This window comes from Camellia sinensis, chromosome 15, assembly GCF_055761805.1.
Source record: "Camellia sinensis isolate YWXY chromosome 15, ASM5576180v1, whole genome shotgun sequence".
Lineage (NCBI taxonomy): Eukaryota > Viridiplantae > Streptophyta > Magnoliopsida > Ericales > Theaceae > Camellia > Camellia sinensis.
Genome location: NC_138975.1, coordinates 99,629,328 through 99,701,416, shown reverse-complemented (window position 1 = coordinate 99,701,416; position 72,089 = coordinate 99,629,328). Strand labels below are relative to the sequence as shown.

The 72,089-nt window shown below is 40.3% G+C and overlaps 1 long non-coding RNA gene across 1 annotated transcript; it reads right to left on the bottom strand.

Moving 5' to 3' along the window:
- Positions 1-32,928: 32,928 nt before the first annotated feature.
- LOC114317436 (uncharacterized) lies at positions 32,929-34,508 on the bottom strand. Its single transcript, XR_003648610.2, has 3 exons — positions 34,284-34,508; positions 34,126-34,194; positions 32,929-33,334 (listed from the first exon to the last, which is right to left on the bottom strand). It is a non-coding gene; the product is annotated as an uncharacterized LOC114317436 (long non-coding RNA).
- Positions 34,509-72,089: the final 37,581 nt, after the last annotated feature.

The window sequence follows — 72,089 nt, the reverse complement described above, 5'->3', positions numbered from 1 at the left end:
TAGCGATCCTGGTTTTACCCCGACCTTTGTTGCATTTTGGACTCGGATTCCGTGATTGTATGTTGTTGTCTATGTCTTGTTTCCTCCCTTTAATTCTTTGAAATTGAGTTTTGGGACTTGTTGGGTGAGTTTGGAACAGGTTGGTTGTTAGTTGGTATAAATGGTTGTTGCCCAGATTTTGGTCTCTTCGCTTGAGCGAGGCATTTTATGCTTGAGCGAGCCTTGAGTAGCTTGCTTCTTCGCTCGAGCGAGATTTCTTATGCTCGAGCGAGGATTGAGGGTCTTCAGGTTTCTTTCCCAGACGCAGCTTTTCTGGAAGGGTGAAGCACTTCGCTCGAGTGAGGCTTCTTGCGCTCGAGCGAGCCTTGTGAAATTGTTTCTTCGCTCAAGTGAGACTTCTTGCGCTCGAGCGTGCATCCGCATTTGTGGCAGACCTGAAGCTTTGCATTATTCGCTCGAGCGACGTTTCTTGCGGTCGAGCGAGGTCACTATTGTGTCTGGTCGCTCGAGCGAGGACTGCATATATCAGTTCACAATAGAGCCTTTCGACATCACTTTTTGATTTCTTTTCATCCCCAAACCTTAATTCGACATCTCCTCTCCCTCTCTCTCTCTACAAATACTCCATGATCTAGGGTCTTTCTACCCTACTTCCTTTGTTAAAAAGATAGAGTTTTGCGCGGGCTTCCATTTGATCCGAAAAATGTGGAGTTTGGCCATCTTCAAAGTTCCTCATTTCTTCTCCTTTGAGCTTCTACACTTGAGGTAGGGATATTATACTCTTTGACATAGGTTTTAACCTAGATATTGGTCATTTGTACATATGGAGGGATTTGGGAGTGATTTGGGTAAAAGTTAAGGTTTGGACTCTAAACTAAAGAGGGGGTTTCATGCTGATTTACAAAATAACTTTGGGGGTTTGTGTATGAGGTTCTTTATTGTTGAAATTGTGAGATTTAGAACTATGGGTTGAAGTTTTTGAATAGGAGGAAAATTGCCCTAAGTTGAGTTGAATCAACTATTTATGTAACTATTGAAATTGGGGGAAAATGTGATTGAATGGTGTAATTTGGTTTGATAAATAACACACCTACGAAAAAATTGATAAATTATCTGTTGATAGATTTATTTATCTGTTTAGAAATATCTGTTTTCGGCTATCCGTGGAGGATAGCTATGATTGTTGTAGAAACTGCACGAAGATTAGGAAGATTGAAACTAATCAATTGAACTATGTCATTGAATATAACGGCTTGACTAAACCATTGAATAGGTGATTTGATTAGTCATTGTATATGACAACGTGTTTAAATACGTTGTATATGTATCATTGTTTGGGAGGAGATAGAGGATGTACTCCATTCTGTGGGAGGAGATAGGGGATGAACTCCATTGAGAATTAAGTTGGCCGGAGTGTCCAGGGTGAAAGTCCCGAAATCTTATATATTTATAGAAACTGTAGACGCGCCCGTGGGCCTCACTACAGTTCAGACTCAATTTGGGTCGGTCCTTAATCTGAACCAAAGAGTCCAAATCCGGCAAATTGTTTTGAGAAACAGATTTTTGAAAAGAAGTACCAAACATGAACTACTTTGCCAGATACAGAGTCGCCACCTAAATATTTTTCATGGGGGAATTTAGGAAACCCTGACTCGGTGCCAAAGGCCATGTGTCCGTCATCACCAAAGTTGCCTCGGCTCGAGAGCTTGGGTACGATTGGGGAAGGTCAGCTATGAGCACCCCCTCTCGCCCGATCCGAAGATCGGTCTCTACTAACCGTGATATCCGTTTTTGAAAGCGTTATGTGTTCTTATTCCATTTATTAGCCTAGAATTACTATGTTATGCGCGCAACAAACAAGTATAGACCAAATCGCCTAAATTGGAACAAAGCATTGCATGTTCGTTCTGAAGATGGTTTGCTACTCGCAAATAGGCTAAAATGCAGGTTTTGCCACTCTCGAGTGGGCTTTTGGAAAAGATGGTTTTGCCACTATCTAGTGGGCTTGAAACTCACAGTTTTAATGCATTATTCCAATTTAGGTAATTCGACCTCCACCCACAGGCATTCAAGCAGTTATATCATATAAGCAGCTAGCCTCATGGTAATCATGCTGTTATGGCAACACTCACAAGCATGCGGTATGCTAAAGCATAGATGCTTACCGAGTACTCCAAGCCAGAACAAGAACATGTTAGCAATTATGCATGATCCAAGTCCATGTTTAAATGCCTAATGCAACGCATACGGAATGTCACTAGAGTAGGCTCGGCTAGTCTATAAATGACATGTGAAAATGCACAAGTAGCATGCATTCAAGTTAGATTTGAAATACTTATGCAGCTAGTATGATGCGCCGAGCCTGGTGCATGCAATACTGATGAATGATGCACGCATGCATAAGCAGGTAAGTAAAAGGGAGAAAGAAGTGGGGGTTGGAAGACATGCACACACGCACCCACACTTATTACAGATTTGACCTCGCTCGGAGGGACCAAAAGAATAATACAAATTAATTAACCTATAAGCTAATTAATTATTACAAACCAATTAATTAATTAACAAATTAACTAATCTAATGAAAGCAGTAAACGGCCTCGGGAAGAGGGCCCAATGCAATGCGCACTCGGCTCCGCTCGGAAAGTCACTGCCATGCACAAGTTTGCCTCTGCTTTGACTGTTCTGCTTCTCTGAAAATTGCACAACTCCCAAGGTTGCTTCTCTGAATGTTGTGGGACACTACCGGCTGAGTGAGAACTCCACCGGCCATGGAGAATGGTCACCGGCCACAAAATTTTGCTCTCGGCCAAAATTGTTTTGCCGGTCGGCACCAAACACTGCCGGCCAGCCAAATATTCCTGCTGAATCTGTTTTGACAGCAGCAGAGGACAGAACTTGGCATGGCAATGTATTTCGAGTGCCACGCACAGAAGTCACAGTCCGAGGTTGAAACGGAGGCCGGTTGAGCTTCGGAAATGCCTTTTCTTATACTATCTTGAACAATAAAGGTTCCAAACCACAGATCTAACCCAAACAAGGTTCTAGGATGCTCACCGGCCAGAAGGGGAAGCCACCGGCCATCCACCGGCCACCAAAAAAACATCACCGGCCAAAAATTTGACCGGCCGGCCAAAAATGTAGCCGACCTGCCAAAAATGCCTGAATCGGGGCAGTTTTGACTTTTTACCTCGGGTCTTTTAAAATAGGGTTTCAAACCCTATTTTTCTCATTTTTCTCTAGCCGAAAAGGTTTCCTCCCTCTCTCTAGGACATTTTTCTTCCTTCGTTCCTCGTTTTTCTCGTGTTTTTGCGCCCATTTCGTCGTTGGATGCACGAAGTTCTTCACGTTTCAAACATTTTGAACCGAACATTTCTTTGTTTCGGTGCTTCCTTTGCCATTTCCACTTTTTGGGGTTTGTTCCCCTCGTTTTCCTCTCAATTCCTATACCTTTTTCACTTCCCAGCTTTTTCAGCCATTTTCTACCCTCCCGGGGTTGACTTTTCGGTTGACTTTTAATATTCTTGCCCGATTTTCACTCCTTCGGCCAGTTTCGCACCACTTTTGACATGGCGGGTGATATTCCATGGGGCGGGACTCCCCCAGAACATGAGATGGATCCAGAGGCCGAGCACCTCCCCTTGAGTGTCCGTCCGTTCGACCGGGCGACCTACTGGCTGGCGATTCATATCTTGCCTCGTGATGGACTGCGCCAGTTCAGGAGCTTCGACAGAGGCGTGTGTAGACACCCCATTTTTGACCGACCTTAAGACTCAGACGTCACCAGTTGAGCGCTTGGTGATGTTGCATAATGTGCTCGTTCAGAAGTTTCAGAGTCGCGGCCGTGAGCCCTGCCTCCGGATTTCCGAACCCTCTTCTGTGCCTTGCCTCGGTTTGCGAACCAGACTCGGTTTTCTCTGTTTCTTTTCCTAAGGGGAGGGAGAGGTCCCATAGACCATCTCTCAGTGGCCGTGGGCTACATTTTGTGGCCGCAGGCCATTTTGCCCATTTCGGAGTTCGGTTTCCGGTTTCCGGTTTTTCGGGACCGTTGGTCGTGTGCCTCGGTTTGGGACCGCCTAACCATCTCCGTTTGTTCTGATTTTTGGCATACTTCCTTTCTACTCCCTTTTGAGGGACACTGGGGTCTGAGAAACCCACTTCGTGGCCGAATGCCACTTTCGGTGCTTAACAGCCCGTTTTCGGGACCCCGAACTGCGTGTTTTGGCCCCTGAGCATTCGTTTTGCATCGATTTTCATTCATTTTTGGCAGGTGCCTCTATTTCATCACCAGGAAGGTCACTGGAGGGTGGGAGGCCATCAATTATCTTGGCAACCAGTTATATTCCATTTTTGCCCTCTGACACCCGTTTTTCTCATTTCCGAGCCAATGTTGAACACCTTGGGGCCACTTTCTTCAACCCCAAACCACATATTTGTGTTGTACACACATGGGAGGACCCTAAAAGTCTATGGCCGGCCAGAAATTCCATTTGACCCTTTTGAACCCCTCCTTCCGAGCCAATGTTGAACACCCTTGAGCCACTTTCTTGAACTTTGAACCACATATTTGTGATGTACACACTTGGGAGGATCCTAAAAGTAGGTGGCCGGCCACTAATGTCACCTGACCCTTTTGACCCCCCCTAGAAGTGGCTTGTTCTCTCTCCTGTTTTAGAGTTTCCAAATTCGAACCACAGGGTTGTGAAGAGGAGACCTGGGAGGCCACCTTTTTGTGGTGGCCGGCCACTAAAGCAAGTTGACCCTTTTGACCCCTAGCCGGCCGGCTAGGGGGGGTGGCCGGCTGGCTACCTGCAAGCCCAAAAGGTGGCCGGCCATGTTCCTTGCAACACACACTTTACAGCTGTATAGTTGTATCCCCCAGAAAATATCTCAATCCGGGGGATATTTTTTGGGGGAAAACTTACCTCCTTTTCCCTCACCTTTTCCCCACCTTTACACCCTCTTTTTGTTCCTTATAACCAGCTGCAAGCCTTTGTATTAGGGGTTAGAAAAAAATCCTTTGAGCCTCTTGCATTATATCCCCTCTCCTTCTCTCATTTTCTACCCTAAAACACCCAAGTTTCATCCCCTTTTCTTCACTACCACCTAACACTACCACCACCACTCCATTTCCAGCAACAAGGAGGGCTTCTCAAAGGCTAAAGGTGCTGCAACTTGGTCCAAGAAGCAGCCAAAGAGTGGTCTACAAGGGTGAGTTGCCATTTCCCCCTTTTTGAGCTTATTTTTGCAACATTTCTTAACCATATATGCTTTTTGCTTTGAGCTCCGGCCATAACTGAAAGTGGCCTTTTTTTGAGCTCTTTTTCACTTTTTCTTAAGGGCTCAACCCTGTTTGAGCCCCCCATCTTGCACTTGCTTCAATATCTTCCTTAAATGCTATTTTCTTGCATGCTTTGGCAGCCTATTATGCTTCCATTTTTGGTCATTTTACAGCACTGAAAATAGTCTTATTTTGGTCCATTATTCATGTTTTATTAAGGGCCTTTCATGGTTTGGGACCTCCATATGCTACTTCATGTTATATCCCTCCTTGGCCCCCTTTTCTTGCATGTTTTGGCAGCCTATCATGCTTCGGTTTTTGGTCATTTTACATAACTAAAAATAGTCTTATTTTGGCCCATTCTTCATGTTTCATTAAGGGTCTTTGGCTGTTTGATGAATATTTTGTATACTTTGCGTTATAGCCACTTTTGAGCCTCATTTTGCATTGCATTTCTAGCATGTTTGTATACTATTTTGGGGTTTTTACAGTTCTGTAAATAGTCATATTTTTGGTCCCTCTTCAATGTTGTAGAAGGGAATTTTTCATTTTGGGCTTTGCATATACCACTTGCCTCTTTGGCCACCTTTTGGCCCTTTTTCTTGCATAAGAGCTTAGCCATATCTATGTTTGTTTTTAGGGTTTTTACAGTTCTGTAAAGTGGCTTATTTTTGGCCCCTCTTCAATGTTGTTGAAGGGCCCTAACCTATTTGGAGTTAGCAGCTATGAGTTGCTTCATAATCTCATGTTTAGGGCCATTTTTGCATGCCATTGTTGCCCTATCCTTGCTTGCTGTTTGGTCATGATTTGTACTGTAAAAATGCTTAGTTTGAGTCTGCCTTGCTTCTATCTTTTAATCTCATGTACCAATTATGCATGCTTTGTATAGCTGTAGTTCATTCTATGCGCCTAATTTGCATTTCGGGAGAGATTCCATGCATCGGGTGTGTTTTCGCATCATTTCGGGGCTGTTTTCCCCCACATTTCATTGCTGAAAATCCATTAACATGTTTGCATATCATTTTCCATGCCATTGCATTGCATATACCATTGCCTCAGTTTGCGTGCCCGTGTGCACGCATTTCGAGGCACTTCATTTTCATCCACCGGCCTCTTATGTGAGTGTGGCTGAGGCTCTCTCATGTTAGTGTAAGTCCATATCATATTTCCATGTCATTTGCATTGCGTATGTCATTTTCTCGGTTTGCGTACCCGTGTGCACGCATTTCGAGGCATCTCATTTTTACAACATAGTGCATACTAGGTTGTATCTTAGATCGCATTATGTCATTTTCTCGGTTTGCGTGCCCGTGTGCACGCATTTCGAGGCATCTCATTTTTACAGCATAGTGCATACTAGGTTGTATATTAGGTCGCACTCTGTCATTTTCTCGGTTTGCGTGCCCGTGTGCACGCATTTCGAGGCATTTCATTTTCATAGGATTGTGTATGTTAGGATTGTATCTTAGTTGCATTTCGTGCATATCATGCATATTGCATCGTGTTCGGAATAGGAGTTAGCTCGGGCACGGGAAACGAGGTGCGTTTCGTACTCCGAGTGACGGAACGCGTCTCAATTCCCCAGTCACCGACACTCCGGATTATCCATGATGGAGTTAGGTTTTATTGTGTTTTCATGTGCATTCATCCTATATTGAATTGTGCAATTCGACTCCTCGGCCATCATGCCTCGGTACGCGTGATTGGTGGCACGAGGATCGAGGCATGCATATATTTGTGAAAATACATTGCTATGCCCCTTTCCTGCTCTCTGTTGCAGCAAAATGAAGAATCAGCAACTTTTCGGGACTTGGCACGCGTTTCAAGAATAACTGCTAAACAGAGGCTAATTGGGGCATCCCGGTGGATTTCCGCGCAAGGCAACCCGGACATGCATCATCCATCAGACGCAAGGCAGTCCCTGGCTTGCATGCCAGTTTTATTTATTTTCTTAGTTGATTTGTTAATTAATTAGGAATTTGTATATTATTTGGACTGTAATATTTGGACTGTAATATTCTTTTATTCGGGACTGTATATTTATTTGGACCCTCCGCGCGAGGGCACAACTGTAATAAGTGTGCGTGAGTGTGATGTATGTCTTCTAACCCCACGTCTTTCTTCCCTTTTATTTATCCGCTTATGATGGTTAGAATAGGGCATATTTCAATTAGCATACAGTATGACAGCATGTTTGCATCATTCATCTGTATTGCATGCACCGGGCTCGGCGCATCATACTAACTGCATTGTACTTTCAATTCAAAATTGAATACATGATAGTTGTAGCATTTCATATGCCATCTTAGAATAGCCGAGCCTGCTATAGTTGCATTTTTGTATGTGTTGCATTAGGCATTTCTGTATACTTAGGATCCATGCATGGATTTCTAATTAGCTTTTGTTTTGGCTTGGAGTACTCGGTAAGCTTTACGCTTTAGCATCCTTGCATGCGTGTGAGTGAATGCCATGATAGCATGCTTACCATGAGGCTAATTGCTTATGTGATATAACTGCCTGAATGCCTGTGGGTGAAGGTTGGGTTACTTAAATTGGAATAAATCATCAAATGTTTTAAGCCTCCTTGCGAGTAGCAAACCATATTTCAAATAAATAAACATGAAATGTTTTGTTCCAATTCGAGCGACCCAGTCTATACTTATATGCTGTGTGCATCACATAGTAACCTAGGCTAATAACCGGATTAAGAACACACAAAGTTTTCAAAAATAGATATCATGGTTAGTAGAGGCCGGTCTTTGACCGGGCGAGCGGGGGTGCTCACGAAGTGACCTTCCCCAATCGTACCCAAGTTCCCGAGCCGAGGCAACTTTGGTGATGACGGACACGTGGCCTTTGGCACCGAGTCAGGGTTTCCTAAATTTCCCATTTTAAAAACATTTAGGTGGCGACTCTGTATCTGGCAAAGCAGTCCATGTTTGGCACTTCTTTCAAAAAATCAGTTTTCTCAAAACGATTTGCCGGATTTGGATTCTTTGGTTAAGACTTAGAACCGTGACAAATTTGAGAGTCCTGAGCTGTAGTGACCCCAATATGAACGGAACGGGAGCTCGTTCCTCCCGGGGCGTTCGGGGACGTCTACAGCGTGCCTCCAGAGCTTCTCTTGCGCGAGCCTACATCTCATTTGTCCTTCAGCGCTTCCGAGGTAACATTCTTCCCTCTGCTTTACTTTCCGCAATGTAGAACACTTAGCTGCCATAACTGATTATGCTCTTTAACTGCTTAGCCCAAATGCACTGAGGCACTGTACACTGTAATCGACTGTGAACACACTTGCAACTGTTATCTGTTTGAATCTGAACGCGTGCACACACACTGCACTCGCCCTGAACCACTCAAATACACTGACACATCAGTCACTGTAGTTCACTACGAGCACACCGGCACCCGATATCTGTTTGAATCTGGAAAATGTGCACACATGCTGTATCTACAACAAACCATGCAAACACACTGACACATCACATGTTGTAGTTCACTACCAAATCTGAATGCTTTTCAAAACTGTACTTTAAGCGTTTCTTCACCATTGTCTGCTTGAAAACAGGGAGATTCCCATACCGTCCGGGGGTATGGGAATATTGCCGCTCTGGATTGGTATGCAGAGTTACCCGACGCGGTTCGCCACATCGTGGACCAGGCCGGCTTCGGCGCATTTTGCAGAGGGCTCTCCAGACTGACGACGAGCAGGCCTCTCCTTGCCGCTCTAGCAGAGAGGTGGTGGGACACCACCGACTCGTTCCACCTTTCTGCCATGGGAGACATGACGATGACTCCCTACAATTTCTCGATGCTCACAGGCATCGGGGTAGGGGGTGATCCGATCCCCTTTGATACTAATATGGATTAGTGGACAGCTGCTCAGATCCACCTGCTCGATGAGGTGCCACCTGTTGCGCGTCCCGACTTCGTTCGATATTCCTGGTTCGAGGTCCAGTTTAGGGTCCAGCCAGCTTTAACCGAGGAGGCTCCGATGACTCAGGAGGCTGTGGAGAGATACGCACGCGGCTTTCTCATGTTTCTGTTTGGGACTACCATTTTCGCCGACCGGGCGAACACTGTGCCTCTCTGCTTGCTTAGTGCACTGGTGGATGTTAGGCAGATCCTGCACTACAACTGGGGCGGCGCCGCTCTGGCCACTCTCTATGGGTACATGAGCTCAGCTTCCCGTGGCAGTGGGCAGTTGCTCGGAGGCTATTGGCGCGCTTGGGAGGTACATTATCCTTTTTCTGCTTTACATTTTTGTACTCTGTACACTGCACACACTGTGGTCTCTGTTTCATGCTGATCGTATACTGCACACACGGCACACACATACACTCTACTTTACACTGACTGTATACTGCACACACGGCACACATATACTCTGCTTTATACTGTGTTCTGCTTTATCTGATAACCCTTCTGGTATTTGCTCTGCAGTTGTGGATCTATGCCTACTTCCCGAGACTCGCCCCAGTGCCAGACGTAGAGACCCCTCTCGTCGTCCCATTTTCGCGTCGCTTTGACATGAGGTGTGCGCGGAGGCCGCGGGAGACATTCATCTTTTTCCGCCGCTACTTTGACACTATTATCCCCGCAGAGGTATGTTTTACTTGCGGTTTATTTAAGCTTCACTTTACATTGTATTGTCAATATCAGTAGATAACAAACTACATGTCATTTACAGATCACTTGGCAGCCTTGGGCTCCATTGCCTGCGACGATTCGAGATCGGTTTGCCGGGGCAGAGGAGACTGCACGTTTCCGGATCCTGCTGGAGGGTCCGGTCTGTCGAGCTTGGTATTTGGGTGAGCGTTTCCTACGGGCTTGCTAGAGCAGATAGTTCCGGGTCCGCCTCCTACCCACATGAGGGACACCGAGAGGTTCACCGCCCAGGAGATGGCCGATTACACGATCGGCTGGGACGCGGAGGGCTTTAGGGGCGAGGGCGACTACAGAGAGTACGTCCAGACCTACATTATGCGGCCTCTGAGCGGTGGCCGTCGAGCTGAGAAAGAGAGACCTGCGGTGCCGGTAGCTAGGGCAGGAGCATCGAGGAGGGCTCGGGTCCGCAGCAAGAGTGGAGTTCAAAGAGGGCGAGGGGCTGGTTGGCCTGCTCTGCCCACGGCGATGACATACAGAGGGCGTGGCGGGGCGACCTACCAGATCCCTATTGCTCCCCCTCCGCCTGATCACGAGTTGGTCGGTTTCTACGACCTGCCTCCGGTATGTACTACTACATATTGCGTTCTGCATAGTTAGTTCATTTCATTTGATTTGATATTCCGCAAAATATTGATGCTTCTTAATACTTTTGCAGGCCTCTTCTGAGTACACTCGCCAGTCCTTCGAGCTGACCGCTTCAATGATGGGGATTCTCCAGCAGAGCCTCGACCTTCTATCCATTTATAGCATTCCGGTATGTCCTTCTGACCACGGTCTCGAGCCATACATAGACTGTTTCACATACTCTGACACACAAAACGACACCTGACATACTGCCCTCACAGCATCTGATGCATTGTATTCTGTACTGCTAAACTGCTCATGGCATTCACACACTGTACTCATACACTGCATTCTGCACTGATACTCTGTTCACAGTGTTCACACACTGTACTCAAACACTACATTCTGCACTGATACTCTGTTCACAGTATTCACACACTGTACTCATTCACTGCATTCTGCACTAATACTCTGTTCACAGTGTTCACACACTGTACTCATACACTGTATTTTGCACTGAAACTTTGTTCACAGTATTCACACACTGTACTCATACACTGCATTCTACACTGATACTCTGTTCACAGTACACTGATGCATTCACTTTTTGTACTTTTTAGCATCCCTTCCAGATCCCTGCCATGGGAGGTGCCCTAGCTGGACCTTTTGTTCCTACCGGAGGAGATGGGAGAGTATACCCCCGCACCAAGGCAGGACGCACCCATGTCGGGAGTAGCTCACGGGCGCCAGTTCCAGACGATGACGAGTCTGAGGCGGAGGCAGAGTCGTCGTCGGAGGAGACTGGAGACGGCTCGGACTCAGACTCAGATGACAGTGCTGATGATGTTCCTGGACCTTCGTCCAAGAAGAGGATGAGGACGAACCCCTAGACCCACGGCCTTTTGTCATTGATCCAGGCCTTTTGCTGTTTTTTTTTTCTTCTTTTTCTTTTGTACCTTTTGCTGGTAGCTAGAGTACCTTGTACTGCAGCAGGCAGATTTTTATTTCCAAAACCATGTACTTGAAAAAGATGATGAAATGAAACAAACTTTTTGTCTGAAAAAGTGTTGCATTGTATATTTCATATATTGCATCGCATTGCATCATGTTACATCTCAAACGAAATGAAATTGATATGTTGTCTGAAAATTGAACACTTGCATTGTAATAATCAGATAACAAACTAGCCAACAGCAAAAACAAACCATACCAACCACTGCACATTCTGAACACTCGGCTCATACTCTATTGGGGATTAATCTGCATACAGCTCATAACACAGCGCTTGGTTCATTTTGCACACAGCGGATCCTGAATAAACAGCCCAATTCTGACAAGACGGACCATGAAGGTTGAATCTACTGAAGTTGAAGCACACTCAATGCGATCTGAAACCCAGAAGCTTCAAAGAGGCCCAGTGTTTTCCTGTTCACACTTATCGGGGGTGGACCCTGCAGTTTGTATGAAAGAACCAAATCATGTTTTTGCACAAATGTGCAGAATGGCACAACATTCTGAGCACAAAACGATTTTTTTTGAAAATGAGAAAAGGGTTCTTAGTCGGGTATTGAGCCTACAACTGAACACAGCATACTATGACTCAACAAAAGGTACACGACCTAAACACGTCGAGTAACACTTGAAAAAGACTCAAAACAAAAGTTGAGGTAAACAAAACAAAAGACACGACACACAGACGTGTTATAAAGACAAGAGACCTCTTAGTTCGCGAGGAGCCAGTTTCTCTGGGTATTGTTTTCCACCATTTCTTATTTGTGATCCTCACATCCCTCTGGCACTCAAGCTTAGTTTTTCTCTCAAAACCCTTTTTGCTCACTCTTTCTCTCAACTTACACCTCTCTATTCTTTATTCTCTCATTTTTTTTATCCCTCCCCGGGGTGTTTAATGGATGAATAGAAAGTTATGGGTTCATGCTCAACCGTATCAGCTCGTGGCTATTCCTTCTGGTGACGCTCGGTCGATGCCCTAGGTAAGGGAACGGAGTACCTTGATCCATTCCAATTCGTGCTTTGCACTTGGTTTGATACCTCGTTGCGCGGAGGTTGAGAGAGCTTTCAGCCCTTTAATGACAGCTCCAATTGTGCCCTTTCTGGCGGGTAGAGTGTCCTTATGGCAAGGAATGTTAACCACGGGGTAAAGACAGAACACTTGACTCAACTGTGCCCCTAGTTTATCATTTTGACCATTTTTTGTTTTGGTTTTCTACTAAAACAATTTTTACCAGATGAGAGTTAGGTTAACATACTTATTCGATTTTTTATTTGAAAATCATGCAAGTCAGGCTATGAGCACTGAAAATTCTCCTTTTTTGGGTCCAAGAAAATGGTCCAGTTTTGGAAAATGAAATAATTTTCGAGAAAATGGTCAACCTCAGTAAAAATTTTCAAAAACTATTTTTGCAAATGGCCAATGCTCAACGAGCACGGAACCTACGCTTGAGATGCACAACCTCGGATCCGAAGGAAAGTTGCCCCTTGTTCGAAGGATGCTGTATGGCAACGAAAAGTTGCCCCTGGTTTGAATGGCGACTTATGGCAACGGAAAGTTGCCCCTTGTCTGGATAACGCCGTAGCATACTGTAGTCAGTCCTTATTAGTGATGATCGCAACTGAACTCTAGGATACAGAGAAGACAAAGATGGTCAAAACCAATATAAGGACACAGTCACTTTGAAAGTGTTGGTGGCTGGACTTTAGAATGAAGTTGCCTACGTATCCCAAAGATGGGAATCAAGCCTTACGTAGTTCGGGATTAAGGTACACTCGGGTATTTAACCTCTCCTTTTTATGCTCTAACTTTTGCCAAGGCCGTCCTTTGCGGGTTTTCAACCTTACGAGCTATGTTCTTCAATTCTTTTCATTTCTTTTCTTCTTTTTCTTTTTTTTCATTTTTTTCTTTTTTTTATTTCTTTTGCATTTTTTTTTTTTTTGTATTTTCTCTTGCTCTAATTTTTTGCCTGGGTCGCCCTTCCGGGTTTTCGGCCCAGCGAGCCTTTCAAAGGGTAAAAGTGTAACAAGTCCATGCCAAATGGTTTTAGGGTTTCGAAGCCATCCGTGTCCAGGAGAATGGCTGTTGTATCGATTTGCTGAAGGACCCCTCTTCGGCTCTTTGAGCACATCGGACATTTTTGCCCCTAGTTGGAGGGGTACCTTTGTTCTAGCTTCACAAGCTTCTTCTGATGAGATCTGATCTTCTTGATCTGACTTTGGTGCCTCTTGTTCGAGGGCTGCTTCCAATCTGGCCACACAGGCCTCTCTTGATGGTCGATCGTTGAACACTCCGAATTGTGGTTCAAGGCTTTAAAACAAGGGCTCGGGTCTTGAGGCTGAGAGCGATCCTAAGCTGCATAATCTCAAGAGTGATTCCACACAGGTCTTCACAAGACTGCACAAAATATTTTGTTTTTGAAAGTTTTTAAAGAAGCAACAAATCACTCGCGCCGAAGATAGTGTGGAACCAGTCTGGATCAAGCTAGGGTCCTTCTCAATACTCACGCTAACAAGCATGATTTTGATCATTAAAGGCTTGGCATGCCTCTTTTTCTCTCAAATGATCAAATTTTTGCAAAAATCCGAGGAATTCCTTCCTCTTCGTTTTCATCACAATGTTCAAAAACAGCTTTGAAAAACTTAGGTCAGTGCAATGATTTTCAGGGCACAAGAGAACAGGTGGAATGTACTGTTGTTCCATTCAAGCCCCCTGGCACAACTAATTCAGAATAGTAGTAAGCATGGAAACATGATAGCCGCAGCTGTTTCATTCAGATTCCTTGGTTGCAACTGGCTCCACGACAGAGACAGACTCAAAAGAAAGCAAAAGGGTAATTACAAAACAAAACGGTGTTCGAGGCAACAGCTCTGGAATCACCCGACATTCTATACAAAGGGGACTGACTCGCTACAACAAGACAGACCCATAAGCAAAAGGACTGACTCAAGACAATGAGACAGACTCAAAACAAAACAAAAGACTAACTCGACACGCAAGCCAGGATTTACAAAACTAGCGTTCGCAGATGCTCCAAAAATGCGTGCCAGACGCCACATCCAAAATACACCGAGCACCGCCCGCAGGTGGTCCAACCCCTGATCACAAACTTGCAGTATCCTCGAAGTCCAACAGCTCAGTGGTAACAGACTTTGTTGAGGTAGGCGGGAGGATGACCTCATTGTCGATCAAATCTTGCACTTCATGACGAAGGCGGAAACAACCATCGGTACCGTGACCGGACTGTTGGTGGTACGCGCAGTACAAGGTAGCATCATGCGAGAAAGGGAGATTCTTCGGGAGAGGCCGAGGTTCGAGGGGTTTAAGATGCCCCTTTTTAGCCAATATTTGAAATGCCCTAGACAGAGGCATGTAGAGGGCATGAAAGGCTCTGCGCCCTCGAGGCAGGTACTTTGAAGTCTGAGGGTTCTTGCTAGACGCACTAGCGAAAGGGTCGGCAGGCACTGCCTTGGCTTTCTGATCTTTTCCTGGTACAGGGTTAGGGATGACAGGGATTGTCTTGGCATGACGGGGCCCATCCTGATTTTCTGCCCGGCTTGTACTGCCTTCGGTTGGAGTGGGGAAAACATCATCCACAGCCTTAGCTACGACTGCGAATACCTGTTGTTTACTCATCCCCTCGGCTTTCAAAGCCTCGACTGCCCACAGCAGTTGTTCAATGGGATCGGCATCTGCCTTCATTTTGTTCTTGCCTCTGGCCTCAGCCTGATCGGGGGTTTGGGTTACCACATCAGAGCGAAGCCCGGTTGTTGCTGACACGTCGTTGCTGTAGCTGGAGGCAACCTCTGGTTGGCTGAGCTCTATCACAATCCGCCCCAGTAGCGGGGACTCCTGTGGTATGAAATTCCTGGCATACGGTGTCGCCGGCGGCGAAGCCGACATTCCATAGGCCAGATCGGCCACAGATCTCTGGAGGTCACCTATCATTCCCATCAATTCAAATGTGGTGGGCTCACGAGCCTGATACAACTGGGGGGTCCAGACCGGGTGCGCGACAGGCGACCTGGGTGGATACGGTACATCGACATTGGTCTCGCTTTGCAGAGTGATTCCTTGGTCTGATGCGGCCGTCATAACCACAATCTCCTCTGAATTCTGCATCATGATAAGTTCGCTGTACTGAACGGTGACTGACGAATCAGATATCTGTCTTGTCTCAGCAAGGAGGAACACTAGCTATTCTGTATAAACTCTCTGAACTGAAAGAGAAAACATGCAGCATTTCGGACCCGTCAGAACGGACGCTAGTATAGCTGAATAACTGTACTCTACTACTGATCACTTTTGCCCGAAATCACTGCCCCCAAAATACTGAATTGGATACCCACAGATATAACTGATTCTCATAAACTGACACAGATGCCCTCAGGTCTGATACTCAAACTTGTGAACTGATATATGTGTTCCCCTGCATAGATACACTCTAAAAACACATAGCAAGTAAAGAGAGCCAAAACACCTCTGCGGAGGGGTAGGGTTTCCCTGTCCTATTTTTAGCAGGAGCTAGGGTTTCACTATGCACGCAGCAGTTTTCGAACAACCTAACATCGGGTAAGCAACCTGCCCTAGTTTGGAATGGTCACTATGGATTCCGATATGCACTAGGTCGAATGGTCGAAAAGGGTGCCCCGGTAAAACCGGGGTTTGTGTTCCCATACTGTCAGAGCCCACAACCGGTCAGCCTTATGGCATGCTTTGACAAAGTCAAGCCTCCGGCAAACCGTTCAGGAATGGCAGATGGCAAACACGGTGTCCTAGGCGCACCAATGCACATGCAATGCAAAGAGACACATAAATGAAATCAAAACAGGATATCATGAGTTCGAGTCAAGCTCTCTAAAATCCCCAGCAGAGTCACCAGAAACTGTTGACGCGCTCGTGGGCCTCACTACAGTTCGGACTCAATTTGGGTCGGTCCTTAATCTGAACCAAAGAGTCCAAATCCGGCAAATCGTTTTGAGAAATAGATTTTTGAAAAGAAGTACCAAACATGAACTACTTTTCCAGATACAGAGTCGCCACCTAAATATTTTTTATGGGAGAATTTAGGAAACCCTGACTCGGTGCCAAAGGCCACGTGTCCGTCATCACCAAAGTTGCCTCAGCTCGGGAGTTTGGATACGATTGGGGAAGGTCAGCTATGAGCACCCCCTCTCGCCCGATCCGAAGATAGGCCTCTACTAACCGTGATATTCGTTTTTGAAAGTGTTATGTGTTCTTATTCTATTTATTAGCCTAGAATTGCTATGTTATGCGCGCAGCAAACAAGTATAGACCAAATCGCCTAAATTGGAACAAAACATTGCATGTTAGTTTTGAAGATGGTTTGCTACTCGTAAGTAGGCTAAAATGCAGGTTTTGCCACCCTCGAGTGGGCTTTTGGAAAAGATGGTTTTGCCACTATCTAGTGGGCTTAAAACTCACAGTTTTAATGCATTATTCCAATTTAGGTAATTCGACCTCCACCCACAAGCATTCAAGCAGTTATATCACATAAGCAGCTAGCCTCATGGTAATCATGCTGTTATGGCAACACTCACACGCATGCGGTATGCTAAAGCATAAATGCTTACCGAGTACTCCAAGCCAGAACAAGAACATGTTAGCAATTATGCATGATCCAAGTCCATGTTTAAATGCCTAATGCAACGCATATGGAATGTCACTAGAGAAGGCTCGGCTAGTCTATAAATGACATGTGAAAATGCACAAGTAGCATGTATTCAAGTTAGATTTGAAATACTTATGCAGTTAGTATGATGCGCCGAGCCTGGTGCATGCAATACTGATGAATGATGCACGCATGCATAGCATAAGGTATGCTAAAGTAAACATGTCCTAATACTAACCACCAAAAGCAGGTAAGTAAAAGAGAGAAAGAAGTGGGGGTTGGAAGACATGCACACACGCACCCACACTTATTACAGATTTGCCCTCGCTCGGAGGGACCAAAAGAATAATACAAATTAATTAACCTACAAGCTAATTAATTATTACAAACCAATTAATTAATTAACAAATTAACTAATCTAATGAAAGCAGTAAACGGCCTCGGGAAGAGGGCCCAATGCAATGCGCACTCGGCTCCGCTCGGAAAGTCACTGCCATGCACAAGTTTGCCTCTGCTTTGACTGTTCTGCTTCTCTGAAAATTGCACAACTCCCAAGGTTGCTTCTCTGAATGTTGTGGGACACTACCGGCTAAGTGAGAACTCCACCGGCCATGGAGAATGGTCACCGGCCACAAAATTATGCTCTCGGCCAAAATTGTTTTGCCGATCGGCACCAAACACTGTCGGCCGGCCAAATATTCCTGCTGAATCTGTTTTGACAGCAGCAGAGGACAGAACTTGGCATGGCAATGTATTTCAAGCAATGTATGCACCAATCACACCCCTTATTATATTCATGACTCAAAGGGGTATGATTCTCGATTCTCGGACCACCATTCGCGCATTTCCATGCATGATGGCCCAAAGCATCAAGTGTGCATTTTAATTTCAAATGAAATGTGATGCACATAAACAAACAAATTGAACTCAACCTCTATCATACTCACTTCAAGAGGTCAAGCATGCATACTCATGCAATGCAATCCTAAGCATGTGAACTAGCATACAACGTGGCAATGCAATGCAAATATGCAAGTATGCAAGCAAATACACAGGGTGAGCCCACAATCAAGCAAAGGGGATGGACTTAAACTAATTTAGGATGGCTTGCAAGCATGCCAAAATCAGCGACCGAAGTGCTCAAACATGAGGACCAACACACATACACACATGCACATGTTAATGGGCCGACATTTAAACATCAAAAGGCAACTCTCAAGCACGCTTGGAAGAGACTAAACATGGACTAAGGGCATGCAATGTAACCTCTGAAAACCATGTTAAGATTATGCCAAATCCAACTATCAATGCAAGCAAGGCATGCAATCATGCCCAATAACTTAAGCTATGGTTAAATGATACATGAAGCAAATGACCAAAGTGGACCAAAATAGTCCCAAATCATATTAAGACAAGTCCTAAAAATCACCTAGATGGCATCTAAATGATCTACACATGGGAGCATGCACAAATGCTTAAACATGGAGCATACAACACCACCTCTTAAAGGCATCAAAGAGGCATCAAAGGCAAGCATACAAGCATGTTATAAGGACTGAAATAACATGGAAGGTGGTTCCAAACCACTGAAACGCTGCAAGTAACGCATGCTACACACTCACACAACCAAGGCTAACAAGCCAAAATGCGAGGTGGCTATACTAAGCATGTGATGATCAACCAAAACAACCAAAACAGAGCTTAAGCATGCTAAAACAAACACAAAATCTTCACAAAGCTTGGCCAAAATCATGCTAGAACAAGGACCAAAACCTAAAGCATGTTAAGACCTAAACATGGCATTACAAGGCATGTATGCTAAGAAAGCATGGTGTACAAAACCAACTAAAAACAGAGCTATACCATGACATAATAAGCATAAATATCATTCAAGGCATGGCCAACATGAACCTAAACATGATGCTCACTAAAGAGGCAAAAATGGCCCTTTTCAAGGACAACAAGGAGATGGGGTGGCCCTCTCCTTCCTAGGAACTCAAGGCACCATCCTCACCTCTGAAATTTCTCAAGATTTCAGTGGTGAGGAGGCCCAAACACAATGGTCCCGGAGCTCAACCGAAATGGCACAAAACAAAGGCCAAACAAGCCTTAAGAGGGGTCAAACAACCCCAAAGCTTAAAACACACTTAAGAAACTATTTAGAGCACTCAAAAACAAGACTTTTCTATGTTATATGCTAAGCTCAAAAATAGATGCAAGATAGACTAAAAAGCTTTGCAAAAAAGGGGGAAAAAAGGGACAAAAGTCTTACCCTTGTAGCACAACAGCAAATCAGCAACTTTTGGACCAAGAAAAGGCTTCAAATCACCCCAAAAATCACCTTCAAGGACCTCAGCTCAATAAAGGGAGTAGAGAACTAGGTGTTTGTATACAAAAGTGCAAAGAAAATGCACTTTTGAGCACAAACAAGCCCTAAACCTTAGAGAGAGAGGCAGAAAAATGTAGAGAGAGAGAGAGAGAGATTTTTTGCTCCTTTTTGTTGTATATCTCTTCCGCTTCCTCTTGTCCCTCTCCTCTTTTGAGAGAGCTTGATTGATATAGATATATCAATCTGCAGCCCCCTCAGAAGTCCCACGTCCAGGCATGGGCTGGGGTATGGCCTGGAATGACAGCTGCCAGCTGTCTACAGAAATATCTGTTGAAAACCACATTTGGCCGGCCGGCCATCAAAGTGGTCGACCGGCAATCAAATTGGCCGGCCGGCCATCACATTTGGCCAATGGCAACAAGACACAGCCGGTGGCCTCAAGCCACGGCCGGTGGAGTGTAGGGATGTCCCAAAATCCATTCCCTGCCCTCCAAAGCAAAAACACAAGTGTTTGGTGCAAAACGAGACACAAAACGATCGAGTCGAGAGATTCTGAGGCAAGGCGCGTAGCCGAGGCCTCCGGGAACTCAAGACGAACAAAAACATGGATGATCACCGAGTGTTCAAGTGGTGACGTCCAAGTCTTGAGGACGGTCAAAAATGGGGTGTCTACAGGGTGCCAGTTCCCTCGGACGTAGTTCCGTAAACTAGCAAGAAATAGAAGTGTTGGATTGATGAATGTATTGAATTGTGAACCATTGAGTTGTAGTCTCATTTTGGTTGTTTTGATAATAATGAATTTGGTTGATAGATTTACCCGAAATGTATGAAATGGAAATGAATTGTAGTATTGGTTATCTCTATTGAATGACCTTGAAAAGAATATGTGTTGGTTAAGAATATTGCACATTTATCTAATGCTCATACCTTAGTTAAATCTCATATATTATTTTAGCATATCTCTACTGAGCTTTGGCTCACTCCACTTGGGACACCATTTTCAGGTACAGGTGACATGCCACCTCCAAGGGCATAGCTTGGGAGGCTTTGGGGCTGAAGGCTCCATTTTTTTTATTTTGCTTTGTGTTAAGTGTAAATTCAAGCCAAGGGCTTTACATGTATAGAGCTAGGCCTCTTCTTTTGTTGTAACCAAGTGATAACTTGGAAAGATGTAAGCCCGTAGGGCACTTATTTTGTTGTTAGTAGTTAGAGTTACATGCTATAGTTTCGATATGAACATTTATGAAAGTGTAATGCATGTAATATCTCTTGTTACACAAACTCTGGTGAATGAAATTGTAACTCTTCTATCATGTTTGTAGATCTAATGAATGATTGATTTATGTAATGTTTTGAGGACGTTATAACTTGGTATCAGAGCGTATCGGGTTTGAATACTTTGGGTACGTGGGAAGTGATTAGTACCGCAATGGGTTTGTCTCGCTTGTTAGAGACTTAAGTATGATGTTGTTTGTTTACATGATAACATGTTTATGTGTTTACATGATAATATTTTGTCTCACAAACTTGATGCATGTTAAGCATGCATATTACGTCCTCGTTCTGACGTGATTTAAAACATACTATCTCTATCTCAATTAGACAATAAAAACTGATTTTGTAAACTTAAGAAAAAAGAAAATTCCATGAGGCACTTTTCAAAACATTTTTCCAAGGAGTTTTACTAAATTTAAAAAAAAAATTATTTAAATATATATATTTTGATTAGGACAATCTCACAATATTAATGACTTTTTACTGACATTTATGACCAAATCTTAAATGGCATACCTTTTTTGTGGGAAAAGTAAGGTAGAGAAACACAATTTGTATATATACAATGCAAGAACAGTCATTCCAATCCAACCCAACCCAATCCTACCCAACTGAGGCTCCTAAGATGATGAGTTGCAGCATCAACAGAGGAAAAGATGAAGATGAAGAGGAAGAGGAAGAAAAATTACACTGATGAATTCAGCGAATAAGCGATTTTACCAAAGTATTGGTATGAATATCTACATATATACACTTGATTTCTTTGATTGTGATTGTTTTTTGATACTTTTTTTGTTGTTGAAATTGAACTAGATCATTCCTAGGGTCGATCACTTAGATATGATCGAGATCGATGGTCTAGCTTGTGATTTGTTTCATAAGCCCATCGATGAAGCTGCACGTCCTATTGTTCTACTAGGCTGGTAATTTCATCTGCCTCTTAATTTTGATTTAATTGTGCTTTTTCTCAGATATTTTCTTTTTCGTTTTTATGTGTCATAACAATTCCATGTTGACTAGCAGGACTCCAATCTAAAAAGAGGTAGATGGATGAAGAATTTGGATGGCTATGACTTCAAGCTAAGCATCCAAGTAAAAGCTACATTCTCTTGGAAAAAAACAAACCACATTCCGAATCTTTCTCCTCAGTCTTCTAGACTCTTTAAGCATTCACATTGGATGTGTTAAAAATATTTGTTAAAGTGTGTTATATGATAAAAAGTCATAAATTCAAAATTTGTCTCTTAGACCATTCACATTGTACATGTTAAAAAATTATTTGTTAAAGTGTGTTATATGACAAAAGGCTGTAAAAGTAAGATCTATATTAAATTTTTGAGTCTACTGGTGCTCCAATAGAGTTGTTTTCTCTGATTTATGTATTCAAAGTTTGTGTTCTCTTGTATCTAATTCAATATCTTGAGCATCACAATACTGGATGTGTTAAAAATGTTTGTTTAAAAAAAAAAAAAAAAAAAAACTGATAAAAGTTAGATTCAATTTTGTGTCTTGTTTATTAAATTATTGGTTGTATGGGTGTTCCAATGTTGATGTTAAACTGTGATTAATTAGTGGGTGTACATAATTGTGCCGATGCTTCGCAATCATAATTTGGTTGTTTTAGTCAATTTATTTATTTCTTTTTTTGTTTTTGGTTGGTTTATCGTCAATGGTTAGGTGTTTGCATATGATTTTGCTTTGAGTTAATGTAATGATCTAGTTATACGTTCCTTAAGTTGTGTTTTTGTGAGCAGCAAAAACATTTATTGATGAAAATTTAACGTACATAGAAAAACTCTAAAAACCAACATCAATAAAAAGAGAGGTAAGTGCATCCAGCATCAAAGCCAAATTTTACAAGACAAACAAAACCAAAGAGAAAATAACAGAACAACACAAAAAGAGGCCACCACCCCTGTTATGAACCATTTAAGAAAACTCCAATAGCACATGCACATCTTGAATGCAAAACTATCCCAGTAGCAGCAGCCGCAGAAACAAAATCCCCCACCATAAGCCCCTGTTAAGCACAAGCTGCAAATGAAAAATAAAGTCATTGATGTTGAATTCTCAAAAATTATTCTTGAACTTGACTGACAAAGCGACTCAAATCTTGATTAAATCTAACTCGAATCTTGATTAAATCCAATGTAGCTTCCCAAATAAGATTGTGCACCATTATCGCAAATGAAATAACCTCCCAAATCACCCTTTCCATAGTGATCCTGGTTCTTCCTTCTTTGATTGTTGTATCTGGACTTAGGTTCCATGGAGTTGGTTGTTGTATATATCTTGTTGTCATCCTTTAATTCCATATATTTGAGTTTTAGGATGCATTGGGCGTGTTTCGAACAGGTTGATTGAGCTTTAGTCTCATTCCTTGTTGCCTAGATTTTTGGTGGTCTACTCAAGCGGGTGCCTTTGCGCTCGAGCGGAGTTTACACACTTTCAGCATTTTGTGCCTCTGCAAAACTTCTGCAGGTACGTTTTTCACGCTTGAGCGGATTTCCTTACGCTCGAGCGGGTCACGCTCGAGCGGGCATCTTGGCGCTCGAGCGGGTGTTCAATGTCTGTAAAAATACTGGAAGAGGGTAATCTACTCTCGAGCGGATTTTCCTTTACGCTCGAGCGGGTGCTATTTGATTTTTGTGTTTTGGCGCTCGAGCATGTCTTTTTGTGCTCGAGCGGGTGTAGTTTTGTGTGTTTGAAGCTCAAGTGTCCTATTCTCCGCTCGAGCGGGATAGTCGCATATCAGATGGCAGCTGGGGGATTTTGAATCACTTTTCACATTTCCTTTCTCTCTCTTACTTTTCTAAACCCTCTTTTGAGAGCTCCTCTCTCTAGAATATACCTTCTCTCTAGAGATTGATCTAGCTTGAGTGATCTACTCCCTTAGTGTCTTTGCAAAGAGTGTAGAGCTTGGCTTGGGCTTCCTATCAATCCGAAAATCTTGAATTTTGGAGCATTTCGGGATTTCTTCATCATCTCCTTTGAGTTTCATCTCTTGAGGTAGGGATTCCTACTCATCTTAATGAGCTTTAACATAGATATTGAGCTTTTTGTATAAATGGTTTGATTTGGGAAGTTAGGGTTTGAGATGGGTTATATTAGAAAGAGGGGTTTTGTTATTTTGATTCAAACATATGTGTTTTGGGTCTAAAAAGGTGCTTATTGTTGTTGTTGAGAATATTTGGACCATTGGGTCAATATTGAGAAAAAAAGAGAAAATGCCATGTTTGGGTATATTTGGGTCATTAGTGTCATTATTGACATTTGTTATGGAAATATTAAATTGAGTTGGAAATAATGTAATTGGCTCATTATGAGATAGAATGGTGGAGTTGGAATCATTAATCACTCACCTTGGAAACTGTTGACAAATTATCTGTCGATATAATTATTATCTGTTTAGAAATAATTGTTTTGGGCTATCGGTGGAGGATAGTCTTGATTGTTGTAGACATTGCATGATGATTAGGTGAATTAAAACTAATCAATTGGATATGTCATTGAATATGACGATTGGAATAATACATCACATTTATGTATTGATTGATTATGTATATCATATGTGTTTCTATACATTGTGTTGTGTGGGAGAAGATAGGGGTTGCACTCCACGGTTTAGGAGGAGATAGGGGATGGACTCCTAAACCGGATACTAATTGAGAGGAGATAGGGGATGGACTCCATTGATACAGCGAATCTGTGTATCTATTGAAGTGTTGATACAGCAAATATGTGTATCTATTGTGAAGTATAGAAGTATTTGAATGTGTTATTGATACAGCAAATATGTGTATCTATTGTGGATTATGGAAGTATTGTTGATATGAGCTATAGTCTCATTAAATTATTGGCCAGGTTTTGAGCCTTATTCATAAACTGAGAACTGGATAAGTAATGGGGAATGAAATGAAACATGGACATATTGGTCATGTAATTGAAAGGAATTATGAATTGATTTATGTGAGTCAAACATTTACCAAATGTTCATGTTTTAGTTATTGCTCATATTATGTTTAGCATATCTCTACTGGGCGTTGACTCACCCTATATGGGACATCATTTTCAGGTGCAGGTTCTATGCTGCCTCTAAGGACATAGCTTGGGAGGCTTGACGCTGTTAGACCCTTTTGTCATTTTTGTTGTATTACATGTATATCAAGCCAAGGGCTTACTTTGTGTAGAGTTAGTACTCTCATTTTGTGACCAAGTGTTGACTTGGAAAGTTGTAAGCCTATAGGGCATTTACTTTTGTTGTCAACATGTAATACCTTTTGTAAGAATACTCTAATGTTTATAATATGAATTCTCTTTTCTTTATCGTGAATGTATGATGCTATGGGTTTATTTTGAGGGCGTTACAACTTGGTATCAAAGCGTACCAGGTTCGAATACTTTGGGTACGCGGGAAGTGGTTAGTACCATAATGGGTTCGTCTCGCTTGAAAGAGACTTAGATGTAGTGCTACGTGCTTATGCGATAACATGTTTATGTGACTATTTAGATATGAGATTTAGTTTCTAGGATGTTGATTGGATCCTTGGGTTTCTGTGAGTCTTGTTGGAAAAGCACTTGATCAATGCTGTTTCTAACTGGAACTCTAGTAACGCCTCGAGACTATCATTATCCAGAAATGAAATTCATAGGTGCTTATGTGATTATGTGCTTACGTGGAATGAATTACAGTTGTCCATTGCATTAGAACGTGAGTGTTATAGCTTCGGTACATTTGTGAATGTGTTAATGTTCTTCGTTACCTTTATTAGGATGTCAGGACGAGGACGAGGACGAGGACGTGGAGGTAGACGTGGTAGGCGTGGTAGGCAGGAAATGCCTTTACCGGATGATATTCCGGCGCAGCGGGAGGGTGTTGGTCAGGCCAATGTGACTGAGCCAGTGGGTCAGCAGGCCATGGGTGCCTTAGCCCGCGAGATAGCAGGAGCTATGAGGGAGTCCATAGGCATTCTCTTAGCTGAGAATCCAGTTCAGGCCCAAGTTGTTGATGCAGGGCCTTCCTTTCTGAAGAGGGAGTTCTTCCGGTCTAATTCGGATGAGTTTGTTGGGGATCCGAAAGAGCCACTGAAAGCTGATGAATGGCTCGAATAGATGACGAAGACATTTGAGATGCTTGGCATCGAAGACGGGGCTTTGAAGGTGACCTTGGCATCTTTCCAGCTAAAGGGAGATGAGGGTCAGTGGTGGAAGTACATGAGGGGTTGTATTGGTGGCACGTGGGAGGCCTTTTTAGATGCTTTCCAAGAGAAGTTTCTGTCTCCAGCTGCCAGGCAGAAACTAAGAGACTAGTTTTGTCAACTCAAGAAGCTGAGTTTATCAGTGGCCGAGTTTGAGGCCACATTTACTAGTTTGTCCAGGTTTGCACCTGAGCTTGTGGCGTCTGAAGAACGCCGTTGCCTGGAATTTGAGAAGAAGTTGAGGCATGGGCTCAAGATAAGAGTTGGGGGGTCTATGACCCAGGATTATGGGCGCCTTGTGGATGCTGCGGCCTATATGGAGATTATGATGCAGGAGGAGGAGGAGAGGCAGAGAGGCTCCAAGAGGAGTCAGGATGGTCAGGGGGACGGTAGGAGGTAGAGGGGTCTTAACCCTCAGCAGTCCCAAGGAGCTTTTGTGAGGTCGACCTTTCCAGTGCCGAGTGCAGGCTCTAGGAGAGGCAATCAGTGAGACATCACCTGTTACAAATGTGGTCAGCTGGGCCACAAGTCTCCAGCTTGTCTGCAGAAGGGTGGAGGGCAGAGAACAGCTTCATCTTCGGCTCGACCTCAGAGCCAGAGTTAGGGCAGAGGTCAGCCACTGTCTTGTTACCAGTGTGGTCAGGCAGGGCACCTGAAGGGGTTTTGCCCGCAGTTGAGTGGCACATCTGGTGCATCTGGGCAGAGGTAGAGGTTTCAGCCAGCTGAGTCAGTTCAAGCCTCGAGAGCCAATCAGGGGGCTTCATCGTCCCAGTCTGTGCAGCAGCCCTTTGCTCTGAGAGGTGAGCAGGTAGATCAGGGGCCTTCAGGGCGCGTATATGCTGTTACCGCGAAGGATCTTGTACCGGCTCCATCTGTTGTGAGAGGTACCTTTTTGTTTTGCAACTCGGTTGCCAGTGTGTTGATTGATTCTAGTACATCCCATTCTTTTATATCTGCTGCATTTGCATCTGTTTTGGGTTTGGAGTTGGCACAGTTAGCATCTCCTATTTGTGTTGTATCACCTGTTGGGGGTGAGTTGATTCTGAAACAAGGGTGTCGGGGCTGTGATATAGAGGTCGCCGACCGCCGACTCCTATTTCCTTTTGTAGTTATGGCTATGTCGGGTTTTGATGTGATTTTGGGTATAGACTGGCTATCATCATACCGGGTTGTTATTGATTGTTACCGCCAGAGAGTCACAGTATGTACCTTAAGCGGGGATTGTTTCCATTTCTTGGGGGATCGGGTCGGTAGTGTGTTACCACCGGTGTATGATCTGCGAGGGCGGAGTGAACTTAGTGGTCTTCTCGCTAGCCTTATGAGTGGTGAGTGTGATGAGACCGGGCTTGAGTTGCCGAGAGTGGTATGCGAGTACTTAGACGTCTTTCCCGAGGATCTTGTTAGTTTGCCACCTCATCGAGAGATAGAGTTCTCTATTGATTTAGTGCCTGGCATAGCGCCGATTTCTATGGTACCTTACCGTTTTGCCCCAGCCGAGTTGAGTGAATTGAAGATTCAACTCCAGGAGTTGCTAGATAAGAGCTTCATTCGCCCTAGTGTTTCGCCGTGGGGAGCACCGGCCCGCTTTGCTAAAAAGAAAGATGGTGCCTTGAGACTTTGTATCGATTACCAGAAGTTGAATCGGGCTACGGTTAAGAATAAGTACCCTATGCCTCGTACAGATGATCTATTTGACCAATTGAAGGGGTCCCGTTGTTTCTCTAAGATAGATTTGAGATCGGGTTACCACCAGTTGAGGGTCAGGGAGGAGGATATTCCGAAGACGACATTCCGTACGCGGTATGGCCATTATGAGTTTCTGGTGATGCCTTTTGGGCTTACCAATGCACCAGTAATGTTTATGGATTTGATGAACCGGATATTCCAGGAATTCTTAGATCGTTTTGTAGTCGTTTTCGTGGACGACATTTTGATTTATTCACCTTCGGAGGAGGAGCACGAGAAACACTTGAGAGTTGTGCTCGAGTTGCTTAGAGCCCATAGGCTATATGCCAAGTTTGGGAAGTGTGAATTCTGGCTAAGAGAGGTTAAGATCCTAGGCCATGTGGTTTCCGGGGAAGGGGTGTCTGTTGATACATCCAAGATAGAGGTAGTGCAGGATTGGGCACAACCTAAGAGCGTTTTTGAGATCCGCAGTTTTCTGGGATTAGCTGGGTATTACCGCCGTTTTGTGAAAGATTTCTCTAGACTAGCTTCGTCGTTGACTAGATTGACGCGGAAAGGGGTCAAGTTTATATGGAGTGAGACTTGTGAAAAGTCGTTCCGAGAGTTGAAAGTTAGATTGACCACCGCTCCTGTTTTGATTATCCCGGAGAGAGGGTTGGGTTATGCGGTTTATTGTGATGCCTCACAAGAGGGTTTGGGTTGTGTGTTGATGCAAGAGGGGAAAGTGGTAGCCTATGGCTCACGTCAGTTGAAAATACACGAGAGGAATTACCCTACACACGACCAAGAACTTGTAGTAGTAATTTTTACCTTGAAGATTTGGAGGCACTACCTTTATGGTGAGAGATTCGAGGTGTTCTCGGATCATAAGAGTTTGAAATACCTGTTTACACAGAGAGACTTGAATTTGAGGCAGAGGAGGTGGATGGAGTTCATTGAGGACTATGATTTCAAGTTGCACTATCATCCGGGAAAGGCCAATGTTGTGGCCGATGCCCTTAGTAGGAAATCCATTAGTGATGTAGTTTGTATAGCCATCCGGGAGTAGGAGATGTTGGGCGCACTTGGCGAGTTTGATTTGCTTCTGGGCGAATCCGTTGAGGCTGCGGCCTTGTTTTCTGTTATTGCGCAACCTACACTTGTGACTCGAGTGTTAGAGGCACAGGGAGGTGACCTTGAGGTAGAATCCCTCCGGGAGAAGATCTCCAGTGGGAAAGTTAAGAAGGGTTTGACGGTGTATCCCGACCTGAGTGTGAGATACCGAGACCGTCTGTTTGTGCCGGAGTTTTGCCGAGAGGAGGTACTCCGAGAGTTTCACCATTCACGCCTTGCGGTGCATCCGGGAGGCACCAAGATGTATCATGATTTGAGTCGTCAGTTTTGGTGGCGGGGTATGAAGAAGGATGTGGCAGTCTTCGTATCAAGGTGCCTTACTTGTCAGCAAGTGAAGGTCGAGCATCAGAGGCCAGCGGGTTTGTTACAACCCTTGCCTATTGTCGAGTGGAAGTGGGAGCACGTCACTATGGACTTCGTTCTGGCCTTCCGAGGACTCAACGGGGTAGTGATGCTATTTGGGTGGTTGTAGAGCGCTTGACTAAGTCGGCGCACTTTATCCCTATGTGTGTAAGAGATTCGGCAGATCATCTTGCCGACTTGTATATTCGGGACATAGTGAGGTTGCACGGGGTCCTAGTGTCGATCGTCTCAGATAGAGATCCACGTTTTACTGCTAGGTTGTGACAGAGTTTGCAGAGTGCCTTGGGCACTAGATTGACCTTTAGCATGGCGTATCATCCTCAGACTGACGGGCAGTCCGAGCGTACTATTCAGATCCTTGAGGATATGCTTCGAGGTTGTGTCCTTGACTTTAGTGGGTCGTGGGAGAGGCACTTGCCCTTGGTGGAGTTTGCCTACAACAACAGTTTTCAGTCGAGTATCGGTATGGCACCGTTTGAGGCCTTGTATGGCCAACCGTGTAGGTCTCCAGTTTGTTGGGCCGAGGTGGGTGATTCACCTTTGTTGGGCCCGGCGTTGGTGAGGGAAACGACGGAGAAAGTTGAGTTCGTAGGAGGCTTGTTACAGCCCAGAGTCATCAAAAGAGTTATGCCGACCGTAGGAGGAGGCCTTTGGCATTTGAGGTGGGTGATCATGTTTTTCTGAAAATATCACCTAGGCGGGGTTTGATGAGGTTTGGAAAGAGTGGGAAGTTGTCCCCTCAGTTTATTGGCCCTTTTGAGATCCTTGAGAGGATTGGCGAGGTTGCCTATCGTTTAGCTTTACCGCCACAGTTGTCCGGGGGTGCATGATGTGTTTCATGTTAGTATGCTTCGGAAGTATGAGCCGGATCCATCGCATGTTTTGGATTGGACCGACTTAGAGGTTGATGAGAATGCCTCGTATGAGGAGAGACCGGTTCGGGTCTTGGACAGACGGGAGCAAGTCTTGCGAGGCAAGACCATTCCCTTGGTAAAGGTTTTGTGGAAACATCAGAGAGTGGAAGAAGCCACTTGGGAATGTGAGTTGGAGGTCCGTGAAAAATATCCAGATATGTTTATTGATGTGTAAATATTGTAATGAGAATTTTGTAATATTGATAAACTTTAAGAGCATGGAATATGTCTTAAGTTGTAAAACATTATAAATATTTTGGTTTATGGAAATATATTTTGAAACTTGCCTTAAAATGGAAGTTAATTTTAACATTGTATATGTTAATGATGTTTTAGAAATGCAAATGTATTGTTGGCATTGAATATGTTTTGAGATACATGTTGATAATGCATGTTGGAGACTATATGGAAGTTTGCCTCTTGGATAGAGATGGAATGACCGGTAATAGGTCAAGTTGTTGAATTTGGCATTGTAATAATGTTGGTAATTGAGAAGTCTTGTTTTTGAAAAACTTGTACTTAATTTCGGAGACGAAATTCCTTAAGGGGGGAGGTTATAGCGATCCTGGTTCTTCCTTCTTTGATTGTTATATCCGGACTTAGGTTCCGTGGAGTTGGTTGTTGTATATATTTTGTTGGCATCCTTTAATTCCATATATTTGAGTTTTAGGATGCATTGGGCGTGTTTCAAACAGGTTGGTTGAGCTTTAGTCACATTCCTTGTTGCCCAGATTTTTGGTGGTCCGCTCGAGCGGGTCCCTTTGCGCTCGAACGGAGTTTACACACTTTCAGCATTTTGTGCCTCTACAAAACTTCTGCAAGTGCATTTTTCACGCTCAAACGGATTTCCTTACACTCGAGCGGGCATCTTGGCACTCGAGCGGGTGTTCAATGTCTGTAAAAATACTGGAAGATGGTAATCTACGCTCGAGTAGATTTTCCTTTACGCTCGAGCGGGTGCTATTTGATTTTGTGTCTTGGCGCTCGAGCGTGTCTTTTTGCGCTTGAGCGGGTCCAGTTTTGTGTGTTTGACGCTCGAGCGGGATAGTCATATATTAGATGGCAGCTGGGTGATTTTGAATCACTTTTCACATTTCCTTTCTCTCTCTTACTTTTCTAAACCCTCTTTTGAGAGCTCCTCTCTCTAGAATATACCTTCTCTCTAGTGATTGATCTAGCTTGAGTGATCTACTCCCTTAGTGTCTTTGCAAAGAGTGTAGAGCTTGGCTTGGGCTTCCTATCAATTTGAAAATCTTGGGTTTTGGAGCATTTCGGGATTTCTTCATCATCTCCTTTGAGTTTCATCTCTTGAGGTAGGGATTCCTACTCATCTTTATGAGTTTTAACATAGATGTTGAGCTTTTTGTATAAATGGTTTGATTTGGGAAGTTAGGGTTTGAGATGGGTTATATTAGAAAGAGGGGTTTTGTTATTTTGATTCAAACATATGTGTTTTGGGTCTAAAAAGGTACTTATTGTTGTTGTTGAGAATATTTGGACCATTGGGTCAATATTGAGAAAAAAGGAAAAAATGCCATGTTTGGGTATATTTGGGTCATTAGTGTAATTATTAACATTTATTATGGAAATATTAAATTGAGTTGGAAATAATGTAATTGGCTCATTATGAGATAGAATGGTGGTGTTGGAATCATTAATCACTCACCTTGGAAACTGTTGACAAATTATCTGTCGATATAATTATTATCTGTTTAGAAATAATTGCTTTGGGCTATCGGTGGAGGATAGTCTTGATTGTTGTAGACATTACATGATAATTAGGTGAATTAAAACTAATCAATTGGATATGTCATTGAATATGACGGTTGAAATAATACATCAAATTTATGTATTGATTGATTATTTATATCATATGTGTTTATATACATTGTATTGTGTGGGAGAAGATATGGGATGTACTCCACGGGAGTTAGTGGGCTCCAAAAAAATCATGTTTAGTTGGGAAAAAAATTAGGTGAGACTAGCATTTTTTATGGCGGTTTAGATCACTAATCCTATGGCAGTTTTGATGTTTTTGTGTGTACATCTTGTACCTTTCATCGTCATCAATAAAGTTTCTAATTTTTTGCCGATCACAAAAAAAAAAAAAGACTAATCCTATCCCCTGCTAGACAAAAATAACAAAGATTAATACCTCCACACTAGTAATTTCATCACTCACAATATTACTGTAATCTTAATCCCAATTTGCATAATCCACCAATAAGCATGGCTTTAGGTCCTTTTGTTGGATCTGTACAATACCAAAAAAGATCTGGAGTAAATATTTACAAAAAAAAAAATGGCAATATTTTTGTTACTTCCACTAGGCGTGAAAATTGAATAAACAAAATTACAAAATAATGAAAATTTTACATTTCATTTTATTTTCTCTTCTCTTCTTCCTCCTTTCTTCTACATCCACTCCCTTCCCTACCTCTGCAACTTGTTGACCATTATCACCACCGCCCCTCCGCAATCACACCATCCCCTTCTCACTGCCCCCATCCACAACCACCAAATTATGATTCTCAAGTATTAACACAATTACATACACTCATTAATTAATCATAGTTTAACATCTAACATTGGAACACCCATACATCCACTAATGTAACAAACACTTGAAACCAATTTTTATCATTTAAAAAAAAAAAATACTTAAACATGTTTAAAACATCCACAGTGGTACTACAAAGAGTGAATTAGATACAAGAAACCACAAATTTTGAATACAAAAGATCCAGACTTCACTTAGTTTTCATCATATAAAATACACTACGATTCAATATTTAACACAAGTACTGTAGTTCTCTAAGAGTGAATTGAACATAAGAGAACACAAACTTTGAATATGGAAACCGGAGAATACAACTCTATTAGAGCACCCATAGACAAATTTTGATACATATCTCACTTTTATAACTTTTTATCATATAACACACTTTAACAAATATTTTTTTAACACATTCCATGTGAATGGTCTAAGAATGAATTAAATACAAAATACAACACAAATTTTGAATATTACAACTTTTTGTCGTATAATGCACTTTAACAAATATTTTTAATACACAACCAATGAGAATGCTTCCAAAGTGCCAAATTTGAGAGAACAAGACCAATGATGCATTTATTTTGCATGATCAATTGGTTTGCTTAATCCCAATTTCATTTTTGCAGTTTGGCCTGGAAACTTTGAATGTAGCCCTTCATTCTTCATCTAAGAATGCATCATGCCAAAGCTGGTAGGTAGTAAGGATGTCATAACGCCCACAGCCGCCCGCCCTTTTCAAATTTGGGTCCTGCTAGTCAAACCCAATGTCACATATTCACTTCATATAAACACACTAATGCGTGCAGAAAATCGTGAATGAAGGTGAAGATAGAGAGTCGTGTATAGTGAATGAAAATTATTGATTTAGTAATTACTAACCAAGATGAATATTTGAAATAAATATAATATTGCAAAAATGCTAGAGGTCCCAAAAATTCTACCAAAAGTTTTACCAAATGTCTCACATGGGTGTGGGACCCACATGGGACACTGAGACATTTGGTAAAACTTTTGGTAGAATATTTAGGGTCTCTAGCATTACTCATAATAATATTGTGGATTATGTTTGGGAACAAAAATTGTATTATAAAGGGCTCTCAAAACAATCACAATTGCTATATTTTGTCAAAATTTTGAGAGATAAAAATCTTGATATATAATCTTAACTGATTTGGAAAAATGGTCTCACTTGCTTTAAAAAGAAATCATAAATGAAATTATGTGAACAAATTGTTGTTGATTCTACAGCAATCAACACTGTGAAAAAATCAAACTGATTAAAAAAATTTAAAACTCGACAATCATGGTTATGTTCATCTTTATTCATAAAGACAGATCTTAGATAGATAGGCTATTAAACCCACAAGAGATTACAAATTTTGATCTGAATCTTAATTTGATTATTTGGACAGTTAATTATATAAAAGTATTCTGGAAAAATTTTCAAAATGTGAAATCTACCAAAAATATATTTAAAATTAAAAAAAAAAATAAGGAAGATGTATAGTTAAATCGAAATTGAGAGGCAGATAGAATTACCGGCTTGGCTAGAGCACTTGGATGTGGAGCGTCATAGACGGGCTTACAAGGCAAAGCACAAGAAATCATCTGATTCAATTTCAGCAACAAAAAGTCATCAAAAATCAATCACAAACAAAGAAATCAAGTCAAAATCACATCTATGTAGGGATCATTACCAATACTCTGGTAAAATCGCTTATCCGCTGATTTAATCAATGGAATTTTCAAGACTCCATCTTCATCGTCATCTTGGTTGATGCTGCAGCTTCTCATCTCAGGCGCCATTGATGAGTTGTGATGGGTTGGGTATACAGGATCCCTAGGGTTAATATATATACACGGTCCCTAGGGTATCTTAAAAGAAAATAAAATAAAATAAAAGGAATCTCATTAAGTTTGATGAAATAACATTTGGATTCTAAAATTTCATTTTATTCAAGGGTCTGATTAATATTATACGAATAGTTTGAAAATAAAATAAAATTTCAAATGAAGTATGATTGTCACATTAGAAATTTTTATTTTATTATAGATCATAATTAATGGTAAGGTAAAATTAAAACAAAATCAAATAATTCAGGTATATAATTGATATCATTAAAAGAATAAAGGTTAATTTGCTTTTTTTAGTGACAATTTAGAGCAAAATAATATTTTCTATTTAAGTTTTTGGTAAGTATTCATAATTGCCATGTTTTTGGTAAGTATTCATAATTGTCAAGAAATACTCATTAATATCTTACGATTGTGATAATAAAAAAATATATTTTGAAAAAATGTTTTAATTTTTGTAAAATCTTTCAAAAAATGTTTTGAAATAAGTGAAAAGTGTTTAATGATTTTTCTTTTTTCATAAATTATTTATAAAATCGGTTTCTATTGTCTAATTGCGATGGAGATTATATGTTTCAAATCATATCAGAGCAAGGAGGTAATCTTCATGGTTAACATGCACCAAATTTGAGATGCTGATAAAATTTGGTCACCCGACAAAAAATAATGATTTAAAAAAAAATCAGTTTAAATTTTGTATATCGATAAGTAATGATTAGGATTGGACAACTTTCTCATTAAGGTTGGTGATGGAAAAAGAGTCATATTTTGGTTTGATAAATGGTATGGAAACATCTGTCTAAAAGATGAATTTCCATGTCTTTTCAAATTATCAACTAATAAGGAAGACACACTCTCTTTGTTTTATGAAAGAAGATCAACTTTAGGGGATTGGAATTTACCTTTCAGAAGAGCGCCATATGAGTGGGAAGAGATGGAGATTGTTAGACTGTCAAATGCATTATCCTCAGCCCTCTTGCTCGGGATTGGGGTGACTGACAACCCTATTTGGCTTGGTTCAAATTTAGGTATTTACAAAGCTGCTGATGTGTATAATTTTTGCACTGGTTCTCTTGGCCTTCGTCTCATTATCCACAAATTCATTTGGAATAAAGATATCCCTCCCAAAATTCAATTCTTCAGCTGGTTGGCCTGGAAAGATAGAATCAAATCAGTTGATTTTCTTCAAAAAATTGGGATCCTTGGTATTAATGCTTCCACTCAATGTGCTTTCTGCAAAACATAAACTGAATCAGCCAATCATTTGCTATTATGTTGCCTATTTTCTTGGAATGTTTAGGCAAAAATGATGCAGTGATAGGGGTTTTAATGGGTGATACCAAGTTTAGTTGATAGTTTACTTCATTGGTGGATGGGTGGCAAGTTTAAAAGAGTGGAAAGAAGGATCTAGAAAGCTCTACCATTAATTGTTCTTTGGTCACTTTGGAAATAGAGGAATGAGTGTATTTTCAATGGGGTGCAACCTAATTGCTTTGAGTTGAGTAAGTTAATAAAGCTTAGGCTTGCATTATAGATCAAAGCCTCAGTAAAAGACTTTCATTACTCAGTGAATGACTTATTATTTAATCTTAGTCATGTGAGGGTCTGCCTTTGAGAGTGGCATTGTTACTTGCTTGCTGGTGCTTGGTTGCTATTCTTTTTCCTTTCTTGTATTTTGTTTTACTTTGGCATGGTTGGTTCCTCACCATCCTGGGATGGAGCTAGCATATGATTGAGCTCTCTTCTTGGTGCCAACCTAGTTGGGATCGTCTAGCTTAGCTATGATGCTTTTTGCTCTTCTCTGCTTTATTGATGTTTGTGGTGTACTTTGTACTTTCCCTTTTATCAATAAAGATTCTTATTTTGCTGATAATAAAAAAAAAATGTAATGATGAGGGATTTTTTAGTTGTATAGCTCTACAACTCAACAACATTTATGAGAACGTCAATTATGAGTAGCTGCATACGTTTACTAAAGTCACGACGTTTATTGACACAGATTCATACAAGTGTCTAACATAAATGCTAGGAAAGAATCATTAATATAAGGATTTTTTATGCATTGCTCCTTCTAAAAAAAAATTGTCCAATTTAAGTTTTTGGCAAGTACTCATAAATGCTAGGAAAGAATCATTAATATAAGGATTTTGATAATAAAAAAGTGTTTTAAAAATAAACAGTTATATTTTTCTCAAGTTCAAATCTAAATTTCACGGTTATGTTCGGGCTCGTGAGGCCATTTCAAGTTCCGTTTTGATTATTTAAATCATTCATTTTATAGGCCCTTTATGTGTATTATCTATGAAAAAAATTAGATCGATTCGATAATCATAACATTTTTAGTTATCGTATTTGTTTCAAATAAATAAATAAATGATATACATAGAGAACCTTACAAAATGAATAGTTCATATTATCAAAAAGGACTTGTGGCCTTATAAGCTCGAGCATGATGGTCAAGTTCAGATTTAAACTTTACAGAAGTTCAATCCAATTTTAAAATAGTGCAAATTATACAAATCGTCCCTATAGTTTACACGACGTGTCAATTTAGCCTGTGTTTTTTAATTTACTCAATTTTTCTTTTTTATATAACGAATTGTGTTATAGTAGTCCAATAAATAACGGCTAGTAGGTTTGTTGGACGGAAAGTTGTCACGTGCTCAAACGATGTGTTAATTTGGTCATTATAGTTAGCACAATGTGCCAAATTAGTCTTTATTGTTTTAATTTGCTCAATTTTGACAGGAACTAAATTGATACATCATGTAAACTATAGGGACCATTTGCATAATTTACCCTAAAAAATATTGTCTAACTGGGATAGAGCTAGTATGTCTCAATCCAAGTTAGGGCGAGGATTGAATAGGCAAGCTTATCATGCAAAACATTTTGGATGATGAGGAGATTTGGTCACTCAGCTAGAAATGTGATTTATTTTAAAATTCAACTTAGATTATTTATTTGCTTTACATTTTTTATACTGGTAATGACAACTAAGTTAAGGGTTTGAATTCGACAACATATATGAAAATGCCATTTATAAGTGATTGTTGATGTTTGCAAAATGTCATAAAGATAATACGACATTTATTGACATAGTTACATTTATTTGTCTGACACTATAACTTTTAAAAATCGAAATACAAAAACACAACTATATTATTTTTAGTGATTGACTTGTTTTAGTTTCATTTATTTTACTTTTTGAAACTGTATTAAGTTGTTGGGAATTTGCCCGTTATGATTTAAGATTGGAAAGGGATGGGATAACCGTTATTCCTTATAAATGAGGTTTGGGAAGGGTTGGTCGATACGAAACCCCCGTTGCTTAGGAACTAATTGATGTGGCACCAGTAATTGGCGGCTCATAAAACATTATGTTTATAAGGCAGTTGTGAGAAAATTAATTACTTACATTAAACACAAAAGAGGTGAGATAAATATCTTCAATATGAATAAAATTTAAAGAAAATTATGTAAATTTAACATTTGAGGTTAATAATTACAAAATGAGAGAGCATGAATAAAATTGCTAAAATGCCCCTTCCATTTTTATTCCTTTAACTTCTTTCTCCCCATCTCTTCTCTCTTTTTCCTATTCCGTCTTCCACCATCTCCCATTGCTAGCTAGCCCTGACTTACCTCTCTTCGACCACCCACTATGCTTTCTCTACATTTTTCAAAAATTAATCCATATATACTTTTCCCAATTGCTCTTCTACCTTCCTCTACCCTTCCTAACCCTGTTAGTCCACTCACAACTCATTTCCACTCCATTTCACCCTCAACTCTATCTCCTACCTTAACCCTAACTCTAACCCCTATGCCAACCCCAGTTCCATTCCTCTCTACTACCAAACCTTGTTGCTTGCTTTTAAGCAGCACTCTCAGTCTCCACTATGGCCTATTCCTTCAAAAACAAAACCAAAAAATAGAGAGAGAAAGCGTGTATGTGTGTGTGTGTGTGTGTGTGTGTGAGAGAGAGAGAGAGAGAGAGAGAGAGAGACTCTGAGCAATTTATATAGTTTTCTTTGTATTTGAAGAATGAGAAAAATAATGTGTGTGTTTGGTTTGAGTTTTTTGGATTAAATTTTTTAAAAATACAGTTTTTTGTTTTTCGTATTTTTTTGTTCTTAGTGAATATTTTTGAAATTTTAAGCATTTTTTTTTACTTTTTTAGATGCACCTTACTTAGATATATCTAAAAAGTAAAAAATTTGTGAAAAAATATTTTAAAAAATTAATAAATACATAAAAATACAAAAAAAATTATACTGAATTGTCGTATTTTTTTATTTTTATTTTTTGTATTTAGTGAATTTTTAAAAGATTTTTTTCACAAAAATTATACTTTTTATGTGTATTTATGTTAAATGTGTCTAAAAATTTAAAAAATTGCTTAAAATATTAAAAAAATTCAGTAAAACAAAAAAAACACAAAAAACAAGAAAGTAGAATTTTTTGAAAAGTGTTTTTGATTTAGCAAAATGAATAATAATCTAAGCTATTTTTTTTTTAAAATAAAAATCCTATTTCAAGTGGGGTGACCAAATCTTGTTCTCATCCTAAATGTGATGCAGGTTAAGCCTGCCTATTCTATCCCCGTCCTAAACTAGTTTAGGACGTACCATCTACATCCCAATTACACAATAGAAACCTAAGAAGCATAGATACAAACATGTGTCATGGCACGCATATGTCGATACGTCAATTTTTCAAAAAATATAAAACACAACTCATGGGGTCATGCATGAAATATAAAATTTTATATATTTATTATATATCATGTATATATAAAGTTATCATTCAAAGGTCATAAAAAATGCAATACGATACTTGTTCTTATAAATTTATATGGTATTACTTTTATTATTATTATTATATATTAAGCTGTTCTGTTCATATTTGCAATTAGTTTCAGCCGTGTCTAATTTATATATACGTGTGTTTAAGCAATAGTTTCGTGTGTCCTCTAAGTGTTCGGGTCTTCAAAAAAATTCAAAAATAAGACACTTTTTAATGAGTGCCAAACGCGTGTTAAGAAGTGTCCAAAAGGTATTGATATTCAATATAGACATGATACGAATACATCACATTCTTAGAAGTGTACGTACTTCTAAGATAGAAACCTTTTTCTTTTTCTTTTTTTGTAAATTTATGAAAATCATGTAACATTTTTCATCCGTTTCAAAATATATTTCAACGGTTTACAAAATTTCAAACTTTATTTGAATATTTTTTTACTATCAGGGGTATTTGTCAAAACTTAAATTAGACACTTATCTGGAAAAAGCAAGGCAAAAAAATCCTAGTGAATATGTTATATATATATATATATATATAATGCGAGAATACCTATTCCAACCCAACCTAATTTAGACGAGGAAATCCTTTTAATTCTTGGGTGAAGCACCATTAAATCCCAAAATGTGATCTTGTGAACGGTTTAGTTCTCTATTTTTTCTTATAAATCCAAAAGTCCCATTAAAGTGAAAATTACATAAAAGGGTAGTCACTTACATGTTTGGGTTTAATTTTTTAAAGATGAAAGTGATTTTCTCAAAATGTAAAATTACAAATTTGGGTAATTTGAACTATAGAAGTTTTGGATTTTCCCTAATTGTGGAACAAATCCCACATTACGAACAAAAACCAAACACTCTAATGTATCACTCTAATAACGTGACACTTTAATGTAACACACTAAAAAACTCCTTAGTATACTTTTCCCAAACGTAACAACGTAACATTCAAAAAAAAAATTTTGGTATACTTTTCCCAAACGTAACGCTCCAATGTAAAAATAAAAAAATTTCTTAGTGTACTTTTCCTAAATGTAGCACTTCAATAAGTTTAATCCCAAATGTAACACTCCAATGTAACATACTCCAATGTAACACACAAAAATACTAAAAAAACTTCTCAGTGTGCTTTTTTCAAATGTAACACTCACAATTTGAAATTATACATTTGTTCAAAACTTACTCAGGAATATTTGTACTCCTTTTGGAATGGTTTGAAAAATCTCACATTCTATTTTATTTTATTTTATTATTTTGTTTATGTTACATTGGAGTGTTATGTTTAGGAAAAGTATACTAAGATTTTTTTTTTTTTTTTTTTTTTTTTTACATTGGAGCGTTACGTTTGGGAAAAATACACCAAATTTTTTTTGTGTGTGTTACATTAAGAAATTTTTTTAGAGTGTTACATTGAAGTGTTACATTTAAAAAATGTACACTAAGAAGTTTTTTTGTGTGTTACATTAGAATGTTATACTAAGGAGTTTTTGTGTGTTACATTAGAGTATTATACTAAAGAGTTTTTTTTAAGTATTATATTAGAGTGTTACATTTGGAAGAGGTATATCAATAAGTTTTTTTGTATGTTACATTAAAGTGTTACACTAAGGAATTTTTGTATGTGTTACATTAGAGTGTTACATTAAAGAGTTTTTTTTTTTTTTTTTTTATGTTATATTACAGAGTTACGTTTGAAAAAAATACACTAAGAAATTATTTTGTGTGTTACATTAGAGTGTGACAATAAGAAATTTCTGTGTGTTACTTTAGAGTGTTACACTAAGGAGTTTTTTTGGAGTATTATATTGGAGTGTTACATTGGGGAAAAGTACAGTAATGAGTTATTTATTGAGTTACATTAGTGTTACGTTTACATGTTAATTAATGTCAATGTTATAATAGGGACGACCACCACACCAATAACACCACGAATGGAGTAACATCATCTACCGACAAATCACTCCACTAAATCCCCATAAAAAAATAGAAACGTAAAAACTTCCCTTACCCACACACATCAAACATTAGGAAAAAATCTAAACAAAATCACACACAAGGGCAAACAAGTAAATTTTCAAACCCCCAAATCAAGGAAATATAATATACCCAAAATAAAAAGGACTAATTGGTTTGAAAGAAAACTTATAGGACTAAATGGAATAACTTTTCTCCAAATGGGATTTATGAGTAATTTTTCCTTCATTATTTTCAAAACATTTTTGAAGGATATCATTATTTTGTTAATTTTCTAATTTAAAATTTATTATTATTATTATTAGAGCATATTCAATAGTTGCTGCTATAATTTGACAATAAATAGAATTATTTTGTCATCCCAACTCTTTTGAGATCATCCAACCCTTTCCCGCTCCCCTCGCTCTGTCTTCCCTCTCCTCTCACTATGGTCCATATCTCTCAGTTGTTGGACGAGATTCCATTTCAAATCACAATCTCCTCCTAATTTCATTTTATTGTATGTCTCTAGATCGGTGATCCAAAGAGGTGGAAAAGAAGTTTCATCAGGCCCTACACTCTCTCTCTCTCTCGGTAAATCGATGACTCAAGAGAAAGAAAACAAGTTACAACCAGTCGTCCCTGTCCTCAAACTAGTCGTCCCTTTTCCTCCATCATTGAAACGGCTCACTCCGATCTGTCTCTCTCTCGTTCACTCCGATCCTCCACCATCTTGCAGCGCTGGTATGTTTGTTAAAATTTTCTTTATTATTATTTTGATTTTTGGTTTAAATTTTGTTGATCCATCTATCTGTAAGCCTATCTTGGTTTGGTTTATTGTGATAATATCCATGTGATTTTTACACTGCATTTGGATCGAGTGATTTGGTGAGAAATGATTAAAAAAAATCTGTTTTAATTTGGGTTTGATTCTAAAATGATTAATTTGGGTTTAATTTGAGAAATGATTAGAATAAATCTGTTTTAATTTGGTTTATTGTGATAAATCTATTTTTACACTCTGAAATTTGGGTTTGATTCTCAAATTTGGGAGCTTTTCTACTGTTTTAATTCTGTTTTTTCAACTAATTTTGGTGCTAAAAATCTGTTTATTTGCTGATGTGGCATGTTTGGCAGCTGCTATTCAACTTGCCAAATTTGAGAACAAAAATGGCATCTGCTGTCTTTGTCAAGTAGAATACCATTGGAGACCCGCTTTTTGTCACTCATACCAAATTATAGCTTTGGCAGGTTGAATAGCAGCTCCATTGGAGATGCTTATTATTATTATTATTATTATTATTATTATTATTATTATTATTATTATTATTATTATATTTTAACAATCCCAATAATATTAACTAAATCTGTAATATTTAGTAGTACCTGCCATAGACTTAAATTGAGCACCTTTATGTGGCAGGAGCAAGGCTAGAAAAACCCTAGACAGAGGAGGAGGTGTCTGTATAAAGCTTGAAAACCAAACTCAACTCTATCCAACAATGGCTGCTGAGAAGATGAGATGGTGCGGCTTCAAAGTACAAGGAGACAAAGATGAAGACCTCAAAAACGCGATTGATGAAATCAACAGGTAAGTGATTTACCAAAATCCTGACTAGATCGAACCATTTTGGGATCCAGAATTCAGAAATTGAAAGCCCAATTCTTGCACTGTGAGATCAGTGGTTTAAATTTGGTGCTCTCTTTACATTGTACGTGTTGAAAAACATATGCTGAAAGTGTGTTATATGAGAAAAAATTGTAAATGTGAGATCTGTATCAAAGGTTTTGTTATAGGGTTGTATCCTCTGATTTTCTGTATTCAAAGTTTGTGTTCTCTTGTATTGATTCAAAGTGTATTTTATTTATATGATAAAAACAGAATGAAGTCTGAGATTTTTTGTATTCAAAATTTGTTTGTATCTAATTCACTCTTAAAGCATCACAGTGGATGTGTTAAAAATGTTAGTTCAAGTATGTTAGGGGGAAAAAAATAGTGATAAAAGTTGGATCCAATTTTGTGCAAGTATTTGTCAACTTAGTGGGTGTTTGTAGGGTTTTAGTCCAAGATTTTTATTTTTAATTCTACCACAGATCAAATTTTGTGTAAGCAAGCAGAAGTGAAGCCCTGTTCTTGAAAGCTCTGTTGATTGCTATGCTGAAAATCAATTTTATTATTGTTGGTGACTGAATTGGTGTGTTTTCCTCATTATGAGAGCTATTGCTTTTTGTAATGGGGTAGTAGTTGGTTAAATTGTGGTGTTGTCCTTGTTGGACCCTCACCAACTTTGGGGTAGTGCTTGCATATGATTGGAAGAGTATTTGGGTCATTAAAAAATATTAAAAATAAGACACATTTTGATGAGCGTTGGACATGTGTCAGGAACTGTCCAAAGAGTGTTAATGTTTGACACAAACATGACACGCATATGTCACCTTCTTAGAAGTAGCCATATTTCATCCATTTCAAAATATTTTTCAACGATTTACAAAATTTTTAACTTTTTTTAGATAAAATTTTTTTAAAAGCATTTTTTTTTATCACAATTCTAAAATATTAATGAGTCTTTCCTAGCACTTATGAGTAGTTGCCAAAAACTTAAATGGGACACCTTTTCATGGAAAAAGCAAGGTAGAAAAACCCTAGCAAATGTGTATATATACAATGCAAGAATACCCATTCCAACCCAATGCAATCGAGGCTGCTGAGGTGAGAAGTTACGGCCTCAATAGAGGAGGAGACGAAGATGAAGATGAAGATCGAATCTAAAAAACTCCATTGATGAAATTAGCGAATAAGCGATTTTACCAAAAATTTTGGTATGGATCTCTACACATCTATCATTCATAATTTCTTTGTTTGGTTGAGATTTATTTTGATGATTGTTGTTGGTGAAATTGAACTAGATTATACCAAGGGTTGATCAAGCAAGGATGCAGAAAAGATGAAGGTATTGATGAACCCCCATTTTGTGAAGATCTTCGGATTGGTCCCCGAATTTATGCCGAATTTGGTAATTCCATGTTTCTCTCAAATGTGACAATCTGCTGCTATTGTTTGATAAATGTGAATACACAAATATACATATGTATGTGTGACATTTATGTATTGCAAATCACATGTTTTTTTTATTAGGATTCAATTTTACATTTACAAATAAATAAGTTCTGTAGATTGTTTAAACTATTTCTGACAATTCTATTCAGAAATCATTTCTCATATATGTGCACACTACGTTAGCGTTGGGTGCATACATCAGTCATGTTTGTTGAGTATTAAAATTTAAATGAGTTTTTATTTTTCCTGTGATTGACTTCTTGCCAATCTTTTGTGTTGTTTGGAAGAGTGTGCACATGATTTTGTTGTCCATTCTTGTGCCAACCTAATTAAGATGAGTCGGATTTGCTATTACACATGCTTGTTAACTGTTTTTTGTCCTAATTGATTGTTTTTCTTATATCATTAATAAAGGGCTTTATTTTTGCTGTTTAAGAAAGAGATAACTTTCTATATATATATATATATATATATATGATTTTCTTTTTTAATTTATTAGTAAATAACCGTTTGACCCCCTGTGGTTTATCCAAAAAAACCAAAAACTCCCCTGTAGTATTATTTGCAACACTTAACGCCCTAAACTTCGTACCATGTTATAATTTCTGACAGATGTAACAGAAGTGCACAAAACGACGTCGTTTTGTGGATTGCCTTATTAAAAGAAAAGAAGAAAAGAAAAATGGAAAGGACACTATAACAAAAAAGGTTTTTACGACACCAAATGTATGTTGTGGACACAATTCTACGACACGCAACATGAAGTCGTATTATGACCAGTCAAGCAATTGCTGTTTGTTCAGTCCTTCGGCATTCAACGCCTCAATCGCCCACTATAGATGTTCATAGGGACTGATGCCTGCCCCGGCCTTTCTCTTGCCATTTGCCTCCACTTTGTCAAAGGATTGGGTCACTATATCAGAGCGAAGCCCAGTTGTTGTTGACACGTCAACACCCAGATCTGACATGCCTTCAGGTTGGCTTTAAAACATTTTTGAAGGATATCATTATTTTGTTATTTTTCTAATTTAAAATTTATTTTTATTATTGTTAGAGCATATTCAATAGTTGCTGCTATAATTTGACAATAAATAGTGTTATTTTGTCATCCAACTCTTTTGAGATCATCTAATCCTTTCCCTCTCCCATCATTTTGTCTTCCGTCTCCTCTCACTATGGTCCATATCTCTCAGTCGTTGGATGAGGTTCTATTCCAAATCACACTCTCCATCTAATTTCATTTCATTGTATGTCTCTAGATCGGTGATCCAAAGAGGCGGAAGAGAAGTTTCATCAGGCCCTTACGCTCTCTCTCTCTCTGTAAATCAATGACTCAAGATGAAGGAAACAAGTTACAACTAGTCGTCCCTCTCGTCAAACCGGTCGTCCCTTTTCTTCCATCATTGAAACGGCTCACTCCGATCTGTCTCTCTCTCGTTCACTCCGATCCTCCACCATCTTGCAACGCTGGTATGTTTGCTAAAATTTTCTTTATTATTATTTTGATTTTTGGTTAAATTTTTGTTGATCCATCTATTTGTAAGCCAATCTTGGTTTGGTTTATTGTGATAATATCCATGTGATTTTTACATTGCATTTGGATCGAGTGATTTGGTGAGAAATGATTAAAAAAAATCTGTTTTAATTTGGGTTTGATTCTGAAATGATTAATTTGTGTTTAATTTGAGAAATGATTAGAGTAAATCTATTTTATTTTTGTTTATTGTGATAAATCTATTTTTACACTTTGAAATTTGGGTTAGATTCTCAAATTTGGTAGGTTTTCTACTGTTTTAATTCTGTTTTTTCAACTGATTTTGGTGCCAAAAATCTATTTATTTGCTGATGTGGCATGTTTGGTAGCTACTATTCAACTTGCCAAATTTTAGAACAGAAATGGCATCTGTTATCTTTGTCAAGTAGAATACCATTGGATACCCTCTTTTTGTCACTCTTACCAAATTATAGCTTTGGTAGGTTGAATAGCAGCTCCATTGGAGATGCTTATTATTATTATTATTATTATTATTATTATTATTATTATTATTATTATTATTATTATTATTATTATTATTATTATTATTATTATTATTATAATTATATTTTAACAATCCCAACAATATTAGCTAAATCTGTAATATTTAGTAGTACTTGCCATGGACTTAAATTGGGCACCTTTATGTGGCAAGAACAAGGCCAGAAAAACCATAGACAGAGGAGGAGGTGTCTATATAAAGCTTGAAAACCAAACTCAACTCTATCCAACAATGGATGCTGAGAAGATGAGATGGTGCGGCTTCAAAGTACAAGGAGGTGAAGATGAAGATGAAGATGAAGATCTCAAAAACGCGATTGATGAAATCAGTAGGTAAGCTATTTACCCGAATCCTGACTAGATCGAACCATTTTGGGATCCAGAATTCAAAAATTGAAAGCCCAATTCTTGCACAGTGAGATTGAAAGCCCAATTCTTTCACTGTGAGATCAGTGGTTTAAATTTGGTGCTCTCTTTACATTGTATGTGTTGAAAAATATATGTTAAAAGTGTGTTATATGACAAAAATTTGTAAATGTGAGATCTATATCAAAGGTTTTGTTGTAGGGTTGTATCCTCTGATTTTCTGTATTCAAAGTTTGTGTTCTCTTGTATTGATTCAAAGTGTATTTTATTTATATGATAAAAACGGAATGAAGTCTGAGATTTTTTGTATTAAAAATTTTTTTGTATCTAATTCACTCTTAAAGTATCACAGTGGATGTGCTAAAAATGTTAGTTCAAGTATGTTAGGAAAAAAAAAAAAAATAGTGATAAGAGTTGGATCCAATTTTGTGCAAGTGTTTGTTAAATTAGTTTGTGTTTGTAGGGTTTTAGTGCAAGATTTTTATTTTTAATTCTACCACAGATCAGATTTTGTGTAAGCAAGCAGAAGTGAAGCCCTGTTCTTGAAAGCTCTGTTGATTGCTATGCTGAAAATCAATTTTATTATTGTTAGTGACTGAATTGGAGTGTTTTCCTCATTTGGAGAGCTATTGCTTTTTGTAATGGGGTAGTAGTTGGTTGAATTATGGTGTTGTCCTTGTTGGACCCTTCCCAACTTTGGGGTAGTGCTTCCATATGATAGGAAAAGTATTTGGGTCATTAAAAAATATTAGAAATAAGACATTTTGATGAGGGTTGGACATGTGTCAGGATCTGTCCAAAGAGTGTTAATGTTTGACACGAACATGACACGCATATGTCACCTTCTTAGAAGTAGCCATATTTCATCCATTTCAAAATATTTTTCAACAATTTACAAAATTTTTAACTTTTTTTAGATAAATATTTTTTAAAAGCATTTTTTTTATCACAATTCTAAAATATTAATTAGTCTTTCCTGGCACTTATGAGTAGTTGCCAAAAACTTAAACGGGACACCTTTTTCATGGAAAAAGCAATGTAGAAAAACCCTAGCAAATGTGTATATATACAATGCAAGCATACCCATTCCAACTAAATGCAACCGTGGCTGCTGAGATGAGAAGTTACGGCCTCAATAGAGGAGGAGACGAAGATGAAGATGAAGATGAAGATCGAATCTACAGGAACTCCATTGATGAAATTAGCGAATAAGCGATTTTACCAAAATTTTGGTATGGATCTCTACACATCTATCATTCATAATTTGTTTGTTTGGTTGAGATTTATTTTGATTATTGTTTTTGGTGAAATTGAACTAGATCATACCAAGGGTTGATCAAGCAAGAATGCAGAGAAGATGAAGGTATTGATGAACCCCCATTTTGTCAAGATCTTTGGATCGGTCCCCGAATTTAAGCCCACTCTGGTAATTCCATGTTTCTCTCAAATGTTATAATCTGCTGCTATTGTTTGATATATGTAAATACACAGATATACATATGTGTGTGTGACATTTATGTATCGCAAATCACATGTTTTTTTATTAGGATTCAATTTTACATTTAAAAATAAATAAGTTCTCTAGATTGTTTAAACTATTTCTGACAATTCTGTTCAGAAATCATTATTCATATATGTGCACACTACGTTAGCGTTGGGTGATACATTAGTCATGTTTGTCGAGTATTAAAATTTAAATGAGTTTTTATTTTTCCTGTGATTGACTTCTTGCCAATCTTTTGTTTTGTTTGGAAGAGTGTGCACGTGATTTTGTTGTCCATTCTTGTGGCAACCTAATTAAGATGAGTCGAATTTGCTATTACACATGCTTGTTAACTGTTCTTTGTCCTAATTGATTGTTTTTCTTATATCATTAATAAAGGGCTTTATTTTTGCTGTTTAAGATAGAGATAACTTTCTATATATATATATGATTTTCTTTTTTAATTTATGAGTAAATAGCAGTTTGACCCCCTGTGGTTTATCCAAAAAATGTAACACTTAACCCCCTAAACTTCGTACCATGTTATAATTTCTGACAGATGTAACAGAAGTGCACAAAACAACGTCGTTTTGTGGATTGCCTTATTAAAAGAAAAGAAGAAAAGAAAAATGGAAAGGAGACTATAACAAAAACGGTTTTTACGACACCAAATGTACGTCGTGGATACAATTCTACGACACGCAACATGAAGTCGTATTATGACCAATCAAGCACTTGTTGTTTGTTCAGTTCTTTGGCTTTCAACGCCTCAATAGCCCACTATAGATGTTCATAGGGATTGATGCCTGCCTCAACCTTTCTCTTGCCACTTGCCTCCACTTTGCCAAAGGATTGGGTCACTATATCAGAGCGAAGCCTAGTTGTTGTTGACACGCCAACACCGAGATCTGAGATGCCTTCAGGTTGGCTTCAAAACATTTTTGAAGGATGTCATTATTTAGTTAATTTTCTAATTTAAAACTTATTATTATTATTATTAGAGCATATTCAATAGTTGTTGCTATAAGTTGACAATAAATAGTGTTATTTTGTCATTCAACTTTTTGAGATCATCCAACCCTTTCCCTCTCCTCTCACTATGGTCCATATCTCTCAGTTGTTGGATGAGATTCTACTTTAAATCACACTCTCCACCTAGTTTAATTTCATTGTATGCCTCTAGATCGGTGATCCAAAGAGGCGGAAGAGAAGTTTCATCAGGCCCCTGCACTCTCTCTCTCTCTCTCTAAATCGATGACTCAAGAGGAAGGAAACAAGTTACAACCAGTTGTCCATCTCCTCAAGCCAGTCATCCCTTTTCCTCCATCATTGAAACGGCTCACTCCGATCTGTCTCTCTCTCATTCACTCCGATCCTCCACCATCTTGCAGCGCTGGTATGTTTGCTAAAATTTTTATTATTATTATTTTGATTTTTTTCTTTAATTTTTGTTGATCCATCTATCTGTAAGCCAATCTTGGTTTGGTTTCTTGTGATAATATCGATGTAATTTTTACACTGCATTTGGATCGAGTGATTTGGTGAGAAATGGTTTAAAAAAAATATGTTTTAATTTGGGTTTGATTATGAAATGATTAATTTGGGTTTAATTTGAGAAATGATTAGAATAAATCTGTTATAATTTGGTTTATTGTGATAAATCTGTTTTTACACTCTGAAATTTGGGTTTGATTCTCAAATTTGGGAGGTTTTCTACCGTTTTAATTCTGTTTTATCAACTGATTTTGGTGCAAAATATCTGTTTATTTGCTGATGTGGCACGTTTGGCAGCTGCTATTCAACTTGCCAAATTTGAGAACAGAAATGGCATCTGCTATCTTTGCCAAGTTGAATACCGTTGGAGACCCTCTTTTTGTCACTCTTACCAAATTATAGCTTTGGCAGGTTGAATAGCAGCTCCATTGGAGATGCTTATTATTATTATTATTATTATTATTATTATTATTATTATTATTATTATTATTATTATTATTATTATTATTATTATTGTATTTTAACAATCCCAATAATATGAACTAAATCTGTAATATTTAGTAGTACTTGCCATAGACTTAAATTGGGCACCTTTATGTGGCAAGAGCAAGGCCAGAAAAACCCTAGACAGAGGAGGAGGTGTCTATATAAGGCTTGAAAACCAAACTCAACTCTATCCAACAATGGATGCTGAGAAGATGAGATGGTGCGGCTTCAAAGTACAAGGAGGTGAAGATGAAGATGAAGATGAAGATCTCAAAACCGCGATTGATGAAATCAGCGGGTAAGCTATTTACCCGAATCCTGACTAGATAGAACCATTTTGGGATCCAGAATTCAGAAATTGAAAGCCCAATTCTTGCACAGTGAGATTGAAAGCCCAATTCTTGCACTGTGAGATCAGTGGTTTAAATTTGGTGCTCTCTTTACATTGTATGTGTTGAAAAATATATGTTAAAAGTGTGTTATTTGACAAAAAATTGTAAATGTAAGATCTGTATCAAAGGTTTTGTTATAGAGTTGTATCCTCTGATTTTCTGTATTCAAAGTTTGTGTTCTCTTGTATTGATTCAAAGTGTATTTTATTATATGTTAAAAACTGAATGAAGTCTGAGATTTTTTGTATTTAAAATTTGTTTGTATCTAATTCACTCTTAAAGCATCACAGTGGATGTGTTAAAAATGTTAGTTCAAGTATGCTAGGAAAAAAAAAAATAGTGATAAGAGTTTGGATCCAATTTTGTGCAAGTGTTTGTTAAATTAGTTTGTGTTTGTAGCGTTATAGTGCAAGATTTTTAGTTTTAATTCTACCACAGATCAGATTTTGTGTACGCAAGCAGAAGTGAAGCCCTGTTCTTGAAAGCTCTGTTGATTGCTATGCTGAAAATCAATTTTATTATTGTTGGTGACTGAATTGGTGTGTTTTTCTCATTAGGAGAGCTATTGCTTTGTGTAATGGGGTAGTAGTTGGTTGAATTGTGGTGTTGTCCTTGTTGGACCCTCACCAACTTTGGGGTAGTGCTTGCATATGATTGGAAGAGTATTTGGGTCATTAAAAAATATTAAAAATAAGACACATTTTGATGAGGGTTGGACGTGTGTCAGGATCTGTGCAAAGAGTGTTAATGTTTGACACAAACATGACACGCATATGTCACCTTCTTAGAAGTAGCCATATTTCATCCATTTCAAAATATTTTTCAACGATTTACAAAATTTTTAACTTTTTTTAGATAAAAATTTTTTGAAAGCTTTTTTTTTTATCACAATTCTAAAATATTAATGAGTCTTTCCTGGCACTTATGAGTAGTTGCCAAAAACTTAAATGGGACACTTTTTTCATGGAAAAAGCAAGGTAGAAAAACCCTAGCAAATGTGTATATATACAATGCAAGAATACCCATTCCAACCTAACGCAACCAAGGCTACTGAGATGAGAAGTTACGGCCTCAATAGAGGAGGAGACGAAGATGAAGATGAAGACCGAATCTAAAAAAACTCCATTGATGAAATTAGCGAATAAGCGATTTTACCAAAATTTTGGTATGGATCTTCACACATCTATCATTCATAATTTCTTTGTTTGGTTAAGATTTATTTTGATGATTGTTGTTGGTGAAATTGAACTAGATCATACCAAGGGTTGATCAAGCAAGAATGCAGAGAAGATGAAGGTATTGATGAACCCCCATTTTGTGAAGATCTTTGGATTGGTCCCCGAATTTAACCCCACTCTGGTAATTCCAAGTTTCTCTCAAATGTTGTAATCTGCTGCTATTGTTTGATATATGTAAATACACAGATATACATATGTATGTGTGACATTTATGTATCGCAAATCACATGTTTTTTTATTAGGATTCAATTTTACATTTAAAAATAAATAAGTTCTCTAGATTGTTTAAACTATTTCTGACAATTCTGTTCAGAAATCATTTTTCATATATGTGCACACTACGTTAGCGTTGGGTGCATACATTAGTCATGTTTGTCGAGTATTCAAAATTTAAATGAGTTTTTGTTTTTCCTGTGATTGACTTCTTGCCAATCTTTTGTGTTGTTTGGAAGAGTGTGCACATGATTTTGTTGTCCATTCTTGTGGCAACCTAATTAAGATGAGTCGGATTTGCTATTACACATGCTTGTTAACTGTTCTTTGTCCTAATTGATTGTTTTTCTTATATCATTAATAAAGGGCTTTATTTTTGCTGTTTAAGAAAGAGATAACTTTCTATATATATATATATGAATTTCTTTTTTAATTTATTAGTAAATAACAGTTTGACCACCTGTGGTTTATCCAAAAAAACACAAAACTCCCCTGTAGTATTATTTGTAACACTTAACCCCCTAAACTTCGTACCATGTTATAATTTCTGACAAATGTAACAGAAGTGCACAAAACGACGTGGACCCTCCCCAACTTTGGGGTAGTGCTTCCATATGATTGGAAAAGTATTTGGGTCATTAAAAAATTTTAAAAATAAGACACATTTTGATGAGGGTTGGACATGTGTCAGGATCTATCCAAAAAGTGTTAATGTTTGACACAAACATGACACGCATATGTCACCTTCTTAGAAGTAGCCATATTTCATCCATTTCAAAATATTTTTCAACGATTTACAAAATTTTTAACTTTTTTTAGATAAATATTTTTTAAAAGCATTTTTTTTTATCACAATTCTAAAATATTAATGAGTCTTTCCTGGCACTTATGAGTAGTTGCCAAAAACTTAAATGGGACACCGTTTTCATGGAAAAAGCAATGCAGAAAAACCCTAGCAAATGTGTATATATACAATGCAGGCATGCCCATTCCAATCAAACGCAACTGTGGCTGCTGAGATGAGAAGTTACGGCCTCAATAGAGGAGGAGACGAAGATGAAGATGAAGATCGAATCTAAAAGAACTCCATTGATGAAATTAGCGAATAAGCGATTTTACCAAAATTTTGGTATGTGTAACGCCCTCAAAATAATAACAATAAACCCATCAGATAAGACATGCATTTACATATAAACTAACCACATTCTTTTATTCATTAGAGTTTCATTACATAAGTATTACATGTTAACATCAAAACAAAATGCCTTACAGGCTTACAGCTTTCCAAGCTAACACTTGGTTACAAACAAAGAGTACTAACTCGTTTACACATTAAGCCCTTGGCTTGAAGTTACATGTAATACATGAAAAGTAAAACGACAAAACTTGTCCGTCTCAAGCCTCCCAAGCTATGTCCTTGGAGGTGGCATGCTACCTGCACCTGAAAATGATATTCCCATATAGGGTGAGCCACAGCCCAGTAGAAATACACTAAACCAACCATGAACAATGCCTAAAATGTTAGCAATTGATAGATGACCAACACTGATACAATCACATAAATCACATATTTATGTCATACGACTTATGAGTCCAAGTTTCCTTTCATTTTCCCTTTTTCAACGGACAGGCATATAAGCACTAACCACATTCTCAACAGATATGTATATCAACAATATCCACATACTCAGATAAGCAAATAAGCTATATCCACATTCCACAATAGATATGTATAACCACAATATCCACAGATAAGCATATGAGCTATATCCACACATCACAAAGATAAGCATATAAGCTCTATCTTCACTTCTTTAGACAAGCATATGAGCTGTATCTACGGAGTTCATCCCCTATCTTCTCCCAACACTAACCGGTTTAGAGGTACATCCCCTATATTCCCCTAAACCGCGGAGTACATCCCCTATCTCCTCCTCTACACAAAACGTATATAAACACATTGGTTCTATATACAATCACCCAATACATACAGTTAATGTATTCTATCAACCGTCAAGTTCCATGACACATTTCATTGATTAGTTTCAGTTTGCCTAATCATCATGCATTGTCTACAACAATCACGACTATCCTCCACCGATAGCCCAAAGCAGTTATTTCTAAACAGAAAATAAATGCACAATGGATATTCAATCAACATTTCATTTCTTCATTCTTTTCAATTAATTATCCCAATTAATTAAACAATGTAATTAGGTCAATTTCCATAATTAACATTTCAACCCTTAGGTCCCATTTTCATCAATGATTCAACAATCATTCCATTTTTCTATGCCAAACATGCATCTAGGTTTATTATGAATAAAACCCCAACTTTTGTAAAATTACACAAAAGCCCCAAACTTTCACAAAATTACCAAACCAAGCCCAACATCTCAAAATACCAAAATTTAAAGACAAAACCCATAGAGAGGAGAAGGATATCCCTACCTCAAGTTCGGAGTCCCAAAGAAGAAGACGACAAAACCCAACGTGCTCCAAAACCCGTGATTTTCAGATTAAAATGTAGCCCTCGACGATCAACAACTTTTTTGTAAAGGCCAAAGGTGAGCAAATCACTCCTACTAGATCAAAACCTAGAGAGAAGGTAGTATCTAGAGAGAGAGACTCAACAATGGTGTTTTTGGAAAAGTAAGAGAGAGAAGAGAAAGTGAAAAAGTGATTTGAAGAGTCACAAATTCGGGACTTTAACCCAGGTCTCCGCTCGAGCGTAAAACACCCCGCTCGAGCGGCCACTCACAGACTTCCGCTCGAGCGGCCAACCTCCCGCTCGAGCGCAGAATGCACTCGCCCAGCACTTTTACAGAACCAGGCCTCCGCTCGAGCTCCCAACCCTACGCTCGAGCGTACAACACTGCACAACAAATACTAGATGGGTGTATTCCCCGCTCGAGCGCCAACACCTCCGCTCGAGCAGACAGGCCAAAAAATCTGGGCAACTAGTTTTGGTTTCTAAACTCAACCAACCTGAAACAAATCCGCCCAACACATCCTATAACTCAAATACGAAGAAAAAGTAATGTAAACACGATAATAACCAACTACCAACATCCACGGACACATGTCCGGATCACTGTACAACAAGGGTAAACCCGGGATCGCTATAACCTCCCCCCCTTAAAGAATTTCGCCCCCGAAATTAAGCACAAGTTTTCAAAAACAGGTTTTCCTCCATTTTAAACAATGTTACACTTGAACATTCAACAATTCGACCCATTACCGGTCATCCCATCCCTTTAACAAGAGACATATCACAATATGTAAACAACATATGTATTTCCAATTTCAACAATATAATCAACATATATTATGTCACATTCAACTTCCATATGAGGCAAGTTCCAAAACATACTTCCAATAACCAAAACATTTTCAATGTTTCACAACTTAAGACATATATAAAAGCTCTTAAGTTCAACAAAATGTAAAATGAAAATACAAGATCACACATCAACAAACAAGTCCGGATATTTCTCACGGACTCCCAACTCACGTTCCCAAGTGGCTTCCTCCACTCCGTGATGTTTCCACAAGACTTTCACCAAAGGAATGGTCTTGCCATGCAGGACCTGATCCCGCCTATCCAAGACCCGAACCGGTCTCTCCTCATACGAGGCATCCTCATCTACCTCTAAATCAGTCCAATCCAACACATGTGATGGATCTGGCTCATACTTCCGAAGCATACTCACATGAAACACGTCATGCACTCCGGACAACTGCGGCGGTAAGGCTAATCGATAAGCAACCTCACCAATCCTCTCAAGGATCTCAAAAGGACCAATAAACCGAGGGGATAACTTCCCACTCTTCCCAAACCTCATCAGACCTCGCCTAGGTGATATCTTCAAAAAGACATGATCACCTACCTCAAACGCCAAAGGCCTCCTCCTACGGTCAGCATAAGATTTCTGCCGACTCTGGGCTGTAACAAGCCTCCTACGGATAAGCTCAACTTTCCCCGTCGTCTCCCTAACCAACTCCGGACCCAACAAAGGTGCATCACCCACCTCGGCCCAACAAACTGGAGACCTACACGGTCGGCCATACAAGGCCTCAAACGGTGCCATACCGATGCTAGACTGAAAACTGTTGTTGTAGGCAAACTCTACCAATGGCAAGTGCCTCTCCCACGTCCCACTGAAGTCCAGGACACAACCCCGAAGCATATCCTCAAGGATCTGAATAGTACGTTCGGACTGCCCGTCAGTCTGAGGATGATAGGCCGTACTAAAGGTCAACTTAGTGCCCAAGGCACTCTGCAAACTCTGCCACAACCTAGCAGTAAAACGAGGATCTCTATCTGAGACGATCGTCACTGGGACCCCGTGCAATCTCACTACGTCCCGAATATACAAATCGGCAAGATGATCTACCGAATCTCTCACGCGCATAGGAATAAAGTGCGCCGACTTAGTCAACCGGTCTACAACCACCCAAATAGCATCACTACCCCGCTGAGTCCTCGGAAGACCTACAACGAAGTCCATAGTGACATGCTCCCACTTCCACTCGGCAATAGGCAAGGGTTGCAACAAACCCGCTGGCCTTTGATGCTCGGCCTTCACTTGCTAGCAAGTAAGGCATTTCGATACGAAAACAGCCACATCTCTCTTCATACCCCGCCACCAAACCTGGCGACCCAAATCCTGATACATCTTAGTACCTCCCGGATGCACCGCAAGGCGCGAATGGTGAAACTCTCGGAGTACTTCCTCTCGGTAAGACTCCAGTACGAACAAATGGTCTCGGTATCTCACACTCAAGTCGGGATACACCGTCAAACCCTTCTCAATTTTCCCACTGGAGATCTTCTCTCGGAGGGATTCTACCTCAAGGTCACCTCTCTGTGCCTCTAACACTCTAGTCACAAGTGTAGGCTGCGCAACAACAGAAAACAAGGCCGCAGCCTCAACAGATTCGCCCAGTAGCAAATCAAACTCGCCAAGTGCTCTCAACATCTCCCATTCCCGGATGGCTATGCAAGCTACATCACTAATGGTCTTCCTACTAAGGGCATCGGCCACAACATTGGCCTTTCCCGGATGATAGTGCAACTCAAAATCATAATCCTCGATGAACTCCATCCACCTCCTCTGCCTCAAATTTAAGTCTCTCTGGGTAAACAGATACTTCAAACTCTTGTGGTCCGAGAATACCTCGAACCTCTCACCATAAAGGTAGTGCCTCCAGATTTTCAAGGCAAAGATCACTGCTGCTAACTCTAGGTCGTGTGTGGGGTAATTATTCTCGTGTATTTTCAACTGACGTGAGCCATAAGCTATCACCTTCCCCTCTTGCATCAACACACAACCCAAACCCTCTCGTGAGGCATCACAATAAACCGCATAACCCAACCCTCTCTCCGGAATAATCAACACCGGAGCGGTGGTCAATCTAATTTTCAGCTCTTGGAACGACTTTTCACAAGTCTCAGTCCACACAAACTTGACTCCCTTCCGAGTCAGTCTAGTCAACGGTGACGCTAACCTGGAGAAATCTTTCACAAACCGACGGTAATACCCAGCCAATCCCAGAAAACTGCGGATCTCAAGCACACTCTTAGGCTGTGCCCAATCCTGCACTGCCTCAACCTTGGATGTATCAACAGACACCCCTTCCCCGGATACCACGTGGCCTAAGAATTTGACTTCCCTCAGCCAGAATTCACACTTCCCAAACTTGGCATACAGCCTATGGGCTCTAAGTAACTCAAGCACCACTCTCAAGTGTGCCTCATGCTCCTCCTCAGTAGGCGAATAAATAAGAATGTCGTCCACAAAAACGACCACAAATCGGTCTAAGAACTCCCGGAAAATCCGGTTCATCAAGTCCATAAAGACTGCCGGTGCATTGGTAAGCCCAAATGGCATCACCAGAAACTCATAATGGCCATACCGCGTACGGAATGCCGTTTTCGGAATATCCTCTTCCCTGACCCTCAACTGGTGGTAACCCGATCTCAAGTCTATCTTAGAGAAACAACGGGAACCCTTCAACTGGTCAAACAAATCATCTATACGGGGCATAGGGTATTTATTCTTAACCGTAGCCCGATTCAACTTCCGATAGTCAATACACAATCTCAAGGCACCATCTTTCTTTTTAACAAAGAGGGCCGGTGCTCCCCACGGCGAAACACTAGGGCGAACAAAACCCTTATCTAGCAATCCCTGGAGCTGAACTTTCAACTCAACCAACTCTGCTGGAGCAAAACGATAAGGTGCCATAGAAATCGGCGCCGTGCCAGGCACTAAATCAATAGAGAACTCTATCTCTCGGTGAGGTGGCAAACTAACAAGATCTTCGGGAAAGACATCCGAATACTCACAAACCACCCTCGGTAACACAACCTGGGTCTCACCACTCTCACCACTCTCAAAGCTGGCAAGTAGACTACTAAGCTCACTTCGCCCTCGCGAATCATACCCCGGTGGCAAAACACTACCAACCCGGTCTCCCAAGAAATGGAACCACTCCCCGCTCAAGGTACATAATGTAACCCTCTGGCGGTAGCAATCAATAACAGCCCGGTATGACGATAGCCAGTCCATACCCAAAATAACATCAAAACCCTTCATGGGCATGACAACAAACGGAAAAGGAAGCCTATAGTCGGCGACCTCTATATCACATCCTCTAACACCCTGTTTCAGGATCAACTCACCACCCAAAGGCGATACCACACAAATAGGAGATGCTAACTGTGCTAATTCCAATTCCAAAACAGATGCAAATGCAGCAGATACAAAAGAATGAGATGCACCCGTGTCTATCAACACATTAGCAACTGAGTTGCAAAACAGAAAAGTACCTCTCACTACTGATGGAGCCGGTACTAAATCCTGCGCGGTAACAGCATACACGCGCCCCGTAGGCCCCTGGTCTACCTGCTCACCTCTCGGAGCAAAAGACTGTTGCACAGACTGGGATGACGAAACTCCTGGATTGGCCCTCGAGGCCTGCACAGACTGAGCTGGCTGAAAACCCTGCGTCTGCCTAGAACCAGACGCTCCCGAAGTAGCACTCAACTGCGGGCAAAACCTCTTCAGGTGCCCAGGCTGTCCACACTGATAACAAGTCAAGGGCTGCCCCCTGCCCAAACTCTGACTCTGCGGTCTAGCTGAAGAAGAAGCAGCTTTCTGACCCCCACCCTTCTGCGGGCAAACTGAAACCTTGTGACCCAGCTGGCCACACTTGTAACAAGTGAATTCCCCCTGACTGCCTCTCCCCGAGCCTACACTCGGCACTGGAAAGGTCGATCTAGAGACTGCACCCTGAGACTGCTGAGGGTTATAACCCTTCTGTCTCCTGCCATCACTCTGACTATCCTGGCTCCTCTTGGAGCCCCTCTGTTCTTCCTCCTCCTCCTGCATCATAATCTCCATATGAGCAGCAGCATCAACTAGGTGTCTATACTCTCGGATGTAAGACCCACCAACTCTCAACTTGAGGCCCCGCCTCAACTTCCGCTCAAACTCATAGCAACGGCGTTCCTCAGATGCCACCAGTTCCGGTGCAAACCTGGACAGACTGGTAAAAGTAGCCTCAAACTCGGCCACTGACAAGCCCTGCTGTTTAAGCCGGCTAAACTGATCCCTCAGCTTCTCCCTAGCTGCTGCAGACAAAAACCTCTCCTCGAAAGCATTTATAAACGCCTCCCAAGTACCAGCAACACGAGCCTTCTCGTACTTCCACCATTGACCCGCATCTCCCTTTAGCTGGAAGGATGCCAAGGTCACTTTCAGTGCTCCGTCCTCAATGCCAAGCATCTCGAACGTCTTACTCATCTGTTCTAACCACTCATCAGCCTTTAGTGGCTCCTTCGGATCCCCGATAAACTCGTCCGGATTAGACCGGAAGAACTCCCTCTTCAAGAAAGAAGGCCCTGTCTCAGCTGCCTGATTCCCAGCTCTAAGAATACCCAAAGCTCCTGCTATCTCTCTGGCCAAGGCACCCATAGCCTGCTGACCCACTGGCTCGGCCACATTGGCCTGCCCAACTCCCTCCTGCACTGCCGGAATCTCACCCGGTAACGGTACTTCTTGCCTCGCAGGTCTACCACGCCTAGCTCCTCTTCCTCGTCCTGACATCCTAATAAAGGCAACACAGAACGTTAGCACATTCATAAATGTACCGAAACTAAACACTCACGTCCTAATACATGGACAACTGTAATTCACTCCACATAAGCACTTACGAATTTCATTTCCGGATAATGATAGTCCCGAGGCGTTACTAGAGTTCCGGTTAGAAATAGCATTGATCAAGTGCTTTTCCAACAAGACTCCCAGAAACTCAAGGATCCAATCAACATCCCAGAAATTAAATCCCATACCCACATAGTCACATAAGCATGTTATCAATTAAGCACATAGCATATGATACTACATCTAAGTCTCTATCAAGCGAGACAAACCCATTGTGATACTAATCACTTCCCACGTACCCAAAGTATTCGAACCCGGTACGCTCTGATACCAAGTTGTAACGCCCTCAAAATAATAACAATAAACCCATCAGATAAGACATGCATTTACATATAAACTAACCACATTCTTTTATTCATTAGAGTTTCATTACATAAGTATTACATGTTAACATCAAAACAAAATGCCTTACAGGCTTACAGCTTTCCAAGCTAACACTTGGTTACAAACAAAGAGTACTAACTTGTTTACACATTAAGCCCTTGGCTTGAAGTTACATGTAATACATCAAAAGTAAAACGACAAAACTTGTCCGTCTCAAGCCTCCCAAGCTATGTCCTTGGAGGTGGCATGCTACCTGCACCTGAAAATGATATTCCCATATAGGGTGAGCCACAGCCCAGTAGAAATACACTAAACCAACCATGAACAATGCCTAAAATGTTAGCAATTGATAGATGGCGAACACTGATACAATCACATAAATCACATATTTATGTCATACGACTTATGAGTCCAAGTTTCCTTTCATTTTCCCTTTTTCAACGGACAGGCATATAAGCACTAACCACATTCTCAACAGATATGTATATCAACAATATCCACATACTCAGATAAGCAAATAAGCTATATCCACATTCCACAACAGATATGTATAACCACAATATCCACAGATAAGCATATGAGCTATATCCACACATCACAAACATAAGCATATAAGCTCTATCTTCACTTCTTTAGACAAGCATATGAGCTGTATCTACGGAGTTCATCCCCTATCTTCTCCCAACACTAACCGGTTTAGAGGTACATCCCCTATATTCCCCTAAACCGCGGAGTACATCCCCTATCTCCTCCTCTACACAAAACGTATATAAACACATTGGTTCTATATACAATCACCCAATACATACAGTTAATGTATTCTATCAACCGTCAAGTTCCATGACACATTTCATTGATTAGTTTCAGTTTGCCTAATCATCATGCATTGTCTACAACAATCACGACTATCCTCCACCGATAGCCCAAAGCAATTATTTCTAAACAGAAAATAAATGCACAATGGATATGCAATCAACATTTCATTTCTTCATTCTTTTCAATTAATTATCCCAATTAATTATACAATATAATTAGGTCAATTCCCATAATTAACATTTCAACCCTTAGGTCCCATTTTCATCAATGATTCAACAATCATTCCATTTTTCTATGCCAAACATGCATCTAGGTTTATTATGAATAAAACCCCAACTTTTGTAAAATTACACAAAAGCCCCAAACTTTCACAAAATTACCAAACCAAGCCCAACATCTCAAAATACCAAAATTTAAAGACAAAACCCATAGAGAGGAGTAGGATATCCCTACCTCAAGTTCGGAGTCCCAAAGGAGAAGACGACAAAACCCAACGTGCTCCAAAACCCGTGATTTTCAGATTAAAATGTAGCCCTCGACGATCAACAACTTTTTGTAAAGGCCAAAGGTGAGCAAATCACTCCTACTAGATCAAAACCTAGAGAGAAGGTAGTATCTAGAGAGAGAGACTCAACAATGGTGTTTTTGGAAAAGTAAAAGAGAGAAGAGAAAGTGAAAAAGTGATTTGAAGAGTCACAAATTCGGGACTTTAACCCAGGTCTCCGGTCGAGCGTAAAACACCCCGCTCGAGCGGCCACTCACAGACTTCCGCTCGAGCGGCCAACCTCCCGCTCGAGCGCAGAATGCACTCGCCCAGCACTTTTGCAGAACCAGGCCTCCGCTCAAGCTCCCAACCCTACGCTCGAGCGTACAACACTGGACAACAAATACTGGATGGGTGTATTCCCCGCTCGAGCGCCAACACCTCCGCTCGAGCGGACAGGCCAAAAAATCTGGGCAACTAGTTTTGGTTTCTAAACTCAACCAACCTGAAACAAATCCGCCCAACACATCCTATAACTCAAATACGAAGAAAAAGGAATATAAACACGATAATAACCAACTACCAACATCCACGGACACATGTCTGGATCACTGTACAACAAGGGTAAACCCGGGATCGCTATAGTATGGATCTCTACACATCTATCATTCATAATTCTTTGTTTGGTTGAGATTTATTTTGATGATTGTTGTTGGTGAAATTGAACTAGATCATACCAAGGGTTGATCAAGCAAGGATACAGAGAAGATGCAGGTATTGATGAACCCCCATTTTGTGAAGATCTTTGGATTGGTCCCCGAATTTACGCCCACTCTGGTAATTCTACGTTTCTCGCAAATGTGATAATCTACTGCTATTGTTTGATATATGTGAATACACAGATATACATATGTACGTGTGACATTGATGTATTGGAAATCACATGTTTTTTTATTAGGATTCAATTTTATATTTAAAAATAAATAAGTTCTGTAGATTGTTTAAACTATTTCTGACAATTCAGTTCAGAAATCATTTCTCATATATGTGCACACTACGTTAGCGTTGGGTGCATACATCAGTCATGTTTGTCGAGTATTAAAATTTAAATGAGTTTTTATTTTTCCTGTGATTGACTTCCTGCCAATCTTTTGTGTTGTTTGGAAGAGTGTGCACGTCATGTTGTTGTCCATTCTTGTGCCAACCTAATTAAGATGAGTCGGATTAGCTATTACACATGCCTATTAACTGTCCTTTGTCCTAATTGATTGTTTTTCTTATATCATTAATAAAGTGCTCTATTTTTGCTGTTTAAGAAAGAGATAACTTTCTATATATATATGATTTTCTTTTTTAATTTATGAGTAAATAACAGTTTGACCACCTGTGGTTTATCCAAAAAAACACAAAACTCCCCTGTAGTATTATTTGTAACACTTAACCCCCTAAACTTCGTACCATGTTATAATTTCTGACAGATGTAACAGAAGTGCACAAAACAACGTCGTTTTGTGGATTGCCTTATTAAAAGAAAAAAAGAAAAGAAAAATGGAAAGGAGACTATAACAAAAACGGTTTTTACGACACCAAATGTACGTCGTGGATACAATTCTACGACACGCAACATGAAGTCGTATTATGACCAGTCAAGAACTTGTTGTTTGTTCAGTTCTTTGGCTTTCAACGCCTCAATAGCCCACTATAGATGTTCATAGGGACTGATGCCTGCCTCGACCTTTCTCTTGCCATTTGCCTCCACTTTGCCAAAGGATTGGGTCACTATATCATAGCGAAGCCCAGTTGTTGTTGACACGCCAACACCGAGATCTGAGATGCCTTCAGGTTGGCTTCAAAACATTTTTGGAGGATGTCATTATTTAGTTAATTTTCTAATTTAAAACTTATTATTATTATTATTATTAGAGTGTATTCAATAGTTGTTGCTATAAGTTGACAATAAATAGTGTTATTTTGTCAGTCAACTTTTTGAGACCATCCAACCCTTTCCCTCTCCTCTCACTATGGTCCATATCTCTCAGTCGTTGGATGAGATTCTACTTTAAATCACACTCTCCACCTAATTTAATTTCATTGTATGTCTCTAGATCGGTGATCCAAAAAGGAGGAAGAGAAGTTTCATCAGGCCCCTACGCTCTCTCTCTCTCTCTCTCTCTCTCTCTAAATCGATGACTCAAGAGGAACGTAACAAGTTACAACCAGTCGTCCCTCTCCTCAAACCAGTCGTCCCTTTTCCTCCATCATTGAAACGGCTCACTCCGATCTGTCTCTCTCTCATTCACTCCGATCCTTCACCATCTTGCAGTGCTGGTATGTTTGCTAAAATTTTCTTTATTATTATTTTGATTTTTGCTTTAATTTTTTTTGATCCATCTATCTGTAAGCCAATCTTGGTTTGGTTTCTTGTGATAATATCGATGTGATTTTTACACTGCATTTTGATCGAGTGATTTGGTGAGAAATGATTAAAAAAAATATGTTTTAATTTGGGTTTGATTATGAAATGATTAATTTGGGTTTAATTTGAGAAATGATTGGAATAAATATGTTATAATTTGGTTTATTGTGATAAATCTGTTTTTACACTCAGAAAGTTGGGCTTGATTCTCAAATTTGGGAGGTTTTCTACCGTTTTAATTCTGTTTTTCAATTGATTTTGGTGCAAAATATCTGTTTATTTGCTGATGTGGCATGTTTGGCAGTTGCTATTCAACTTGCCAAATTTGAGAACAGAAATGGCATCTGCTATCTTTGTCAAGTTTAATACCGTTGGAGACCCTCTTTTTGTCACTCTTACCAAGTTATAGCTTTGGCAGGTTGAATAGCAGCTCCATTGGAGATGCTTATTATTATTATTATTATTATTATTATTATTATTATTATTATTATTATTATTATATTTTAACAATCCCAATAGTATTAACTAAATCTGTAATATTTAGTAGTACTTGCCACAGACTTAAATTGGGCACCTTTATGTGGCAAGAGCAAGGCCAGAAAAACCCTAGACAGAGGAGGAGGTGTCTATATAAGGCTTGAAAACCAAACTCAACTCTATCCAACAATGGCTACTGAGAAGATGAGATGGTGTGATTTCAAAGTACATGGAGACGAAGATGAAGATGAAGATGAAGATCTCAAAAACACGATTGATGATATCAGCTGGTAAGCGATTTACCAGAATCCTGACTAGATCTATAGTGACCCCGGTCTTTTCTCTTTAAATTATTGTATCCGGACTTAGGTTCCGTGGATCCTGTCATTACTTATTGGTTGTTGTTGTCCTTTAATCTCTTTGTATTTGAAGTATAGGTTGGGTTGGGCGGGTCTGTTACAGGTTGGTTGATTTTAGATGCCAATAGGTGATGCCCAGATTTTGGCCATTACGCTCGAGCGGAAGTTTTAACGCTCGAGCGGTCCCTTCGTTGTTGCTTCTCCGCTCGAGCGGTAATTTTGACGCTCGAGCGTGATTTTCCATCTCCCAGTATTTTGCTCTGTAGTTCTTCCGCTCGAGCGGTAGTTTTTACGCTCGAGCGTGATCCCTTGTTTTTGCTCCTCCGCTCGAGCGGTGAGTTTGACGCTCGAGCGGGTGTCAGCGCCTGCAAAACTTCTGGAAGGGGGCAATCGACGCTCGAGCTGCTTTCTTCACGCTCGAGCATGATTCTGTGTCTTACGCTCGAGCGGGGCTTTCTACGCTCGAGCGTAGAGTCGATTATATCAGTCCGTGATTTCACTTTTTGGATCACTTTTTGACCTACTTTTCCTTCATAACTTTTTAAAAACCGCCCCTGGAGTGTTTTTATCTCTTTCTCTCCCTCTACACACCTTCTCTCCTTCGATTGATCTACTTAGAGTGAGTTTCTACCTTAGATCCTTTATTAAAAAGTTAGAGTAAGTTGAGGGCTTCGTTTTAATCTGAGAAACTTGGAATTTGGAGCACGTTGGTCTTTGGTCTTCATCTCCATCTTCTCTATACGGATTATTTTCTTCGAGGTAGGGATTTTCCTACTCCAATTTATATGTTTTGTTCTAAGTTTGGTATTTTGATAGGTTGGGGACACTTTGAAAATTTTGGGAACAAAACCTAGTTGAATTGCTAAATTGATTTGAGTAATTAATTTAAGGAAATTGGGGAATTTGGTTAAATCCATGAAATTGGGGAATTTATTGATTAAATGGTGTAGTTGGTTAATATAAATCACTCGCCTATTGAATTGTTGTTATATTTATTTCCAGTCTAGAAATAACTGTTTTGGGCTATCGGTGGAGGATAGTCGTGATTGTTGTAGACATTGCATGTGGATTAGGAATAACTGAAACTAATCACATTGGGTAAGTCATCAATTTGACTATTGCATTAATACAGAAAATACGTGTATTGATTGAGCATTGCATTTGCATACATTGTTTTGTGTGGGAGGAGATAGGGGATGTACTCCACGGTTTAGGGGAAGATAGGGGATGGACCTCTAAACCGGATTTTTGTTTGGGAGGAGATAGGGGATGGACTCCATTAGCACCATTTTTATGTGTGCTTATTATATTGAAGTGTTTTTACATGATTATTGATGCAGCACTAAAATGTGTATCAAATGGGAAGTATGAAGTGTTTTGATATGAGCATGAGTCTCATTTGTTTTGTTGATATTGGAAGTAATGTGAATGTGATATATAATTCACTGTTGTAAGTTTGGCCAGGTTCTGAGCCATGTTGATAATAATAGAAAGGGAAATATGTCTTAGACATTAGTGTCATGAGACTGTTTAATGATAAAATTGATTATCTTGGTTAACCATCTATTGAATGCTATAGCTTTATTCAATGCTTATATTTGGTTTAGTATTTTTTCTACTGGGCTGTGGCTCACCCTTTATGGGAACATCATTTTCAGGTTCAGGTGATAAGCTACCTCCACGGACTTAGCCTGGAAGGATTTGATGTTTGGGATTTTGAAGACTTGTCTTTAGTTATATGTTTTATTTTGTTATTTTTGAGATTTCATGTAAACATTCAAGCCTAGGGCTTAACTTGTAAATGAGTTAGTACTCATCCTTTTTGTGTCCAAGTGTTAGCTTGGAAAGATGTAAGCCCTTAGGGCATTTATTTTGATGTTGCAGGATGTTACATGTGATGTCTTTCAATAAGAATACTCTGATGAATAACTCAAATGATTCATTTTCTTTTATAAATGCATGTTAATGTTATGGTTATTATGGGTTTATTTTGAGGGCGTTACAACTTGGTATCAGAGCGTACCGGGTTCGAATACTTTGGGTACGTGGGAAGTGATTAGTATCACAATGGGTTCGTCTCGCTTGATAGAGACTTAGATGTACTGTTATGTGCTTATATGATAGCATGTTTATGTGATTATGTGGGTATGGAACGTAGTTTCTTGGATGTTAATTGGACCCTTGAGTTTCTAGTAGTCTTGTTGGAAAGGCACTTGATCAATGCTGTTTCCAACCGGAACTATAGTAACGCTTCGGGACTATTATTATCCAGGAATGAAATTCGTAGGTGCTTATGTGATTATGTGCTTACGTGGAATGAATTATTTTTGTCCAATGCATTAGGACGCGAGTGTTTAGTTTCGGCACATTTATTAATGTGCTAACGTCTTTGTTTGTTTCCTTTATTAGGATGTCAGGGCGAGGACGAGGACGCGGTAGGCGTGGTAGGCCGGGTAGGCAGGAGGTACCGGTGCCAGAGGAGATTCCGGCAGTTCATGAGGGAATTGGCCAGGCCAATGTGGCCGAGCCAGTAGGCCAGCAGGCTATGGGCGCTTTAGCCCGAGAGATAGCAGGGGCATTCAGGGAGTCAGTAGGCATTCTTAGGGCTGAGAATCAAGCCCACGTTGTTGTTGCGGATGCAGGACCTTCCTTTCTGAAGAGGGAGTTCTTCCGGTCTAATCCGGATGGATTTGTGGGTGATCCTAAAGAGCCGCTTAAGGCAGACGAATGGCTCGAACAGACAACGAAGACGTTTGAGATGCTTGGCATCGAAGACGAGGGGTTGAAGGTGACCTTGGCATCATTCCAGTTGAAGGGGGATGCGGGTCAGTGGTGGAAGTTCACTAAGGGGCGTATAGGAGGTACATGGGAGGCTTTTGTGAATGCTTTCCAGGAGAAGTTCTTATCTCCAGCAGTTAGGGAGAAACTGAGAGACCAGTTCTGCCAGCTTAAGCAGTCGAGTTCTTCAGTGGCCGAGTTTGAGGCTGCATTTACTAGTTTATCCAGGTTTGCACCTGAATTGGTGGCGTCTGAGGAACGCCGTTGTATTGAGTTTGAGAGGAAGTTGAGGCGTGGCCTCAAGCTGAGAGTTGGGGGAACTATGATTCGGGATTATGGGCGTTTGGTTGATGCTGCAGCCCACATGGAAATCATGATGCAGGAGGAGGAGGAAGGACAGAAGGGCTTCAAGAGGAGTCAGGATGGTCAGAGTGATGGTAGGAGACAGAAGGGTTTTAATCCCCAACAGTCTCAGAGTAGCTTTTCTAGATCAACTTTTCCTGTGCCGAGTGCTAGTTCGGGGAAAGGCAGTCAAGGAGACATTACCTGCTTCAAATGTGGCCAGCTGGGCCACAAGTCTCCAGTTTGTCCTCAGAGGGGAGGAGTGCAGAGAGCAGCATCATCTTCGGCTCGATCTCAGAGCCAGAGTCAGGGCAGAGGCCAGCCACTATCGTGTTATCAGTGTGGTCAGCCAGGGCATATGAAGAGGTATTGCCCGCAGTTGGGTGGCACACCTGGTGCACCTGGTTTGAGGCAGATTCAGGGTCAACAGCCAGCTCAGTCGGGTCAGGCCTCGAGGGCCAATCAGGGGGCTTCATCGTCTCAGTCGGTGCAACAATCTTATGCTCCTAGGGGTGAGCAGGTTGATCAGAGGTCATCTGGGCGCGTGTATGCTGTTACCGCGCAGGATCTTGTACCGGCTCCATCTGTTGTGAGAGGTACTTTCTTGTTTTGCAACTCGGTTGCTAATGTTTTGATTGATACGGGTGCATCTCATTCCTTTGTGTCTGCTGCATTTGCATCTGTTTTGGAGTTGGAGTTAGCACAGTTAGCATCTCCTATTTGTGTAGTGTCGCCTCTTGGGGGTGAATTGATTTTGAAACACGGTGTTAGGGGTTGTGATATAGAGGTTGATTATCATAGAATCCCATTTTCCTTTGTAGTTATGCCTATGAGAGGTTTCGATGTTATTTTGGGTATGGACTGGTTATCGTCATACCGGGCAGTTATTGATTGCTACCGCCAGAGAGTCACTTGTTGTACCGTGAATGGTGAGTGTTTTCATTTTCTGGGGGACCGTGTTGGTAGTGTTTTGCCACCGGGGTATGTTCCGCGAGGACGGAGTGAGCTTAGTGGTCTACTTGCTAACCTTTCGATTAGTGAGGACGGTGAGACTCTGATTGTGTTGCCAAGGGTGGTGTGTGAGTACTCGGACGTTTTTCCCGAGGATCTTGTTGGTTTGCCACCGCATCGAGAGATTGAATTCTCTATTGACTTAGTGCCCGGCACGGCGCCGATTTCTATGGCACCCTATCGTTTTGCCCCAGCTGAGTTAGTTGAGTTGAAGATCCAACTCCAGGAGTTGCTAGATAAAGGCTTTATACGTCCTAGTGTTTCGCCTTGGGGAGCACCGGCCCTCTTTGTTAAAAAGAAAGGTGGTGCTTTGAGACTTTGTATAGATTACCGGAAATTGAATCGGGCTACGGTTAAGAATAAGTACCCTATGCCCCGTATAGATGATCTGTTCGATCAGTTGAAAGGTTCCCGTTGTTTCTCGAAGATAGACTTGAGATCAGGTTATCATCAGTTGAGAGTCAGGGAGGAGGATATTCCAAAGACGGCATTCCGTACGCGGTATGGCCACTATGAGTTTTTGGTGATGCCATTTGGGCTCACCAATGCACCGGCAGTATTTATGGATTTGATGAACCGGATATTCCGGAAATTTCTAGATCGTTTTGTAGTCGTCTTCGTGGACGACATCCTTATCTATTCACCTTCAGAGGAAGAGCACGAGGAACACTTGAGGGTGGTGCTTGATTTACTTAGAGCCCATCAGCTTTATGCTAAGTTTGGGAAGTGTGAGTTCTGGCTAGAGGAGGTGAAGTTCTTAGGCCATGTAGTTTCTAGGGAAGGGGTGTCTGTTGATACATCCAAGACAGAGGCAGTGCAAGATTGGGTACAGCCTAAGAGTGTGTTTGAGATCCGCAGTTTTCTGGGATTAGCTGGGTATTATCGCCGGTTTGTAAGAGATTTCTCCAGATTAGCTTCGCCTTTGACTAGATTGACTCGGAAGGGAGTCAAATTTGCTTGGAGCGAGACTTGTGAAAAGTCGTTCCAGGAGTTGAAAGTTAGACTGACCACTGCTCCAGTCTTGATTATTCCGGAGAGAGGGTTGGGTTATGCAGTCTATTGTGACGCCTCACGAGAGGGTCTTGGTTGTGTGTTGATGCAAGAGGGGAAAGTGGTTGCCTATGGCTCACGTCAGTTGAAAGTTCACGAGAAGAATTACCCTACACATGATTTAGAGTTAGCAGCTGTGATATTTGCCTTGAAGATTTGGAGACATTATCTTTACGGTGAGAGGTTCGAGGTATTCTCGGATCATAAGAGTCTGAAATATCTGTTCACACAGAAAGACTTGAACTTGAGGCAGAGGAGGTGGATGGAATTTATTGAGGATTATGACTTTGAATTGCATTATCATCCGGGAAAGGCCAATGTGGTGGCCGACGCCCTTAGCAGGAAACCTGTTGGTGACATAGCTAGTATAGCCATCCGAGAGTGGGAGATGTTAGGTGCACTTGGAGAGTTTGATTTGCTTCTGGGCGAATCCGTTGAGGCTGCGGCCTTGTTTTCTGTTGTTGCGCAACCTACACTTGTGACTCGAGTGTTAGAGGCTCAGAGGGGCGACCTTGAGGTAGAATCCCTCCGTGAGAAGATTTCTGGTGGGAAGGTTGAGAAAGGTTTGACGGTGTATCCCGACCTGAGTGTGAGATACCGAGACCGTCTGTTTGTGCCGAAGTCTCATCGAGAGGAGGTACTCCGAGAGTTTCATCATTCACGCCTTGCGGTGCATCCGGGAGGTACTAAGATGTATCGGGATTTGGGTCGCCAGTTTTGGTGGCGGGGTATGAAGAGAGATGTGGCAGCTTTCGTATCTAAGTGCCTTACTTGTCAGCAAGTGAAGGCCGAACATCAGAGGCCAGCGGGTTTGTTGCAACCCTTGCCTATTGCCGAGTGGAAGTGGGAGCATGTCACTATGGACTTCGTTGTAGGTCTTCCGAGGACTCAGCGGGGCAGTGATGCTATTTGGGTGGTTGTAGACCGGTTGACTAAGTCGGCGCACTTCATTCCTATGCGCATTAGAGATTCAGTAGATCATCTTGCCAACTTGTATATTCGGGACATAGTGAGGTTGCACGGGGTTCCAGTGACGATCGTCTCCGATAGGGACCCTCGTTTTACTGCCAGATTATGGCAGAGCTTGCAGAGCGCCTTAGGTACTAAGTTGACCTTTAGCACAGCTTATCATCCTCAGACTGATGGGCAATCCGAGCGTACTATTCAGATCCTTGAAGATATGCTTCGGGGTTGTGTTCTTGACTTTAGCGGGTCGTGGGAGAGGCACTTGCCATTAGTGGAGTTTGCCTACAATAACAGCTTCCAGTCTAGTATCGGTATGGCACCGTTTGAGGCCTTATACGGCCGACCGTGTAGGTCTCCTTTTTGTTGGGCCGAGGTGGGTGATGCACCTCTGTTGGGTCCGGAGTTAGTGAGGGAAACGACGGAGAAGGTTGAGCTTATCCGTAAGAGGCTTGTTACAGCCCAGAGTCGTCAGAAATCTTATGCCGACCGTAGGAGGAGACCTTTGGTGTTCGAGGTGAGTGATCATGTCTTTTTGAAGATATCACCAAGACGGGGATTGATGAGGTTTGGGAAGAGCGGGAAGTTGTCCCCTCGATTCATTGGTCCTTTTGAGATCCTTGAGAGGATTGGCGAGACTGCTTATCGTTTAGCTTTGCCGCCGCAGTTGTCCGGAGTACATGACGTGTTTCATGTGAGTATGCTTCGGAAGTATGAGCCGGATCCATCACATGTATTGGATTGGACCGATTTAGTAGTTGATGAGGATGTCTCGTATGAGGAGAGACCGGTTAGGGTCTTGGATAAGCGGGATCAAGTCTTGCGAGGCAAGACCATTCCTTTGGTGAAAGTTTTGTGGAAACATCACGGGGTGG